At 35.2% G+C, this 69,202-nt stretch overlaps 5 protein-coding genes and 2 non-coding genes across 7 annotated transcripts; 3 read left to right on the top strand and 4 right to left on the bottom strand.

The window, feature by feature from the left end:
• Positions 1–6,737: 6,737 nt before the first annotated feature.
• On the bottom strand, positions 6,738–6,844 carry LOC146946502 (small nucleolar RNA R71). The gene has a single exon (XR_015029522.1). It is a non-coding gene; the product is annotated as a small nucleolar RNA R71 (small nucleolar RNA).
• Positions 6,845–17,954: 11,110 nt separating this feature from the next.
• Positions 17,955–18,914, bottom strand: LOC146946501 (NDR1/HIN1-like protein 10). Its single transcript, XM_085748907.1, has one exon. It carries the CDS (start codon positions 18,735–18,737, stop codon positions 17,997–17,999), a length of 741 nt encoding a protein of 246 aa, XP_085605033.1. The 5' UTR covers positions 18,738–18,914; the 3' UTR covers positions 17,955–17,996.
• Positions 18,915–21,503: 2,589 nt separating this feature from the next.
• Positions 21,504–22,706, bottom strand: LOC146946500 (uncharacterized). Its single transcript, XM_085748236.1, has 3 exons — positions 22,412–22,706; positions 21,926–22,159; positions 21,504–21,634 (listed from the first exon to the last, which is right to left on the bottom strand). The coding sequence occupies exons 1-3, from the start codon at positions 22,704–22,706 to the stop codon at positions 21,504–21,506; spliced, it is 660 nt and encodes a 219-aa protein (XP_085604362.1).
• Positions 22,707–30,808: 8,102 nt separating this feature from the next.
• LOC146946499 (uncharacterized) lies at positions 30,809–31,867 on the top strand. The gene has a single exon (XM_085748235.1). The coding sequence runs from the start codon at positions 30,809–30,811 to the stop codon at positions 31,865–31,867; it is 1,059 nt and encodes a 352-aa protein (XP_085604361.1).
• Positions 31,868–50,436: 18,569 nt separating this feature from the next.
• LOC146946498 (uncharacterized) lies at positions 50,437–52,551 on the top strand. Its single transcript, XM_085748905.1, has one exon. The coding sequence runs from the start codon at positions 50,442–50,444 to the stop codon at positions 52,350–52,352; it is 1,911 nt and encodes a 636-aa protein (XP_085605031.1). The 5' UTR covers positions 50,437–50,441; the 3' UTR covers positions 52,353–52,551.
• Positions 52,552–55,459: 2,908 nt separating this feature from the next.
• On the top strand, positions 55,460–60,806 carry ROS3 (RNA-binding (RRM/RBD/RNP motifs) family protein). The gene is made up of 4 exons (XM_085744552.1): positions 55,460–55,707; positions 56,490–56,720; positions 58,360–58,818; positions 59,432–60,806. Exons 1-4 carry the CDS (start codon positions 55,504–55,506, stop codon positions 60,527–60,529), a joined length of 1,992 nt encoding a protein of 663 aa, XP_085600678.1. The 5' UTR covers positions 55,460–55,503; the 3' UTR covers positions 60,530–60,806.
• Positions 57,376–57,448, bottom strand: TRNAF-GAA (transfer RNA phenylalanine (anticodon GAA)). The gene has a single exon. It is a non-coding gene; the product is annotated as a tRNA-Phe (tRNA).
• Positions 60,807–69,202: the final 8,396 nt, after the last annotated feature.

Raw genomic sequence — 69,202 nt, 5'->3', positions numbered from 1 at the left:
TCTTGTCCCCTTCATCCATAAACAACGCCGTCAACAGAATCTTCGTCGTCGGTCATGTAACGCCCGTTTCGATTATTTAATTATTTTAAATTTCTTTCTCTTCTCTGTGCGCTCTCTCTCTCGCGCACCATCCACCTCTTCTCTCTTCCCTCACTGTCGTTTCAATCCTCCTTCCGTTTCTCTCTCGCCTCCGACTACCTATTATCTCTTCCCTCACCGTCCCTTCCAGATTCTCCACCCATAATCCTTCCTCCGCCGCCGCATTATTCAGCGGTACTTTCTCCTCTCCTCATCGGCGTTTGACATCACTTTCGTTGGTCATCTTGTCTCCTTCATCCATAAACAACGCCGTCAACAGAATCTTCGTCGTCGGTCATGTAACGCTCGTTTCGATTACTTAATTATTTTAAATGAGTTTTAGAATATATTTATATGATTAGTGTGATCTTTAAGATTTATGTGATTTATATGATTTTAGAGAAATTTATGAAACATTGTGACTTATTTTATTGTTGGGTAAAATATGCTTTTCGTCCCTGTAATTATAGGCCACTTGAATTTTCGTCCCTGAGCTTACTAATCCTCCCATTTCGTCCTTCTAAAAGTTAATCACTTGAAATTTCGTCCCTCGCCCCTTTTAATCACTGCCACGTCAGCAAATTACCAAAATGGCATGGGAAATGACGAAAATACCCCTGTCTTATTTTTTTTGTTTTTTTTTCCTTCAAAAAATTTTTCCCCAGCTTTTTCCCGAAATTTTTTTTACGATTTTTTCTCCTAAAAATTTCAGTTTTTTCAGTTTTAATTTTAACATTTTTTCCCGAAATTTTTAATTATTTTTTCAGATTTTTCAATTTAAAAAAAGAATTTTCACAAAAAAAATTTTCCCAGTTTTTTCCCGAATCTTTTTTTACGATTTTTTCTCCGAAAAATTTCAGTTTTTTCAGTTTTAATTTTAACATTTTTTTTCGAAATTTTTTATGATTTTTAATTATTTTTTCAGATTTTTTTATTTAAAAAAAAGAATTTTCAAAATTTTGAAATTTTTGTTCAAGGAAAAAAAATAAGTCAGGGGTATTTTCGTCATTTCCCATGCCATTTTCGTAATTTGCTGACGTGGCAGTGATTAAAAGGGGCGAGGGACGAAATTTCAAGTGATTAACTTTTACAGGGACGAAATGGGAGGATTAGTAAGCTCAGGGACGAAAATTCAAATGGCCTATAATTACAGGGACGAAAAGCATATTTTACCCTTTATTGTTTAATAAAATAAGATTCGAAAAAAAAAAAATATTAAGTTGTGGGGTTATTTTGTGTAGAAATATATTTGTTATTTGATGTAGAGATATATTTCTTATTTTGTGTAGAAATATATTTGTTATTTTGTGTAGAAATATATTTGTTATTTGGTGTATTAATATTATTAAGTGGGAGAGATATATATTTAATTTAGAAATAAATAAGATTATGAGGAAAAGAGTAATTTTGAGGTGTAAGAGAAATTAGATGAGGGGTTATAAATAAGAGAAGTTAGGTTTAGAAAGACAAAGAACGTACGATCAGTTTTTGGAGAAAACAAGGTTTAGAGAGAAGAGAAGAGAAGAGAAGAGAAGGGCTGCCAATCGATAATTATAAGGTAAGGGTGAGACTAACTTTCAGTAATATTAAGTCTGTAATTCTGATAATTAGATTTAACATGTTGTAGGTTGAGTTTATGAGAATTTGAGAATTAGGGTTTTGAGAGAGATTTGATGATTGGATGATGAAAACTTGTTGAATTGATGTAGAAATTATGTACAGACCTTAGATAATCCATAGGATGATTATTGGAAGTAGTTTTGAGGTTAGAACCATGAGATTAGGTGAAACTTGGAGAAAATCTGCATTCTGCCCGAATTTTGATATTAAAACTGGTATTGATCGGTACAGAATTGGTCTTAGACGTAAACATGAAAGTTTTAGATAATTTTGTTAGCTTTCTAGTGGCTTTGGTTTGACGTGAAAATGATGTTTGGTCTTTGAGTTATGATGAAAATACTACAGGAAGGTCTCAGCGAAATTGCATAGTGACAACATTCTCCGTTTCATGTTTTTGCGTTTTGTTCATATGTTTCTGTTTTGAATTGATCTTTGTTATAAACACAAAAGTTGTAGGTATGGATGTTAGCTTTCTAATGCCATTGATTTCACGTCAAAACGATTTATAGAACTTGAGTTATGGTCAAATTACTGAAGGAGATGTGATGATAATGTTTGTGGTGTTGGGTAAATTACAGGTAACCAAGATTAGTTGCGGTAGTGAGTGGACTCCTCACAAGTGTGTCTTAGGTGCTCTGATACGTAACGGGATGGAATTATGTCTTTACTTTCTGTTCCTTATGTATTACTTTATGAATCTTTCAAGAATTGATGTTGAACTAAGTTTAATGGGATTTTATATTGAGGCCCTTGTGCCAAAGATTATTTAAGTTGTCGAACTATTCCGCTGCGAAGTTTTAAATATTATGTTGTTGAACGTTTTGAAGGATAAATATTCATTTATTCAGTTTATGATTCTTAAGAAATGTGACATTCCGTTTTGTGATGAAAAACTCTGATTTTAATTATGAAAATTTTACGTTGGGAAAACGGTGTGTTACAGGTCTGCGCGAAGGCACAGATTCAAGAAGGCTATCCGCCTAGATTGTCCAAGGACTCTCAACGAGTTCCTAGAGATCGCAAAGATCTACATCAGATACGAAGAAGAACTGTATGTGGATAGCCTTAACAAATCCAGGAAGGAGGATCCTGCTGCTGAATCCTCCAGGAAGCCCTTCCATGGGAAAAAGAAGGAAGGCAAAATAGCTCGTGAAGGAAAATCCCCTAGTGGCCATTTCACTGAGTACACACCCCTGGCCATGTCCAGGGAAAAAATCCTCGCCGAGATTGCAGTAGCCGACCTAACGGAAGCTGGCGTCAAGCCACCAAAACTCCTTCGCAGGAGAGAAAGGGGGTTGATAAAACAAAATATTGTCGGTTCCATAAGTGCCACAGGCACGTAACTGACGATTGCATCCACCTGAATGACGCTATAGAACTCCTCATCCAACGAGGACGGCTCAAACAGTTCGTCAAGAACCCCGAGTCGGAAAGAAAGGCCATCGAACTCATCGCCGATGGTCCAGAAGCGGGCAAGGTAATGGCTATGTCCGTAGAACATTTGGGCGATTTCCCAAACAACGTGGAAGTCGTGCCATATTCATGCACCTGGGAACAATTCCCCTCCGCCAACGTCATCACGGGCGGAACGCTGAACATCTCCATGGGAAGCATGAAAAGAAAATTTGAAGAGCTCATGAGCGTCAATTTACTGGTCCCTTCCGATTCCAACATCGGGAAAGACCACCTTTGGTGTTCTACGACTCTGAATTGCCTGATGGAGCCTCAAACTCAGCCATCCCTTTGCTCGTACGAGCATCGATGGCCAACGCTGACGTCCGTCGAGTCCTAATTGACACAGGGGCCTCATGCGACATCATGTACACCATCATGTTCAATACCCTCCAGCTGACGGAGAAAAATCTTTCTCCCTACGTTGGAAATGAACTTTACGGCTTCAACGGTTCCTCTACTCAACCTTGGGGCTACGTAGAGCTGCTGGTCACCTTCGGCGAAAAGGAGGCCAAGAAAACAATCAGGATCCCATTCCTGGTGATCGACTGTCCTTCTCTCTATAATTGCATTATAGGAAAACCCCCCTTTTTACTTACTGTTTACACTGATTTTTGGTAAACAACCGCTGGTTTATAAATAGTTACTTGCAAGATCAACCAGTAAATCTTAGGAGCATATTTGTGCTTTTGTTATTTCTAGGAAATTGTAATGTTCTTGAAAGATTTAAATAAACGAAAATGATAAAAACAATCGAACTCAACCCAGTTGAATCCAATCGAGTTTTGTTAAATAAAAAACAAGTAAAAATGTTCAAAAAAGAACAAGTAAAATGCAAAGACATTTAAGAAAAAGAACTTAAATTGCATTGATTGAAAGTAGATTGGTACACAGATTCATACATTGCAACTCGTAACTCGTTTCTCGCTTCCATACGGATAATTTGAGTGTAAATTTTGTATGATTGAATTGCGACCTTTTTTCCTTAAGGAAAACTGCTATTTATACAAATAGAAATAACTAACTAAATTCGAATTGAAATCTATAACTATAGAAAACTAACAAGCCTTATCCATCTGTTTAAATTTCGAACATGCCTTTTTAGAAAGAGTCGTTGCTTGTTCACATCCAAAATGATAACCGTTCTTCGATGGCTTCGTTTGTCGAACTGAAGCACGTGCCCCCCAGCAAGTCCAACTTCGATAAACTCTTTGAGAATAATTCATCATTTATTCGATGACAAGGTCAACTCTCTTTGACTGCATTTAATACTTCATTTAATAATAGCCTTTGAAAATATAGGCTAACACTTACACACTTCTATTATCTTAATTCTTTAAAATTTATACTAAAAAAAATACTCTCCACTCCTAAATTACCAAAATACCCTTCACTCTTAATTTGCCAAAATACCATTTACTCCTCAATTTCTAATAAAAATCAATTAACCCATCAATTCAAACACATCAAATAATCCCCGTGAGCTTAGCTCAGTTTGTAGGGATATTGCATATTATATGCAGGGATCGGGTAGGGATATTGCATATTATATGCAGGGATCGGGGTTCGAACCCCGGACACTCCACTTCTCCACAATTAAATTGTGTGAGCTCTAGCCACTAGGTTAATTGACCAAAAAAAAACATACAAATAATAAACAATTAAAATAATAATAATGATGACATGCTGTCATTACGTAATTTTTAGGACTTATTTTGACATTTTGATAGAGTTCTAAGCAACATTAAGTGTCCAGGAGCAGTTAAAAGCATCAAATATGGAAGAACTGGAAGAAGCCAATCGTACTGCGATTTGCTAATCGCAATACGATTTCTTGAAGTCAGAGAGCATGTTTTTTTGAGGAGTTGGATCGCAATACGATCCATGCCATCGTGATACGATTTCAAGAAGGGCTTTAAAGGAAATTAGGGTTCAAAGAGACCATCGTGGTACGATTTCTAAATCGTGGTGCGATTTTGGGCGATCCAGAAGTTGCCTATTTAAGCTGAAGTCACTCTCAAACATAGGGATTACGATCTTGGAGAGCTAAAGTGCGATTTTAACACCCAGAAGGCTGCAGCGGAGAGGATTTCATCATCTCTAACCCAGTTTATGTATGTTTTAATTCTTTCATTGATTATGCTATTTGTAAACTCAATTATGAGTAGCTAAATCTCTTAGAGATTAGGTCGGAGATGAACCTATGTAACCCTAATTGATATTATGTTGCTGTGAAACTCTATTGTTTATTAATGAATTTCTAGTCTTTATTCAATTCAATTGTTCTTAATGCTTTTTATATCCTGATCAAATATAAACATGATTTCGTGAGATCGAATGACTACTGACCATAGCTTTCGACTTAGACCTAATTGAATTGTTCTGATAAACATGGTTAGTCTAGGAATAGATAATCGTTTGTTAGTGATATTAGGTTAACGTTCATAAAACCTTCAAGGATTATTAGACCACCTAAGGAATTAGGGGCTGTAGTTTAAGAAGAGGGTCCTAACTCAAGGGATTGATTAGGGCTAATTTGTTAACTATCGTGAAACTAGAAAATCATTAGTAATAATAGGTGCAGTAACCAATTAGGGGAAACATAGAGGATTCGAAGACCTGATCTCATCTCTCTCCATATTTTCTTAATCAAATCTTATTCTTTTATTTGATTTCATAAAATCAAACCCAATCTACTGCCTAGTGGCAAACAAAAATAAACTTTTATACATCCTATTTTTATAACGCGATTGAATTATTGAAGTTAAAAACAGTCCTCGTGGGATCGATATTTTTACTACTTCGATAGTATTTGGTGCACTTGCCAGAGATCTATCAAGTTTTTGGCGCCGTTGCCGGGGACTGTTGAATTATTTCAACAAGGCAATTACGTTATAATTTAGGGTTTTTGCAATTTAATTTTTCTGTTTTTAATTTTTTATTTTTCTGTTTTCATATTCACTTGATTACTTTGCGTTGTGCAGTGCTACTAAGGTATTTTGCTGTTTATGCGAGGTAAACAGAGCTCAGACGACTTAGAATACGATCCGGAAATTGAAAGGACTGCTAGAGCACTTCGGAAAGCCGTCCGATCGCAAAGGTTAGCTCAGTCCGTTCCACCGGGTGTTCGAGAACAAGTACCGGAGCAACTCTCAAGTGAATCTGAAACAATCTCTTCTCCTAAATCTGCAACTATGGAAGGAGAAGGAGTTGTACCACCGAGACCTAAGCTTGGAGACTACGGGTTAGCCTCTCATCGCGGTCAACTGACCCACACTTTTCAACCAGCTAACCCCGTAGCGTTCGACATCAAGACAACTGTCCTCAACGGTTTGAGGGACAAGCAATTCGATGGGACTGAAGCTATGAGTCCTCATGAACACTTGAGCCGTTTTGCTGAAACCTGCGAGTTTTGTGTGCAACCAGCCACCGTGACTGAAGCACAAAAGAAGCTAAGGCTATTTCCTTTCACCTTGACGGGAAGAGCAAAAGATTGGTTGCTAACAATTCCAAACGGGACTGTCCAAACATGGGAAGAGTTAGAGCTGAAGTTCTTGGAGAAATACTTCCCTATGTCTAAGTATTGGGACAAGAAGATGGAGATCTCTAACTTCAAGCAAGGAGAAGGTGAATCATTGTATGATGCTTGGGAGCGATTCAATTTGCTTCTCAAGAGATGCCCTAATCATGAGTTCACCGAGAAGCAATACCTCCAAATCTTCACTGAGGGGGTAACACCAAACACTCGAATGTTCTTAGATGCTTCCGCGGGAGGTAGTCTCAAGAGCAAAACTGATCATGAAGTCCAAGCTTTAATAGAAAACATGGCTGGAAATGAGTATCGTGCTGAAGCTAAGAAGAAAGAAAGAGGAGTGTTTGGAGTAAGTGAGCAAACTGCTATCCTTGCTAACCAAGCAGCGATGAACAAACAAATTGAAGCTCTAACTAAGGAGTTTCAAGGCTTCACTTTGGCCCATAAACAACAACAAGTAGCTGCAATCAAGTGTGACTTATGTGGTGAAGAACATCCCAACGGTGAATGTGTTCCAGAAGGGTCAAATGAAGAAGCTAACTTCATGGGAGGTTATCAAAGGCAGAATCAATACTACAATTCAGGCATTAATAAGCATCCAAATCTAAGCTACTCAAACAACAATGCTTTGAACTCTCAGATGCTCACTCCTCCTCAACAACAACAAAGGAAGCCATCAGCTCTTGAGGAAACTATGATGAATTTTATGAAGATGACTCAAGGCAACTTTGAGGAGATGAAGAAGAGTCAAGAAGCTGAAAGAAAGAACAATGAAGCTTCTAGGAAGATGCTTGAAACTCAACTGGGGCAATTAGCTAAGCAATTGGCTGAACAAAGTAAAGGCGGATTCTCAGGTAACACTAAAGATAACCCTAAGAATGAGTCTTGTAATGCTATTGAATTGAGGAGCAAAAAGGTTTTGACACCTTTAGTTCCAAAAGCTCCAAAGAAGGTTGATGATGTAGTTGAGGTAGAAGAGGATGATGTAGTTGAAAAAAGTGATGAGGGCGTAGTTGAAAATGAAAGGAAGAAAAAAATAGAGGGAGAAAAAAGTGAGAAATTAATAGATGAAGATTCGATCTTGAGGAAGTCGAAGAGTCAAATTTTGAAAGATGGAGACAAACCACAGGTTATTCCATCATATGTGAAGCTTCCATACCCTCACCTTTCAAAGAAGAAAGAAAAGGATGAAGGGCAATTCAAGAAGTTCATGCAACTTTTCTCACAACTACAGGTGAATATTCCTTTCGGCGAAGCCCTTGATCAAATGTCGTTATATGCTAAGTTCATGAAAGACTTGTTGACTAAGCAAAGGAAGCCTACGGATGATGAGAACATTGCACTTTCTGAGAATTGTAGTGCTATTCTTCAAAAGAAGCTGCCACCTAAGCTGAAGGATCCTGGTGCTTTCACTATCCCTTGTTCAATTGGACCGGTAGACATTGGAAGAGCTTTATGTGACTTGGGAGCAAGTATAAATCTGATGCCACTTTCAATGATGAAGAAGCTTAAGTGTGGGGAACCAAAACCAACAAGAATGACCATTACTTTAGCTGATCGGTCAATCTCTTATCCTTTCGGTATACTTGAAGATGTGCTAGTCAAGGTTAATGACTTGGTGTTCCCAGCAGATTTTGTGGTCTTAGATATGGCTGAAGATGAGGATATGCCACTCATTCTAGGAAGACCTTTCCTTGCAACCGGTCGTGCTTTGATTGATGTTGAACGTGGAGAGTTAATGTTGAGATTCCACAATGAGCAGGTTGTTTTCAATATCTTTGAGGCAACGAAGCACCAAGATGAGAATCCCAAGTGTTACCGGATTGACGTTGTGGAAGAAACAGTCGAAGATAAATCTCTTGAATCTCAACCTATTCAATCTACGGAAGTGGAAAGTGGGAAATCTATAGACAGAAAAGAAGTGATTGAAGATGTTGGAGTAATAGAGGGTGCTAAGCAACTGGAAGTAAGCAAAGAACAGATGCAACAACAATCATCAGGAGACATCCGTGACAACAAGTATGGGGGATTGACAACTGGTAACAATGAAACAAAGACTACTACCACTGGTCCAGGTGGTAAATGTGCTTATAAGAGGATTCCCTGTGGGATGCGTAATGGGCCGGCTGCTTTTCAATGGTGTATGCTTTCAATTCTCTCTGATACTTTAGAAAGAATTAGGAGGTACTGTGACGAAGGGTTGGCAAGAAACAAACCTGTTGATGAAGCTGTGGACCTAAGGAAGTCTGGTGCACAAGGAACTTATAAGGGTAAGGGACGAAAGCTGAAAAGGTACCGTGAAGGAGGGCTCCCAAATAATGAAGAGGGAGAGACATCAACTGATCCTTAGGGATCGTCATCAGTCAAGCTAGTGACGATAAAGAAGCGCTGGATGGGAGGCAACCCACTAATTTATTTTCAGGTATAATTTATTGCTTTCATCTTTTAATTTTTCTTTTACAACAAAACACAAAACAGGCAGAGGATTTCCTAAAAAAATTTTTGCAAGCCCTGCCAGGAAGATTGTAATACAATACTGATGTTGTATCACAATCTCCCTTTCCAAGAATAATTATTTTTTCAAAAGTAGAAGTCCAGAAAAAATTTTAAATTTTAAAATATTGGCATTCTGACTTTACAACATCGCATTACGATTGTAAAATCGTAGTACGATGGTGAAGTCAAACACCTGGACTTTGACTTTTGCAATCGTATTACGATTGGGGTATCGTAATACGATCAATGGAAAAATTTTGCACCCTTTCTGTTTCAGACAAATCGTACCACGATGGGATAATCGCATTACGATGGCATCAAGAATTTGAAAAAAATAACCGTTACAAACTGAAATCGTAATACGATTATACCATCGCAGTACGATTTTATCAGGCTCTATAAAAACCCAGCAGTTTCCAGCACCAACCATTCGACCCTTTTTCCTAGTGTTACTCTGCCCAAATTTCTCCAGAAACCCTAACCACGAAATTCATCCCTTTTCTACCAATTTTTCATCTTCCTAACACTTCCCAACATCAATTCCTTCAATAACCTTCATCTTCATCCACATAATCCAACATATTCATCCTACCCTTTTCACCAAATCATCCAATTTTCATCAATGGCACCCAAACAACAACCACCCTCCAAACCATTGACCCGTCAACAATCCAAGCCTAAGAAAACAACCACCCAACCTTCATCTAGCCAAAACAAACGCAAACGAACCCCCGTTCCACCATCCAATGTTAACCGTTTCATTTCCGATGATGCTCGTGCATGGTTTGATTACTGCAAGGGTTTCGAGGTTGTAGGGGAGAGGCAGTTTGATGTGGTGAATCTCACGAAATACCCCATTTTCGACACAATGCTTCGTGAGAGAGGATGGGAAGAATTGAATAGCATGGTACCGGAAGAGAATAACAAGTCTGTTGTGATGGAGTTTTATTCAAACGCTCGTTTCACGGAAACGAAATATCAATCGTATGTGCGAGGGAAGGTCATAGATTTTAGCCCTGATACAATCAACAACTTGCTTGGGTTGGTTGCTCCTGAAGAGTGTGCAGTTCGGAGGTTGGAGAGGGAGGCAAAAAGTTGGGGTGATGATCGATGGGCTGAGTTGCTTGCCCAAATGTGTAGGCCAGGGGCTTCATGGAAGAGGGCTAGGATGTTGACATATGCTGAGTTTTTGCCCATACCAAAGGCGTGGGCATCTTTTGTTATTCAGACGCTTGAGAGCACATCTTGCTCTTCTGAGATTCCTCTCAAGCGAGTGCTCACTGTTTCTGCTATTCTTGATCAACAACACATTAATGTTGGTGAACTCATCGCCAACAACATTCATATGTTTGCAAAAGGAAACAAGTCGGTCTATGGGCATGGGAGCATGATTAATTGGCTATGTGAAAAGAAGTTGGTGCAAGAATTTGAGGGTGATTTGCATACTCCGACCACCAAGCCTATCACGGACAAGACTATGGATGTCTTAATGAAGAAATATGCTGAGTATATGCGAAGGAGAAGTGGTGAACCTGAGGCACCACCACCGCAGCAGCCACCACAAATGGAGCATGGAGAGGGTAGTAGTCAGCATGGTTCTTACCCTCCAGTTCATCCTATGGTTCTAGAGTATATGTTCAGTTCTGCTAACTGGATGAATGAGACCTCTGATCTCATGTGGGTTAACCGTCCGAGGTTCTCCGCTGAGTTTGCTGCAGAGGCACATATGCATAGGAGGCCTATCACCGGGTCTTATGAGAGGTTTGACAAGTCTAGGGAGTCTATGGATGCTTACTTTGATCGCCAAGAGCGATATGTTGCTTTCATGAAGAAGGAGATCACTGATGATTTCGAGGCAGGAGAGAAGGCAGATGCTGATGACTTCTTTGATGGGATACCCGGGACTGGTGGTTATGATGATGTGGATATGGGACTGGATCACTGAGGGTCCAGCTTTGCTTGTTTTATTGATTTGTTGTAATTTTTATTTTCTGTTGAACAATTTTTCATTCCGTATTGTTTCTATTTCTCGTATTGTCAAAAGTCCGTTGAACTAATTTCCCCTTTTGTGATAAATTTGCACTTGTTTATTATTAACGAATTTGTTTGTTATGTGACCTATTCCAGTTTAGTAACAGTTGTTTGATGAAACGGTATTCCAAAAGTTCTAAAGGAGGGGTGACTTGAATCAAAGGCGAAGTGTACGGCGTTGCTAGGTAGTCACATACTCCCACAAATCTCAGCCATAAGGTTCATTGCCAAATCTTGTTTTTCAATTTACTTATATTTAGATTAGTTTTCCATGCAACTACATTTCTAGAACTTGCATTGTTTCTCTATTATTGATTGGTCTTTGTCAATTACACACTGAGGCAAAAGTGCTTGGTCCTGTGAGCCTTTTTGAAGCCTACCCTGTTTTAATTTGTTGAATTTATCCTTTCTTAACCAATTGTGAGCCGGTAGGATTAGAACTTTTTGTTCGGTGACAAACTACATTACAAGCCTAGAGACTTTTAGGACTTGTCCCTTAATGTATTTTCTGAGTTAAGGCATTGTAGAATGTTGCTAAAGATTAAGTTTGGGGTTGCTATTGGAATTTGCAACCAACTAAGTTTGGGGTGGGGGTACTAGAGAATAAGAGAACAAAAATGAAAGAAATATGAAATTGTCATGCAAAATACACACAAAAATGGTGTATCAAAAAAAAAACAAAGAAATTGAATGATGAAAAAGGGACAAAACATTGAAAATCCGAGTAACTTCAAACTCGAGTGTCCCTAAATGTTAAAAATATTCTCTAGTACCTTTACATTGATTGTTGTTCCACAAGGTGAATGAATGAAGGAATGAATTTTGTGCTTTAACTTCCGTAGGAATGCCTAACTCAAATTTTGTGTAGCCTACTTATCCAAATATATCCCACCTTTCACCTAAGCCCCGTTATAACCCTAAAGACCTCAAAAGTGTGTAATGATATTGACTTTGATTGATATTTAGAAACTTTTCAAGCGTATGGTAATATGTAGACCTGCATGTCGACTGGTAGAACCCTATTTCATATTGATGCGTGGAGTTGTGAATTGGTGGATGCGAACAAGTCAAACTAGCTCATCTTTAGCTAGAAGGAGAATGAACTTTTGGGTACTATCGTTTTGTCAGGTAACTGTTATTTTACTGTCATTTGTCACTGCTGCAAGCAAATTCCTTGAGGACAAGGAATGGTTTAAGTTTGGGGTTGTGATGACATGCTGTCATTACGTAATTTTTAGGACTTATTTTGACATTTTGATAGAGTTCTAAGCAACATTAAGTGTCCAGGAGCAGTTAAAAGCATCAAATATGGAAGAACTGGAAGAAGCCAATCGTACTGCGATTTACTAATCGCAATACGATTTCTTGAAGTCAGAGAGCATGTTTTTTTGAGGAGTTGGATCGCAATACGATCCATGCCATCGTGATACGATTTCAAGAAGGGCTTTAAAGGAAATTAGGGTTCAAAGAGACCATCGTGGTACGATTTCTAAATCGTGGTGCGATTTTGGGCGATCCAGAAGTTGCCTATTTAAGCTGAAGTCACTCTCAAACATAGGGATTACGATCTTGGAGAGCTAAAGTGCGATTTTAACACCCAGAAGGCTGCAGCGGAGAGGATTTCATCATCTCTAACCCAGTTTATGTATGTTTTAATTCTTTCATTGATTATGCTATTTGTAAACTCAATTATGAGTAGCTAAATCTCTTAGAGATTAGGTCGGAGATGAACCTATGTAACCCTAATTGATATTATGTTGCTGTGAAACTCTATTGTTTATTAATGAATTTCTAGTCTTTATTCAATTCAATTGTTCTTAATGCTTTTTATATCCTGATCAAATATAAACATGATTTCGTGAGATCGAATGACTACTGACCATAGCTTTCGACTTAGACCTAATTGAATTGTTCTGATAAACATGGTTAGTCTAGGAATAGATAATCGTTTGTTAGTGATATTAGGTTAACGTTCATAAAACCTTCAAGGATTATTAGACCACCTAAGGAATTAGGGGCTGTAGTTTAAGAAGAGGGTCCTAACTCAAGGGATTGATTAGGGCTAATTTGTTAACTATCGTGAAACTAGAAAATCATTAGTAATAATAGGTGCAGTAACCAATTAGGGGAAACATAGAGGATTCGAAGACCTGATCTCATCTCTCTCCATATTTTCTTAATCAAATCTTATTCTTTTATTTGATTTCATAAAATCAAACCCAATCTACTGCCTAGTGGCAAACAAAAATAAACTTTTATACATCCTATTTTTATAACGCGATTGAATTATTGAAGTTAAAAACAGTCCTCGTGGGATCGATATTTTTACTACTTCGATAGTATTTGGTGCACTTGCCAAAGATCTATCAAATAACCTAAAAATCAGGATGTTACAGTCACCGTTTTGTCAAATCTCTATCGCCGGTTGTGAATGATGGACGAACAAAGGTAATTGATGAAATGATTTTGATCTGCAAGTTTATGGCTTAAATGGAGGGGTTCCGGTGGTGAAAGTGAAGGCCAGATAGAAGAAGAAGGCATGGATATTGACTGATGAACAAAGAGATAGGAGGAGAAAAATGGTTAAAAAAACGAGAGGCGCGGGTGGAAGAGGGTGAATATCAGATGGAAGAAGAAAGCATAAGTATGGAGTGATGTACAGAGAGAAAGGGGGAGAAAAAAGGTTATCCACTTATGAATTTTCCTATATGGGACCAAAAAACAGTATTTTTTTTGTTGCAACTTGCTATTGAAGGTCGATCATTTTGAGAGGACCATGGGTGGACCTTTAAATTAGGGACCATAACAGGGGTTTCCAAGTGAGTAGATTGTATTGTTTATTTTATTAGTGAAAGGTATAAATAACAACTTGATTAGTTGGATTCGTAAATGTTTAGGCTTCCTTTCTTATTGGCAAACTTGAATTTACACATCATCTTTTGCTATTAATCACACCTAGTATGTTCTGGAGGATCATCCTCTTATTCTCACTCACACTAGTTTGCATTGAGAATCAAGGAAGAAGACCTGATTTTTTTTTTTATAATTAAATTAGAAACTTCTTTTTTTTTTGTTGACAAAATTAAATTAGAAACTTGGTATGCAAATTTTGTCCAAGGTAAGTTAAGAAATAATACTTCCTTTTGATTCTTTCTTGCAATGCAAATTTAACATGAATATTTGATTCTTTCAATCAAATTTTACACTCTCCTTTCTTCCATGTGCCACACTGCCCCTGCTTTCACTCTCCTACCAAACCCTAAATATTATCAACTTAATTCTTACTAGACTTTGGACCCGTGCGTCACACGGGTCTTTTTGCTAAACCAAAAATAAAATTGTTAGAGATATATTATTAAGATTAAAATCGTTCATTCCTCTAAAAAAAAAGAGATTAAAATCGTTCTAATTGGGTTTTTAAGGAAATTTACAAACAAAAAAGATGATACTTTTACATGATTATCATTTGTAAACAATGAAATAGAATATGACAAATTCACTCAACCAAACATATATTTGTATTTGCAACAATAGTGTTATGTGGCAGATTAATCTAGGGGTTGGTTGATAGTGAGATTTTGATCCTAGTCTCCCTCCTGTTCTGTCAGGTTTGAGCGATCCTAATAGATGGTTAGATGGTTGTATGAATAAGTACCAGATCGAAATTATCGAAAAATTGAATAAATAAATACCGAAAATTGATAAAAACAATCTTTTGAAAATATTATTATGTAGAATGATACTGATAGCAAATAGCAAGCAGAGAGAAAAAAAACTACTTTTTATGGCTAGGTTAAAAAATGACAAAGAATTAAATTACAAACTACCCTTTGAAAGATATAAAAAAAAAAAAAAAACTTTTAGCTTAAACATCAACACATGCTCCAACATTAAGTGCAAGATCAAAAGAAAGAGTTAGATTATAGAAATTCACAATGTTATAAGAAACATCAACCCAAAAGAAATCTCACTAAAAAAAGAAAATATCCCGTACATCCCTTGCGGGTGTATTCACATACAAAGAGAAAATGTGAAAAAAAGAATGATGTGATAGAAGTTATAATTTGGTCTTCGGATAAGAGGAGAGACATAAAGATAGAATGTGACAGGAAAAAAAAAAGAACTAAAAAAAAGAGTGGGTTAAATTGAAATAGTAAAAGACTAAAATTAATTTTGAGTGAATTGATTGTGTAGTCCGTGACAAAAATTAATTTTGACGGAATTGATTTTGTATAATTGGTTCCAACTAAAAGTTAGTTACAATTAAAGTTGTGATTTGTGTTTGGATATATTCATGTAAATTGAATTGAATTATAAATTTATGTATAAGAATCATTTCTAGAATTGAAAGCTAAAAATTCTAGTAGAATCAATTTTAGAAGCAAAATCAATTCAACTCAAAAACAACGAAACATGTCATCATTAATCAATTCTACAACCCCAAATCAAATTTGTCCCATATAGAAGTAGAACTAATAAAGGGAGTAATCGTTTTATAAACCAGTGGTTGCAATCATTTAACAGAATTGTAAGTTAGATGTGTACAAACTTTTGAAGTGTTTTTTGCCTAAATGTCAAATGATGGTACTCCATGATTATTAATTAGATAACACCATCACAAAATTTGACTTCAAATAAACAGAGAAAAATGTCGAGAGACATGTCCAAATCAAAACATATGTCACAATCTTTGTCCCAACCATTAAAATACAAATCTTAATTATCCTTGCAAAAAGAAAAATTAATTAACTTATTCAAGTGGATATATCCATGTTATCAAAACATTCTTCCAATTCAAAATTGGCAACTACATCCGATTGTAGACATTGCAGACAAAAGGCATTATTAACAAATTGCTGCAATTCAACATCAAACTATGCAACTCCAGCCAAAACTCTCACACTTAAATATATTCTACTAATGGTACCTAGTTTTCTATAATAGATTATACGATAGCCAACATGTCTAATCAAACTGTAAATACAAATCAATCGACATTGGTAAATCATTAACTAAAATGAAACTTCTTGGAAAACTATTGATTTTCATCATAGCCTCAAAATTTTGCACCAGTGTATGGGAAAAAAAATCTTCTCTAAAAAATATATGGAAAAGACAAACTTCTACATAGATATGCCTTTATATGGGGCACTTTAATCTCCGCAGTTTGGCACATCCAACAATTGAACAATAGTAACTCAACCAACCAATCCCTTGCCATCATGGACGAATTAAGAGCTCTAAATATCCTAAAGCATAACAATCTATATATTGCTAGGATTTTTAATTAGTTTACAAATGTACAAATTTTGTGTTCTAAAAGACTAAAACATATAAGAATTCTCATTCCAATAAGAATACAAAAATTAAGCTTAAAAAGGAGCCGTACCTTTTGTTGGAAGAATCAGAATAATTATATATATCTCGAAGGAGAATATGCATACATTAAGCATGAAGTTTTTTAGCAAACAATTTGTTGAATATCCAAAATAAAAAGGTTAATGAAATGAAGAAAAATCATATAAGCATAGTGGAACAAAGAGCTTGAATCACCTGGCAAGAGCAAGGCCTCTTTCGTTTAGGCTAGTGATCTTCTACAGCCCTTTTTGCCAATGCTAAGCTCGTCTGTAGATAGTCTATGCATATACACTCTCTTACAATTAAATCGTAGAAAACCAAATTGCAAACGCACAATGATAAGTGTTCAAAAGCAATCACTAAAAGTCAAAATTCACACAGAACATGATGTTAAACAGAAAAAATTAGGAACTTCGTTGAGCAACAACAAAATCAAATTAGAGCCAGCCCAAAAATCTATCCCAACTACACACAACAGTCAAACAACAATACCAAAACAAAAATTAACTATGGAGCAATGTGCATACATAAAGGTTCAATTAAAACAACATCGATTATACAAAGTCACAAACTATTAATTAATGCAGCATTTGAAAAGTTTGAGGGATGGATGAGTAGTTGTCAGTTTAGCTTGCATTTAAGGTTAGCTTAGGAGGGAAAACTTAAGTTGATTAGGGTTTAGCGCCAGCTCGGCAAGTTAAGCTTTTATAATAAGGGAAGGGATGTTACCCCTACTCTCATACCTCACCATACACACATATCTACTAATCCCATGCATTTAGTGTACAAACAACAAAAAATAGCCCACTTAACTACCTTTCAAAAAAAAAAAATAGCCCACTTAACTAGTCATGCGGGTAACGTCCCTTCTTCTTCTACTACCATAGAGCACTACACGACGAAAACTACGCCTTTAAGAAAGGAGTTGAATATTTTGAGTTAAATTCGAAAGAAGAAGTAAATATTAGTCTTTTTTTTTGTGGTTTAAGTAAATATTAGTGTAACAACTAATTATTAATTTTTTCCATTAAAAAAATTAATGCATATCTTGTTGGTTATAATTAATAGGAAATTTTATGGTTCACCGAGAATCATAATCCCTTCAAAACAAAATAATGACAATTCCGTACACAAACCTTATATGAGTCTCTAGAACTTTATGTTCTTTCAAAAAGTCTAGAACTTTATGTAGTGCAATATATTTTTGGATGAAAATCGACATGCAATCGAAAACTAAAATAAAAATTTCACACTTTTAATAGGTCAAATTTTTTATTAATATAGACTGAGAAAACCATTACATTAAGTTATGCAATAGAAAGACTACCATAAAAATTATACGAGTACCAAAGATAAAAGTAATAAGTAGATTTTGTGAGATAAATATAATAGTTTATTAAACTATCATGCATATGACTCGATGCAATAATCACCGTTTTCTTCGTGATTTAGACCTTGACCTTGACCTTGAACTTGAATGCCACGACCATAACCAAAATGTTTGTCTTGGCCACCGATTCTTGCATCTAGTAACATTGAAAGTAGGTGATGTTTCACCATTAGAAATAAAAGGAACACTTAAGCGACGACATTGAACTAGTGGATAATGGTTACTCTTGATCCCTCCATATTTAGATTTAATTTTGATTTCCAAATCCACAGCCAAATCATTGTAAATTCCAATACGTCTCTCCTCCTCATATTCATCAAGTTGTTTCGATTTGAGATTGATCATATAGTTCCCTTCAAACACTATTGGCCCAAGTAAAGTAGTATTCTTTTTTCTTTGGACAAAAGGTGTCAAACTCACCCATGCAAAATCATTATCTTTGTACCATGCAACTGCAGTGATCCTCCTATAATATATTTTTCCATGGTTGTTGGAGTTTCTTGATGTAATGTTGACCTTAAAGTTGTAATATAGGGTGTTGTTGCTTGTGAGGTTGAATTGCATGAGGGAGATATTTGTTATGTCGAACTTGACATTGAAGGGTGGCGAGAGAGCAACGATCAAAAAGATGACCAACGAAATCAAGGAAATTGACGTAATGGTGCAGGCTATGCTTTTGATTCCACTACCACTCATGGTGAATGTGATTTGTCGAACAAGCATATGCTTATGTGTATTTATAGAGAGTAGAAATTTGTTTTTTTTTTTTTTTTGATACATGAGAGTAGAGATTTGTTTAATAAATAAATATGTTGTAGATCCTTGTAAATTTTATAGAGAGTGGGAATTTATTTAATAAATAAATATATTGCAGATTCTTGTAAATTATAAATTTGATTTAAAGTCAATAATATTTAATATATTGACTATCGTTGTAAATTAAAGATTAGATTTGGAATCAATATATTTAACAGATTCGAGGCAAAATTAACCCTTCATTAAAATTAGCATGGACATAGAATCCATTATAAATCAACTAGCGAAAAGACGGACACTCATGTGCCTGTATTTTTGCTTTTTTTATTGCGCTAACGTTTAAAAATTATGAACAGTTTTTTTGTATGAAATTTTGATTCTGATTAAAATTAAAAATATTAATGATTTTTGCATTCATAATATAACATATCAAACTAACCATGATTATCTATTTCAATGTCATCAACAATATAACAAAAAAATATAATCTAAAAAGTTGTTTAAGGGTATAACTGAGATAATAAAAAAGTAAGTATAAAATATGCTCATTTAGTTTTTTATACTTTTTAAAGGATAAATCAAAAAGACTGGACATATATATACTCATATCGTGTTTGTTACATTTAGTTTTAATATTTAAATTTATTCTCATCTATTGGTTACATGTGTCTATTGGTTACATGTGTTATTAGTATTGAAAATTGAAGGCATTTTTGGAAAGAGAAAAATTCAGCCAAAAGTGTTGAAAGATGTTGTTTTCCTTATAGTATAGATAATTACGATCTTTGAGAGAATTTTTTTTTTCTTTTTACAAGAAAGGTAGGGCATACTTTGCATAAAGGGAGGAAATAGTGATTATAAAAGATAAGGCTGAAACACATTAGGAAAAGACGTAAATGTCCATCGGGAATTAACTGCCGCCGATTAAAATGTATCGGCAGTTAACTGCCGATGAGGTTATATTGGTAAATTACTAGTATTTCCTAGCAATGAGTGAAGTGTGAACAACATTCTTCAAAGATAAAATAAAAATCATTCCCCAAAAAAAAGAAGATCAAATAAAATAAATTTTGGATATTTTACTAGATAAAATAAAATTATTTAAAATTTGCATATTAATGTCAATATTTGGTAGTTAATACCAAATTCTGATATAGATTTTTTAAAATTTTATCATTTATTCAAACTATTATATTTTCAATTGTATTGGTTTTTATGCTTCAAATGATTTTTTTCCTTAAAATATCTTTATTTTGAAGAAATAATTTTCTTAAAATATCTAAATCTATATATAGTTGATATCAAGTTTTAATATATTTTTTTTATTCTAATTGTACCATTCAATTAAACAATTTTGTTTACACTTATATAATTTTGTTTTGATCAAATTTAAAAAAATGATGCTCTTGTTGAATAAGAGAGAAAAGAGAGACATATGATGAAAACCGTGTGACTGAATAGCAAAATGAAAGATTTATTATTATATAGGAGTAAAGTAGCTTAGAGACTAAGCTATGATATATTTAAAGAATGGATATTCAACATAATATTCTATCCTAAGTAACTTAAAGAGTAAGCTGTCCCCGTGAGCTTAGCTCAGTTGGTAAGGACAATGTAAAATATATACAAGGTAAAGGGTTTGAACCTTGGACACCACCAAAAAAAAAAGAAGGAAATATCAAAGAAAATACCATAATAATTTTTTTTGAAAGTATAAGAATATATATATATATATATATATATATATCCAAATGCGGTCTTTAGAAATATTTAAAAATATATTTAAATTACCTCAGAAAAATATTTAAATTTTCAATGAAATAAATTTTTTTAAGAAGCTAAATTAGCCCTCTCACTTTGGCACAAGCTAAATAATAATAACATATATTCAAATGGGATCTTTAATAATCTTTTAAAAAAATATTTAAACTTTTAATGATATTAAAAGAACAAGAGCCTATTACTTTTCACATCCTATAAGTTTTTTGTGCGCCCTGCAGTTTTGAATTCTAAAATTTGTAATGTTTAACGTGTTTTGAAGTTATGAAGGATTGGTTGGAAGGGTAGTTAATCATCCTTTGAATTTTCACGGAGGAGGTGAAAATTATAAATCCATGACATGAGCATAAAATGTATCCTATAACAAAATCAGACGAGTTTTTTTTTTTTTGTTTTGAAGAAACTAAAATGAAATTTAATTAAACAAACCTCTTTACTTTCACCGCACAAGGTGTGCTGAAGAAAAGCAAAAAGAAAAATCAAGTTACATCAGAAACAGGTAAGGGACACCTGAATGAAAATAAGAAGAATCATTACAAGAAATTTAAAGGATTGACCAACCACAAATGGTGGTAAAAAGCAATATTTTTGTGCTTCGCTTTCAACCAACCAAAAGATTGAGCCTTAATGTTGTCAAGCAAGTGGTGAATAGTATTATTTGAATTCTTGAAGATTCTGTCATTTCTTTCTTTCCATAAGACCCAAGCTGAAGAAAACCAAACTAAATGAATAATATCTTTATTTCGTTTAGAAAAACCACCAAAGCAACCAAACTGAGCTAAATGATCTAAAATATTAAGCGGAGTAACCAAGACAAAGCCTAACCAATCATATACAGCTAACCAAATTTGACGAAAAAAGTTGCAATGAAGAAATAGATGAGCGACGTCCTCTAGATTAACACATTCCCCACACATCGTTGAGAAGTAACCAGAAGCACCCCTCTCTTTACCAAATTGTCATTTGTTGGTAAGCGGTGGAGAAGAAGGCGTCACACGAAAAGATTAACTTTCAGAGGTACATCTGTGTGCCAAGAAACATGGATGTCATTGACATTGATATCTTGAGTAGAAGTTTGTTGGAGTAGATTGTAAGCACTGCTGACGGTGTAAGATTTTGAAGTGTGATGAGTCCACCACCACCTGTCAGTAATACCATCTTGCAAAATAGTAGAGTTCAAACAAGCACTACACTCCCTCAGTTGCTCCTCCTTCCACGCCCGTAAGGGCCTGCGCCACTTCCAAGCTTCTCCACTCTCACCCCACCCTAAGTGCTCCATTTCAGCCACCGTAGCCATCTTACTATCAAAAGGCTAAAAAAGGCGGCTGAACCTATCTTTCAAAGCCACACCTTCCATCCAAGTATCCCACCAAAATAAAAAGGAGTTACCATCACCTACCTCACACACACACAATTATCGTCAATCCAATTACCTTCAATTGTACAAACATCTCGACCATTACTTACTAAATTACGCCACCACACCGAACCCCTCCTACCATCCTCATGAACAAAAAGGATATCTTCCTCAAACCTTGCTGCCAACACTCTGAACCACAAACTATCTCGCTCCTCCTTCAACCTCCACCACCACTTACACAACAATGCCATGTTGAATTTCCGTAACCTCTTAACCCCCATACCTCCTTTATCCTTATTCGAGCAAACTGTATCCAATTAATCAAAGATATTTTCCTAACTTCCTCACCCCACCCCCCAGAAAAAACAATTAAATAAAGATTCAATAGAAGAAATGATACATGCGGGAGCCTTGAAGAAGGAAATAAAGTATACTAGAAGAGAGGATAAAACAGACTTCAAAATAACCAATCGGCCACCCAAAGATAAGTTTTGACCCTTCCAACTCAAAAATCTAGATTTTATACAGTCAAGGAGTGGTTGCCAAAAATTCAACCTACAGGAATCACCACCAATAGGAAGCCAAAGATAAAGGAAAGGTAACTGGCCAGATTTACAATTAAAAACGGAAGCTACCTCAACCAACCATGAAGCTGTAATATTAACACCAACCAACATACTCTTATTGAAATTAACCTTAGGGCCAGAAATTGCCTCGAAAAGTAAAAGAACAACTTTCAAGAAACGAACATTTTCCCAACTCTTGACTCCCAACAAGATAGTGTCATCCGCAAATTGTAAGTGAGAGACGATAGAGTACCCAGTGAATAGACCAACCTCAATTGTTGATTTCATTTAGACATTAATACCTTCAGCAGCTATTAAGAAAAGAAACAGTGACAAAGGGTTGCCTTGGCGAAGACCTCTTTCAGATTTGAACTCATTAGTTAGGCACCCGTTAACCATAACAGAAGTGGTAGCTGTAGTAACACATTCCAGGATCCATTTTTGCCAAAGTGTAGGAAAATTCATCTTAACTATCACCGTTTCTAGGTAATGCCAATCAACTGAATCAAAAGCTTTCATAAAATCAACTTTAAATAACAACAACTCTTTTTTTTTAATTTATGTGCATCATCAACTATCTCATTGGCTATAAGCATACCATCCAAGATTTGTCTTCCTTGGACAAAAGCAGACTGAGACTTTGAGATAATACTTCTTATTACTTTCCTCAATCTATTAGATAACACTTTTGATAGAACTTTGTACATGCTGCCTACCATGGAAATCGACCTAACATCCGCAAGTCGTTGATGACTTTCAACTTTTGGAATAAGAGCTATGAGAGTGTTATTAATACCCTTGGATAACTTCCCATTTCGGTGGAATTAAGAGAAGAAGCCCATGAAACCATCCTTAAGATTGACCCAAAATTCTTTGATGAAGCCAAAGTTGATACCATCTGGTCCTGGGCTCTTGAAGCTATCACACTCTGACACCGCATGCTTAACCTCATCTAGGATGGAAGGTTTAATTCATTCTTTACTTTGGAAGTAGTTCAAAAAGTTAAAAGTGAGATTATCAATTCCTGGGCGGTTATTTGAACCTGACTGAAAGTGGGAAGAAAAATGATTGAAAACAGTCGCTTGGATGCTTGTTGCCCCTTCAACTTGGCTGCCATTTACGGAGAGTGAGATAATAGCATATTGGAACAAAATGTGTTTAACGATAAACCTTGAGAATTTTGATGATAACAAGGTATTAAAAATTGTCAATTGGACTAGCTAATATTTGTTCAAGTGAACAGGACCATATACAAAAAATTTACATCTTAAATTGGTTTTGAATGAACAAAAGAGAGCTAAGAATTCAACAAAAAGGAAGCTTAAAGCGTCTGAAGAGAAATGATCCTGAAGTCCAAAAGTGCTCATGAAGACAAAGTGCTCTTGAAGTGGTGACGTCATCAGAAGCAACCTCATCAGAAGCTGGAAATCACCAGAAGCTGAAATTCATCAAGATGGAAGAATTAAAGCTTTAAAAGTTGTTTAATGGATTCGAAAGCATTACAGAAGGCTTGGAATGTGAAGCAACGGTCATTTTGAAAGGATTTGAAGGCATTGGATGCTTATCTTCAAAAAGCATTGACAAAGTACAAGTGTACGAAGTGTACAACCACTATCTCCACTACTCTGCAGTGTCCCTGCTACGAGACAAGAAAACAACTCTGGAATACAGTTTTGCCTGCAACGATGTTCCTTCACAATGGGAATGGATTTCAAATTGATCCTTCATAGGACAACAACCATATCAGGCAAAAGATCGTTGGTAATTGATCAAAGCTTCAAACGACTCTTTTTGATGTGCTGGAAATTTCACAACGTCTCTTTCACACCTCTATATAAAGGAGTGAAGACTTAGAGATTGGTAGAGACTCAACACCAATTTACTAGTGCCAAAACTCTGCTAAAATTGTTCTGCATTCAAAGTTCACTTAGAATTTCTGTTTTCAAGTTCATATCTTAGAAATTCTGGAGTCTTAAGAGTCTATATCTGATTTGTATTGTGAGCACCTCTGATTGTATATCAAGTGTTCAACCTCAAACATTTTTCTTTGTACTCTTGTTTGATTAGAAGTCTCTTGCAGTTGTGCTTGAGCATTAGAAGTCTCTTGATTGTGTTTAGGAGCATAGGAAGTCTCTTGCTTGTGTGCTTGAGCAATTTGAAGTCTCTTGCTAAGTTTAGCAGTGAGCAATTGTAATCAGATATTACATTTTAGTGAAATCTCCTTGGAAGTGCAAGGGGGACTGGACTACTTCCGGTTTGTGGAAGGAACCAGTATAATTGCTTTGTGTCTTTCTTCTCTTCTATCCGCTGCATATTAATCCTGAATCTCACTTCAGAAGCAGTTTTCACTTTGCTTCTGATTAGTGTTTTCAGCTTAGGAGAAAACGAAGAAAAAGCTAACACAATTCAACCCCCCTTCTTGTGTTTTTCTCACCTTCAATTGGTATCTAGAGTCTTGGTCTGTTGTATTAACACTTAACAGTGTAACAGAAAAAGATCTGAGAAAAACATGTCTGGTGATACTTCTGGTTCTAGATCTGGTCCTAATCATACTGTTGTGTCATATGATTATGGTGACAACAAAAAGTCCAACTCTGGAAAAGTTCCTAAATTTAATGGAGATCCTGAAGAATTTTCTTGGTGGTAAACCAACTTCTACAGCTATGTCATGGGTTTAGATGAAGAACTATGGGACATACTTGAAGATGGTGTTGGTGACTTGGTTCTTGATGAAGAAGGAGCTGATGTTGATAGAAAGAAACATACTCCTGCTCAGAAGAAGATTTACAAGAAGCATCATATTATCAGAGGAGCACTTGTCACTGCTATTCCTAAAGCAGAATATATAAAGACGAGTGATAAGTCAACTGCTAAAGCAATGTTTGCTTCTCTGTGTGCTAACTATGAAGGCAGCAAGAAAGTTAGAGAAGCAAAGGCTCTTATGCTGGTTCATCAGTATGAGTTGTTCAAGATGAAGGATGATGAAACTATTGGGGAGATGTACTCAAGGTTTCAAACCCTAGTCTCTGGACTGCAAATAGTGAAGAAGAGTTATGTTGCTTCTAACGATGTTAGCAAGATACTAAGAAGCTTGCCTACTAGATGGAGACCTAAGGTTACTGCTATTGAGGAAGCTAAAGATTTAAACACTTTGAGTGTTGAAGATCTTATCAGCTCTCTCAAAGTTCATGATATTAGTCTTAATGAACATGAACCTTCCAAGAAGAGTAAATCTATTGCTCTACCATCTAAAGGGAAGTCATCAAAAGCTCTGAAGGTTGTTGAATCTGAAGAAGAGTCATCGGATGAAGACTCTAATGAAGATCCTGCAGAGAAGATGGCTATGCTTTCCAACAAGCTTGAGTATCTGGCAAGAAATAACAGGAAGTTTCTGAGTAAGAGAAGTGGTAGCAAGAGTTCCAAGAAAGAAGATCAGAAGAGATGCTTCAACTGTAAGAAGCCTGGACACTTCATTGTTGATTGTCCTGATCTCCAGAAGGAGAAATCAAAGGACAAGTCAAAGAAATCAAGCTTCAACACAAGGAAATTCAGAAAGCAGATTAAGAAGAGTTTAATGGCAACCTGGGAAGATTTGGATAGTGAATATGGGTCTGAAAAGGAAGAAGCTGATGAAGATGTTAAAGTAGCTGTTGGGTTAATGGCTATTGAGACTTCAAAAGCAGATCCTGATTTAGATTCTGAAGATGAAAATGAGGTATATTCTAAAATTCCCAGAGTTGAGTCTCTTAAAGAACTCCTTACACATTTTGAGCTTAGAACCAATGAGTTGAAAGATTTAAAAGAAAAATATGTTGTGTTGATGAAACAACAAGAATAAACTTTATTAGATCTGAAAGCTTCTGAAGAAGGACTCAGGGGCTTTGACTTCATTTGTAAAACTTATGAAGAGAAGCTCAAGTATCTTTGTCAGAAGCTATAAGAAAAGTGTAATGGAAAGACTTTAAGTAAGCATGAGATAGCTCTTGAAGATTTCATTATATCTGGTATTGACAGAAGCAAAGTTGCTTCAATGATTTACATCATTTACAGAAACAATGGTAAAGGGATTGGATTTTCAGGAGGGAAACCTAATGAAATTAGTCTCAAAGCATGTTGTGAATGCATCAAGGAAGGGTTGAAAACCTTCTTTGTACCTGAAGGTGCTAAGTTGCAAACTGCTGTTCAATCAGAACCTGAAGCTTCTAGCTCTAAGGCTAAGATTACTTCAAAGCCAAAGAACTCTAAGCCAAAGGCAATGATAAAATCTGATTCTAAGACTTCAAAGATCAGGATTCTAAAGAGATCAGAACCTGTTCCTCAGAGTCTGTTGAAACATGAATCTGAGGTGCTGAAGTCTAAGGCTCAGAAGAAAACGGTTACTGCTTCTTAAGTACCAAAACCAAAGGTTGTTAAACCTAAGGTAATGGTTAACCAGAAGCTACCAAACTTACAGCATAAGGTACAAGAAGTGAAGAGTAAAACTTCTAATACTAACCTGAAAGGACCCATAAAACAATGGGTACCTAAATCTGAAAATGTCAATATTGCAGATATATCTAAGAGCAAAGGAAAAGCAAAAATCATGGTACCTAGACAGCTGTTGCTCAAGGCATATGATAGGAGAGAAGTCTATGTTCCTCACCCTCACAATGAAAGGAGGAAGTGTGAAGTTTGGAGGCAACCAGTCTGGCAAGATCATTGGTACAGGAACTATTGGTAACTCCTCTATTTCAATCAATAATGTGTGTTTGGTAGAAGGTCTTGAACATAACCTATTGAGCATTAGTCAATTTTGTGACAATGGTTATGATGTGATGTTTGAAAATACCAACTGCACTGTAATCAACAAAGAAAACAAATCCATAGTATTCAAGGGAAAGAGGATGGAGAATGTCTATAAAATTAATTTCTCTGAACTGGTTGACCAGAAGATAATTTGTCTTCTGCCAGTGAATGATAAGAAATGGATGTGGCACAGAAGGTTGGGACATGCTAACTGGAGATTAATCTCTAAGCTTAGTAAGTTACAACTTGTCAAAGGCCTACCAGACATTGACTATCATTTAGATGCACTTTGTGGTGCATGCCAGAAGGGAAAAATTGTGAAATCATCTTTTAAAACAAAAGACATTGTTTCAACCTCCAGACCCTTAGAATTGCTTCATATTGATTTATTTGGACCAGTTAGCACTGCATCCTTATATGGAAGTAAATGTGGATTGGTTATTGTTGATGATTACAGCTGATGGACTTGGGTAAAATTCCTGAAAAGTAAGGACAATGCTTATGATGTATTCAGCAACTTTTGTACTCAAATACAGTCTGAAAAAGAAATGAAAATTTTGAAAATCAGAAGTGATCATGGTGGAGAATTTGAAAATGAGGCATTTGAAAATTTTTGCTAAAAACTTGGAATTATCCATGAATTCTCTTCTCCTAGAACTTCACAACAAAATGGGGTTGTAGAAAGAAAGAATAGAACTTTACAAGAAATGGCTATAACCATGATTCATGAAAACAATTTGGCGAAACATTTCTGGGCAGAAGCAGTGAATACAGCAGGTTATGTCCAAAATAGAATCTATATCAGACCTATCTTGGAGAAAACAGCATATGAACTCTTTAAGGGAACAAGACCAAATATATCTTACTTTCATCAATTTGGATGTACATGTTACATTCTAAATAATAAGCTCTACCTAAAGAAATTTAATGCCAAGGCCCAAAGAGGAATCTTCTTAGGTTACACTGAAAGGTCAAAGGCATACAAAGTGTATAATTCAGAAACACTTTGTGTTGAAGAATCAATGCACGTTAAATTTGATGACAAAGATCCTGGAAGTAAAACTCCAGAGCAAAATGAAAGTTTTACAAAGATACAAGTTCATGAAGATACTCCAGAACCTGATCAGATAGCTGAATCTGAAGACAGTCCAGAAGCTGAACCCACCTCAGAAGCACAAGATGAAGTTGCTTCTGATGAAGCTCAAGATGGCTCTCAGCAAGCTATTTAACCCAAGAGTAAATTCAAGCACAAGTCTTCATATCCTGTTGATCTAATCATTGAAAACAAAGATAGCCCTAGAAGAACAAGATCATATTTTAGACAAGAAGAGTCTATGATAGGACTGTTATCAGTGATTGAACCTGCTACAGTTGATGAAGCACTTTCAGATGATGGTTGGATACTAGCTATGCAGGAAGAGCTTAATCAATTTCAAAGAAATGATGTGTGGGATCTGGTACCCAAACCTCATCATAAGAACATTATTGGAACAAAATGGGTATTTAGAAATAAGTTGAATGAACAAGGTGAAGTAACCAGAAACAAAGCAAGACTTGTTGCACAAGGTTACAGTCAACAAGAAGGCATTGATTATACTGAAACATTTGCTCTAGTTGCAAGATTGGAAGCAATCAGGTTACTTCTTTCCTGTGCAGTTAATCATGGCATAATATTATATCAAATGGATGTCAAGAGTGCATTTTTAAATGGAGTAATTATAGAAGAAGTGTTTGTCAAGCAACCTCCTGGTTTTGAGGATCTTAAGCATCCTGACCATGTTTACAAACTTAAGAAATCACTATATGGCTTTAAACAAGCTCCCAGAGCTTGGTATGATAAACTAAGTAATTTCCTGATCAAAAATGATTTTAAAAGAGGTCAAGTTGACACAACACTCTTCAGAAGGACTCTTAAGAAAGATATTCTTGTTGTGTAGATATATGTTGATGATATAATATTTGGTTCTACTAATGCATCTCTTTGCAAGGAATTTTCTAAGTTAATGCAGGATGAATTTGAAATGAGCATGATGGGAGAGCTGAAGTTCTTCCTTGGAATTCAAATTAATCAAAGCAAAGATGGAGTATATATTCATCAAACAAAATATACTAAGGAGCTTCTGAAGAAGTTCAAGCTTGAAGATTGTAAAGTGATGAACACTCCAATGCATCCAACCTGCACTTTAAGCAAAGAAGATACTGGAACAAAAGTAGACCAGAAGCTGTACAGAGGTATGATTGGTTCTCTGTTATACCTCACTGCATCTAGACCAGATATTTTATTCAGTGTATGCTTGTGTGCAAGATTCCAATCAGATCCTAGAGAATCTCATATAACTGCTGTTAAGAGAATCTTCAGGTATTTGAAAGGAACAACTAATCTTGGACTCCTCTATAGGAAATCCTTAGATTATCAGTTGGTTGGATTTTGTGATGCTGATTATGCTGGTGATAGGATTGAAAGAAAGTCAACCAGTGGCAATTGTCAATTTCTGGGTGATAATCTGATATCATGGGCTAGCAAAAGACAAGCAACTATTTATATGTCTACAGCAGAAGCAGAATACATTTCAGCTGCAAGTTGTTGTACACAAATATTTTGGATGAAACATCAGTTGGAAGACTATCAGATTAATGCTAACAGTATTCCCATTTATTATGATAATACTGCTGCTATTTATTTGTCTAAAAATCCAATTTTGCATTCAAGAGCCAAGCATATTGAAATCAAACACCATTTTATCAGAGACTATGTTCAAAAAGGAATTTTAGATATACAATTCATTGATACTGAGAATCAATAAGCTGATATATTTACTAGGCCTTTAACTGTTGAAAGATTTGATTTTATAAAGAAAAATTTGAGCATGCACTTTGTGTCTGATTAAAACCTTGCTTGCTCCTGAATAGGAATTTAGGTTCTGAAGTCTGTTCAGAAGTTGTGATCCATCAGAAGCTCTTTAATGAGGTTCTGAGGAAAATGTGCTTTTGATGATGACGTCAGCATCTGAAGTCCAGAAGCTGGATTTTATGCTTCTGAATAGCAGAGTTAGTGGAAACGCTGGAAGTTACTTTTTAGTGACACCTGGCCCACTAACTTGGCAGTTACTCTGAGAACTCCTGACGTGGTTTATGTGTACGGTTGTATAACGTAAGAGGGCAATGATGATTATAGCTTTAAATGTACTATCACGCGCCCCCTTTGTCATTAATGCTATGGTTGTTTGTCATTTCTGAATTGCAAACGTTTTACTCAAAACATTTAGACAATTCACACACTACTCACTTCACAACAAACACTTTCTCTTCTCAAACCGTTCTTTGCGAAGTAAGCTCTCTGCAACTCAAAACCTTAGAACCCTAAATCTTCAATCATCATGGCATCATCAAGTTCGCAACAAAATATTCTAGAATCAACCTCTAGCATGCAACAACAGAATGCTCCAGAATCATCCTCACAAGAAGCACCTGCTTACGAAATTGCTGGAAGAACTATGAAGTTAGAAGGATGAGAGTTAACCATTCCAACTGAAAATCCAGTAGATTTCATCTCTCTAGCACATCATGGGTGCGACATCAGAAGTTACTATGAAGCACAGGGCTTAATGGATTACTTTACTATGTTGAATGGACCAACATATAAAGCTCTAGTAAGACACTTCTGGGTTAGAGCCTCCGTCTACAACAAAGCTGTTGCTGAAGTTGAAGAAAGGCAGAAGATTCTACTTGACCCTACTCTGAAAGGGAAGACAAGAGAAGAGATGGGCTTGGAACCATACAGATGTCTGGAAATCAGGTCCAATGTCTTGGGGATCCTAGTATTTATCTCTGAAAATGTTGTTGCTACAGTACTCAGAAGAGATACTTCTGGTAAGTATGAAGGTTCAGATATACCCAACGCACAGACAAGTCCATGGAAGCCAATTGTCAACGAGACAATCTATGGAAGGAAGAAGGGTGGCAAGTATAGTGACTTAAGCATTGAGAAGAAAATGCTTCTGAAAATCCAAAATGAGAACCTACTTCCAAAAGGTGGAGGTAGTGATCAATCCTCTCTGGCTCATAAAGTGTTTATGCATCACTTTATCAACAAAACCAGAGTAAATGTACCCAAGTACATCTTCAGGCACATGATCAAAGAGCGGAAAGAAATTCAAGACAATAATAGATCATGGGTGCCTTATGGGATAGTTATTTCAGAAATTCTTCATCAAGGAAGGATTGTGAAGGCTATCAGTGAAGTTCAGATCTACAATGACACTCATCTGGGTACTGTCACAGGCAAAGTCATCAGTGGCAAAACCCTTAAGAACATGTCATTGATTCCTAAAGATGGGTTCATAGAGCTCCCTACAGATTTGAGGGAATCAGATGCTATCTCAAATCTGATGGAAGGCTTCCCACCTATCTGCAAGCAAGAGCCTCTGGATGTTCAGATGTACTACATTCAAGAGCGCTTTGCTCTAACTGGCAAGAAGATTAGATTGGAAGATGTTCCTGAAACCATGTATGGTGGAGCATTGCCAGTTGCAAAGGGCAGAAAATCCAAGAGGAAGGCTATCACCAAAGAAGAGTATCTTGGTGATGAAGAGCCAAAGCAGAAGAAGGCAAAGGGAAGTAAGAAGGAGAAGAATGTTGGTGGTTCTGGCGTGTCATCAATTTAGGAGGAAGTTCAGGAGCTGGATGCTGATGTGGTGCTGAACAAGAAAACAAAGAGTGGAAAGGCTGCTGCTTCTTCTCAAGCTGCTTCTGAGCAACCTCAAGTGTAACACCCCGTTTTCCCAACATAAAAATTTCATAATAAATCAGAGTATTTAAATCATAAACGGAATGTCACATACTTCTTGAAAGTCCTAAAATGGATAATTAACATTTATCCTTCAAAATTCAACATCATAAAATCTGAAACTTCGCAGCGGAAAATAGTTCAACATAATAAAAGTCATTGGCACGCAGGCCTCATCAGAAACATCTCATAAGTCTTGGTTCAATATTTATTCCTAAAAAGTTCATAAATGACACGTAAGGAATAGAAGTAAAAGCAAGCTCCATCCCGTTACGTATCAGAGCACCTAGACACAATGTGAGGAGTCCACTCACAACCGCCACTAGTCTTTATTACCTGCAAATTACCCATACGAAGGGCAACATTTTCAAGTAGAAGGGGTGAGATTTCACAGTCAACAAATTAAGCATATAATTCATCCAAATGCATTTAACAACATAAAACATCATTATCATATCAAATATTTATCACTTAGCATCATATCGAATCATAATCAATATCATCTTTAATTCATAATCAAGTATCATCTTAAAATCATCAGACATCTTATTCGACTCAACACTTGACTCGACAATGCGACTCAACTTGACAATGCAACTCTTAACATCTTAAACTTTCGTGAAACTTCTTGATATGAAAATGCATGTGGTGCCATTCAGGGCATCAAGCCCCCAACATATATGAGCGTAAATAGGCTCTTCAACAAAGTGAGCAAAAGCTGCCGGGCCTCAAGCCCCCAACGTAGTTTGAGCATTAAGCTGCCGGGCCTCAAGCCCCCATCTTTAATGAGTATGCAATGGACTCAATCTTCCTACAACTTAGACAACATCATGAACATCTCTTATAACTCCATTAACATGGACCACTTCTTAGATATTTACAACTTGAACCGACTCATACAACTTTGTAACATTAAATGGTCAACAGCAGCAAACAACGACAAATGCAGCATATAACAGTGCTTGAATAACATATCATCATTAAAGGAATGAATCATATCAACTTAACATCATAAAACATCATAATATCATTAACTTACAATACTCACATAATGTATTCCAACATATCAACAACAATAACCACATATACATTAATTAATTACATTCATATCAAAGTCCAAAACATTCTTCAAAAGCAAATCAAGTTTGATCAATGAGACATAAGCTAAATACTCATAAAACACCTCAACAAAATCCTTAATACCTAAGTTGAATTTGGGAAACCAACCATAAGTTTTTGGACTAACTTAGGATTAATTATGCTAAGTTTTCTTAAAGTTTTCTGAAGACCCACTTGGACTATTTTCTTCATAACTCAAAATGTACACATAATTTTCTAGTCACTCCAAATCCATTAGAAATCAAACTCAATTATCTACAACTTTCATGTTTACACCAAAAGCTAATTCAACACAGAAATGGGTGAAAAAGACACAAGAACATAAAAATCGAAGTTCTGACAGCACGCAACGAAAGCACAACAAGCAGTCACCCATGAGGGGCTGCCTTGCTGCGCTCAAGCGTTTAAAGCTGCACCCAGGCGTGGGAAGGCAGTAGCCAGTGACCTGCGCAGCAGCTCTGTGCAGTCCTGATTTTTCCCGGTTTTACCGTTTCGTCCATATAAACCTAACTGTTACCCTGATTCCAATTCCGTTTTCGCCTACGCGTTCTATTCGACAAATCCTATTATATTTGACTAAATAATATTTTCAAATCTCCAAAACAGCTTATCCTAGATCACTTATTTCTCAAAAACACTTAAAATCACTTTTTCTCAGAATCTCAATTTTCATCAAATCTCATGGTTCTATCATCCAAACAGCATCTAATTATCACCCTATGAAATATCTAAGGTCTGTACACAAGTTCCACATCAATCCAACAAGTTTTATGGTTCAATCATCAAAATCGGTCATAAACCCTAATCCTTAATTCTCACAAAACTCATCCTAATTCATGCTAAATTCATTTTTCAGAATCATACACTTAATAATGTTGAAAGTTAGTCTCACCCTTACCTTAGATTGTTTTTCTAAAATCAAAAGCAGCGTTCTTCGTTCCTAGGGTTCTCTCTCTGAGTTCTCCTCTTTCTCCTCTTTCTCCAAAAAGCGGTTTAACGTAAAAACTCTTTCTAACCTAAGCTTCCTTATTTGTAATACTAATCACTCTTCCTAAATCTATTTAGGCCCAATAACTTATTCTTCTTTCTATTCTAACCTCCAATTCTACTTATTCTAATAATTCTCATATTCTAATAAATAATAGAATAAAGCCACTTAATAAAATACCAACACCTCACATATTTAAAATAAATCACATAAATAGACTCGAACTTAATAAAAATAATTAAATATCAAAGTGGTCGTTACAACTCTCCCCAACTTAAAAGAATTTCGTCCTCGAAATTCAGGGCATAAGAGAAAATGAATTTAATTTGGCTTCAGCATCTTAAACCAAATATGTCAAAATAGAACTTCAAACCATACACAAAACCACATCAAAGTTAGTCAGTTAAACATGATCACATAATAAAACATAACTACTAACTAGAAAACATGACGGCACGACACGACTCATCTACTTGGCCGGACGGACCGACCTGCTCTGATACCAATTGTAACACCCCGTTTTCCCAACATAAAAATTTCATAATAAATCAGAGTATTTAAATCATAAACGGAATGTCACATACTTCTTGAAAGTCCTAAAATGGATAATTAACATTTATCCTTCAAAATTCAACATCATAAAATCTGAAACTTCGCAGCGGAAAATAGTTCAACATAATAAAAGTCATTGGCACGCAGGCCTCATCAGAAACATCTCATAAGTCTTGGTTCAATATTTATTCCTAAAAAGTTCATAAATGACACGTAAGGAATAGAAGTAAAAGCAAGCTCCATCCCGTTACGTATCAGAACACCTAGACACAATGTGAGGAGTCCACTCACAACCGTTACTAGTCTTTATTACCTGTAAATTACCCATACGAAGGGCAACATTTTCAAGTAGAAGGGGTGAGATTTCACAGTCAACAAATTAAGCATATAATTCATCCAAATGCATTTAACAACATAAAACATCATTATCATATCAAATATTTATCACTTAGCATCATATCAAATCATAATCAATATCATCTTTAATTCATAATCAAGTATCATCTTAAAATCATCAGACATCTTATTCGACTCAACACTTGACTCGACAATGCGACTCAACTTGACAATGCAACTCTTAACATCTTAAACCTTCGTGAAACTTCTTGATATGCAAATGCATGTGGTACCATTCAGGGCATCAAGCCCTCAACATATATGAGCGTAAATAGGCTCTTCAACAAAGTGAGCAAAAGCTGCCGGGCCTCAAGCCCCCAACGTAGTTTGAGCATTAAGCTGTCGGGCCTCAAGCCCCCATCTTTAATGAGTACGCAATGGACTCAATCTTCCTACAACTTAGACAACATCATGAACATCTCTTATAACTCCATTAACATGGACCACTTCTTAGATATTTACAACTTGAACCGACTCATACAACTTTGTAACATTAAATGGTCAACAGCTGCAAACAACGACAAATGCAGCATATAACAGTGCTTGAATAACATATCATCATTAAAGGAATGAATCATATCAACTTAACATCATAAAACATCATAATATCATGTATCTTACAATACTCACATAATGTATTCCAACATATCAACAACAATAACCACATATACATTAATCAATTACATTCATATCAAAGTCCAAAACATTCTTCAAAAGCAAATCAAGTTTGATCAATGAGACATAAGCTAAATACTCATAAAACACCTCAACTAAATCCCTAATACCTAAGTTGAAGTTGGAAAACCAACCATAAGTTTTTGGACTAACTTAGGATTAATTATGCTAAGTTTTCTTAAAGTTTTCTGAAGACCCACTTGGACTATTTTCTTCATAACTCAAAATGTACACATAATTTTCTAGTCACTCCAAATCCATTAGAAATCAAACTCAATTATCTACAACTTTCATGTTTACACCAAAAGCTAATTCAACACGGAAATGGGTGAAAAAGACACAAGAACATAAAAATCGAAGTTCTGACAGCACGCAATGAAAGCACAACAAGCAGTCACCCATGAGGGGCTGTCTTGCTGCGCTCAAGCGTGGAAAGCTGCACCCAGGCGTGGGAAGGCAGTAGCCAGTGACCTGCGCAGCAGCTCTGTGCAGTCCTGATTTTTCCCGGTTTTACCGTTTCGTCCATATAAACCTAACCGTTACCCCGATTCCAATTCCGTTTTCGCCTACGCGTTCTATTCGACAAATCCTATTATATTTTACTAAAAAAAAACATATTTTCAAATCTCCAAAACAGCTTATCCTAGATCACTTATTTCTCAAAAACACTTAAAATCACTTTTTCTCAGAATCTCAATTTTCATCAAATCTCATGGTTCTATCATCCAAACAGCATCTAATTATCACCCTATGAAATATCTAAGGTCTGTACACAAGTTCCACATCAATCCAACAAGTTTTATGGTTCAATCATCAAAATCGGTCATAAACCCTAATCCTTAATTCTCACAAAACTCATCCTAATTCATGCTAAATTCATTTTTCAGAATCATACACTTAATAATGTTGAAAGTTAGTCTCACCCTTACCTTAGATTGTTTTTCTAAAATCAAAAGCAGCGTTCTTCGTTCCTAGGATTCTCTCTCTCTGAGTTTTCCTCTTTCTCCTCTTTCTCCAAAAAGCGGTTTAACGTAAAAACTCTTTCTAACCTAAGCTTCCTTATTTGTAATACTAATCACTCTTCCTAAATCTATTTAGGCCCAATAACTTATTCTTGTTTCTATTCTAACCTCTAATTCTACTTATTCTAATAATTTTCATATTCAAATAAATAATAGAATAAAGCCACTTAATAAAATACCAACACCTCACATATTTAAAATAAATCACATAAATAGACTCTAACTTAATAAAAATAATTAAATATCAAAGTGGTCGTTACAACTCTCCCCAACTTAAAAGAATTTCGTCCTCGAAATTCAGGGCATAAGAGAAAATGAATTTAATTTGGCTTCAGCATCTTAAACCAAATATGTCAAAATAGAACTTCAAACCATACACAAAACCACATCAAAGTTAGTCAGTTAAACATGATCACATAATAAAACATAACTACTAACTAGAAAACATGACGGCACGACACAACGACTCATCTACTTGGCCGGACGGACCGACCTGCTCTGATACCAATTGTAACACCCCGTTTTCCCAACATAAAAATTTCATAATAAATCAGAGTATTTAAATCATAAACGGAATGTCACATACTTCTTGAAAGTCCTAAAATGGATAATTAACATTTATCCTTCAAAATTCAACATCATAAAATCTGAAACCTCGCAGCGGAAAATAGTTCAACATAATAAAAGTCATTGGCACGCAGGCCTCATCAGAAACATCTCATAAGTCTTGGTTCAATATTTATTCCTAAAAAGTTCATAAATGACACGTAAGGAATAGAAGTAAAAGCAAGCCCCATCCCGTTACGTATCAGAGCACCTAGACACAATGTGAAGAGTCCACTCACAACCGGCACTAGTCTTTATTACCTGCAAATTACCCATACGAAGGGCAACATTTTCAAGTAGAATGGGTGAGATTTCACAGTCAACAAATTAAGCATATAATTCATCAAAATACATTTAACAACATAAAACATCATTATCATATCAAACATTTATCACTTAGCATCATATCAAATCATAATCAATATCATCTTTAATTCATAATCAAGTATCATCTTAAAATCATCAGACATCTTATTCGACTCAACACTTGACTCGACAATGCGACTCAACTTGACAATGCAACTCTTAACATCTTAAACCTTCGTGAAACTTCTTGATATGCAAATGCATGTGGTACCATTCAGGGCATCAAGCCCCCAACATATATGAGTGTAAATAGGCTCTTCAACAAAGTGAGCAAAAGCTGCCGGGCCTCAAGCCCCCAACGTAGTTTGAGCATTAAGCTGCCGGGCCTCAAGCCCCCATCTTTAATGAGTACGCAATGGACTCAATCTTCCTACAACTTAGACAACATCATGAACATCTCTTATAACTCCATTAACATGGACCACTTCTTAGATATTTACAACTTGAACCGACTCATACAACTTTGTAACATTAAATGGTCAACAGCTGCAAACAACGACAAATGCAGCATATAACAGTGCTTGAATAACATATCATCATTAAAGGAATGAATCATATCAACTTAACATCATAAAACATCATAATATCATGTATCTTACAATACTCACATAATGTATTCCAACATATCAACAACAATAACCACATATACATTAATCAATTACATTCATATCAAAGTCCAAAACATTCTTCAAAAGCAAATCAAGTTTGATCAATGAGACATAAGCTAAATACTCATAAAACACCTCAACTAAATCCCTAATACCTAAGTTGAAGTTGGAAAACCAACCATAAGTTTTTGGACTAACTTAGGATTAATTATGCTAAGTTTTCTTAAAGTTTTCTGAAGACCCACTTGGACTATTTTCTTCATAACTCAAAATGTACACATAATTTTCTAGTCACTCCAAATCCATTAGAAATCAAACTCAATTATCTACAACTTTCATGTTTACATCAAAAGCTAATTCAACACGGAAATGGGTGAAAAAGACACAAGAACATAAAAATCGAAGTTCTGACAGCACGCAATGAAAGCACAACAAGCAGTCACCCATGAGGGGCTGTCTTGCTGCGCTCAAGCGTGGAAAGCTGCACCCAGGCGTGGGAAGGCAGTAGCCAGTGACCTGCGCAGCAGCTCTGTGCAGTCCTGATTTTTCCCGGTTTTACCGTTTCGTCCATATAAACCTAACCGTTACCCCGATTCCAATTCCGTTTTCGCCTACGCGTTCTATTCGACAAATCCTATTATATTTTACTAAAAAAAAACATATTTTCAAATCTCCAAAACAGCTTATCCTAGATCACTTATTTCTCAAAAACACTTAAAATCACTTTTTCTCAGAATCTCAATTTTCATCAAATCTCATGGTTCTATCATCCAAACAGCATCTAATTATCACCCTATGAAATATCTAAGGTCTGTACACAAGTTCCACATCAATCCAACAAGTTTTATGGTTCAATCATCAAAATCGGTCATAAACCCTAATCCTTAATTCTCACAAAACTCATCCTAATTCATGCTAAATTCATTTTTCAGAATCATACACTTAATAATGTTGAAAGTTAGTCTCACCCTTACCTTAGATTGTTTTTCTAAAATCAAAAGCAGCGTTCTTCGTTCCTAGGATTCTCTCTCTCTGAGTTTTCCTCTTTCTCCTCTTTCTCCAAAAAGCGGTTTAACGTAAAAACTCTTTCTAACCTAAGCTTCCTTATTTGTAATACTAATCACTCTTCCTAAATCTATTTAGGCCCAATAACTTATTCTTGTTTCTATTCTAACCTCTAATTCTACTTATTCTAATAATTTTCATATTCAAATAAATAATAGAATAAAGCCACTTAATAAAATACCAACACCTCACATATTTAAAATAAATCACATAAATAGACTCTAACTTAATAAAAATAATTAAATATCAAAGTGGTCGTTACAACTCTCCCCAACTTAAAAGAATTTCGTCCTCGAAATTCAGGGCATAAGAGAAAATGAATTTAATTTGGCTTCAGCATCTTAAACCAAATATGTCAAAATAGAACTTCAAACCATACACAAAACCACATCAAAGTTAGTCAGTTAAACATGATCACATAATAAAACATAACTACTAACTAGAAAACATGACGGCACGACACAACGACTCATCTACTTGGTCGGACGGACCGACCTGCTCTGATACCAATTGTAACACCCCGTTTTCCCAACATAAAAATTTCATAATAAATCAGAGTATTTAAATCATAAACGGAATGTCACATACTTCTTGAAAGTCCTAAAATGGATAATTAACATTTATCCTTCAAAATTCAACATCATAAAATCTGAAACTTCGCAGCGGAAAATAGTTCAACATAATAAAAGTCATTGGCACGCAGGCCTCATCAGAAACATCTCATAAGTCTTGGTTCAATATTTATTCCTAAAAAGTTCATAAATGACACGTAAGGAATAGAAGTAAAAGCAAGCCCCATCCCGTTACGTATCAGAGCACCTAGACACAATGTGAGGAGTCCACTCACAACCGGCACTAGTCTTTATTACCTGCAAATTACCCATACGAAGGGCAACATTTTCAAGTAGAATGGGTGAGATTTCACAGTCAACAAATTAAGCATATAATTCATCAAAATACATTTAACAACATAAAACATCATTATCATATCAAACATTTATCACTTAGCATCATATCAAATCATAATCAATATCATCTTTAATTCATAATCAAGTATCATCTTAAAATCATCAGACATCTTATTCGACTCAACACTTGACTCGACAATGCGACTCAACTTGACAATGCAACTCTTAACATCTTAAACCTTCGTGAAACTTCTTGATATGCAAATGCATGTGGTACCATTCAGGGCATCAAGCCCCCAACATATATGAGTGTAAATAGGCTCTTCAACAAAGTGAGCAAAAGCTGCCGGGCCTCAAGCCCCCAACGTAGTTTGAGCATTAAGCTGTCGGGCCTCAAGCCCCCATCTTTAATGAGTATGCAATGGACTCAATCTTCCTACAACTTAGACAACATCATGAACATCTCTTATAACTCCATTAACATGGACCACTTCTTAGATATTAACAACTTGAACCGACTCATACAACTTTGTAACATTAAATGTTCAACAACAGCAAACAACGACAAATGCAGAATATAACAGTGCTTGAATAACATATCATCATTAAAGGAATGAATTATATCAACTTAACATCATAAAACATCATAATATCATGTATCTTACAACACTCACATAATGTATTCCAACATATCAACAACAATAACCACATATACATTAATCAATTACATTCATATCAAAGTCCAAAATATTCTTCAAAAGCAAATCAAGTTTGATCAATGAGACATAAGCTAAATACTCATAAAACACCTCAACTAAATCCCTAATACCTAAGTTGAAGTTGGGAAACTAACCATAAGTTTTTGGACTAACTTAGGATTAATTATGCTAAGTTTTCTTAAAGTTTTCTGAAGACCCACTTGGACTATTTTCTTCATAACTCAAAATCTACACATAATTTTCTAGTCACTCTAAATCCATTAGAAAGCTAACTCAATTATCTACAACTTTCATGTTTACACCAAAAGCTAATTCAACACGGAAATGGGTGAAAAAGACACAAGAACATAAAAATCGAAGTTTTGACCGCAGACAACGAAAGCACAACAAGCAGTCACCCATGAGGGGCTGCCTTGCTGCGCTCAAGCGTGGAAAGCTGCGCCCAGGCATGGGAAGGCAGTAGCCATTGACCTGCACAACAGCTCTGTGCAGTCCTGGTTTTTCCCAGTTTTACCGTTTCGTCCATAAAACCTAACCGTTACCCCGATTCCAATTCCGTTTTCGCCTACGCGTTCTATTCGACAAATCCTATTATATTTTACTGGAGAAAAAAAATCATATTTTCAAATCTCTAAAACAGCTTATCCTAGAATCACTTATTTCTCAAAAACACTTAAAATAACTTTTTCTTAGAATCTCAATTTTCATCAAATCTCATGGTTCTATCATCCAAACAGCATCTAATTATCACCCTATGAAATATCTAAGGTCTATACACAAGTTCCACATCAATCCAACAAGTTTTTATGGTTCAATCATCAAAATCGGTCATAAACCCTAATCCTTAATTCTCACAAAACTCATCCTAATTCATGCTAAATCCATTTTTCAGCATCATACACTTAATAATGTTGAAAGTTAGTCTCACCCTTACCTTAGATTGTTTTTCTGAAATCAAAAGCAGCGTTCTTCGTTCCTAGGGTTCTCTCTCTCTCTCTCTCTCTGAGTTCTCCTCTTTCTCCTCTTTCTCCACAAAGCGGTTTAACGAAAAAACTCTTTCTAACCTAAGCTTCCTTATTTATAATACTAATCACTCTTCCTAAATCTATTTAGGCCCAATAACTTATTCTTCTTTATATTCTAACCTCCAATTCTACCTATTCTAATAATTCTCATATTCTAATAAATAATAGAATAAAGCCACTTAATAAAACACCAACACCTCACATATTTAAAATAAATCACATAAATAGACTCTAACTTAATGAAAATAATTAAATATCAAAGTGGGTGTTACATCAAGTACCTAAAAGGAAGAGAAAGCCAGTGCTAAGGAAAATCAAGGAGTCAGCCTATGTACAGGAAGAAGAAGAGCAGATTGAGACCACTGATTTGGTTACAAGAGAGCTGAAGAAGAAGAAGATGGAAGATGCTGCTACTCTTGAGAAAATAAGGGAACTTGTAAGAGGAATTGAAGTTCCTGCTTCAAGTATTGTCAGGGAGGAAGCTGGAGAGGTAGCTCAAGAAGTATTCAAGGCTACTAAAGCAGTGCCAGAGTTAGCTTCTTCAGAAGCTATGTAAATGTTGATGAAAGTAAGTGCTGATGGGTCAGAAGGTGTTCAGGAAGACCAAGCTGCTGGGTCAGAAGCTGCTGCTCCAGAAGCTGTCATAGGTATTCCTAGTTCTCCACACTCTCACACTGTTGTAGAGATAGGATCAGACTCTACCCAATCCACATCATCCCAATCCACCTCATCTTTAAACTCTTCTGAGTTAGATGATTTACCTATAGGCTTAGTCTTTCAAACTAATAAAAAGGGCCAATCATCAACAACCAGAACCTACAAAAAGCCCTCTCAAACAATTCCTTTTGAGCCTATGGTCCCTAGTATCAATGAAAGGATAGGCGAAATGTCTGATATGAGAAACATAGTTTGTGAAAGACTACCCCTAAACCATCCTCTTCAACCACAAATCATTCAACCTCTCAACATGGTTGTACCTGATGAAGTACATGTTGAATCCTCATCATCTCAACCACCCTCAACCAACCAAACACAAGACACAACCGTCCTAGACAATCTGGTTAGTCACTACTCTGGTGAACTACCAGAGGTTAAACTTCACTCAGAGAAAGCCTCTGAAGTTGCTTCTGTAGTAGTTGCTTATGAAGAAGTCACTTCAGAAAGCCCCCAACAACAAACACCCAACACACAGATAGCCCCACAAATAAGCTCTAACAATATCACTATCCCTGAACACGTCTCTACATTTGAGAATGTTTCAGTACCTAAACAAGCTGTTCATGAGCAAATCCAATCGTCCACCATACCTTTACCTGAAACTGTTTTCATACCAATCTGTTTTCGACGACTTCATAACGACTTGACGACTTAACAACTCTTATCATCTTAACGTCTTAACATCTTAGCATCTTGACAACATATGGATCACATAAATAATTCATGTCATATCATAATATAACAATATCAAATGATAATAAACAACATCTTAAAGCATCATATTCATCAATCATAAACAACTTCATATAACATCGTATTTAAACATCGACAATAATTCACTATGTATCTTTGTAAAAACATAATAAATTATACACAACATATTTTCATGTCAAACCAAAGCTACTGGAAAGATATCACAAATATCAACAACTTTCATGTTTACAACAAAGATCAATTCAAAACAGAAACATATGAACAAAACGCAAAAACATGACACAGAGAATGCTGCACCGTACAATTTTGCTATGACCTCCCTGTAGTATTTTCATCATAACTCACAGACCAAACATCATTTTCACGTCAGACCAAAGCCACTAGAAAGCTAACAAAATTATCTAAAACTTTCATGTTTACGCCCAAGACCAATTCTGTACCGATCAGTACCAGTTTTTATTTTAAATTCGGAAAAGTTGTGCTGAAAGTCCATAAAAATTTACTGTGACCTACGTGCAGTAATTTGATCATAACTCAAGTTCTATAAACCCTATTGACGTGAGACCAACGGCATTAGAAAGCTAACATCCATACCTACAACTTTCATGTTTACATCTAAACCCAGTTCGGAACTTAAACTTGTCAAACTGAGACAATAAAAACGCATTTTGCACATTGACAGCAAAATCGCAGTTCAGCTGCGATTTCGCTTTGGGAAAATCTTTTCCACTTCGTATTCGATCCAATACTCTCCAAACTTGACCCTAATTATTACCCTATGATTACCCTATCATTAGAACATTAATTATTCATCAACTTACTGTATGCAAATTCAAAGGGTTCTCAAATCTATTAACAATCTATTACAATTATTAAACCCTAATTCTTAAACTCACCAACATCTCATCCAATTCCATGGTTCTAACCTCAAAACTACATCCAATAATCATCCTATGGGTTATCTAAGGACTGTATATAATTTCTACATCAATTCAACAAGTTTTCATCATCTAATCGTCAAACCTCTCTCAAAACCCTAATTCTCAAATTCTCACAAACTTTCCCCAAGTTGTTAGATGCAATCTAACGATTTAACAACTTAATATTAATGCAAGATAGTCTCACCCTCACCTTAGATTAATTCCTGAATCAGCAGCAGCGTTCTTCTTTCCTAAGGTCTTCTCCTCTTCTCTTGACTTCTCTCTTGTTCTCCTCTTTTCCAAAAAACGGTTTAACGTAAAAACTCTTTCTAAAAACCAACTTCTCTATTTATAACACCTTCTTATTTCTCTTACACCTCAAAACTACTCTTTTTTCTCATAATCTTATTTATTTCTAAATTAAATATATCTCTCACAAATAACAAATATATTTCTACACCAAATAACAAATATATCTCTAACAAATAAATATATTATGCTAGTAAATACCAACATATAACATAACAAAATATCATTCATCAAAATAAATCGACTAAATCATAAAAAGACATCTAATCTCAAAACTACCTCCAAATCTACTTACTCTAATAATTCTCATATTCTTATAAATAATAGAATAATGTCACTTAATAAAATACTAACACCTCACATATTTAAATAAATCACATAAATAGACTCTAACTTAATAAAAATAATTAAATAAAAAGGAGGGCGTTACAATCAAAGTGATCCTCAATCTTCTACCATGGTTATAGAAACTACTCCTGATCAACCCTCAATTAGCAACACTCAAACACCAAACTCCATAAATGGCCAATCATCATCATCCTTAGCCATTGTACCTATAGCCTCATCCAAACCTACCAAGATACCCTCACCTCCAACCATATTCCTTGATTCTACTCTACTTCAAAATGTGTGTGAGAATATAGGACAGGAGTTAGTTGATCTCATCCAAGCTAAAGAGGATCTAGTGCATAAGGAAATCTATGGAAAGAGATGGAGCAGACTCAAAGACAGAGTTGATTATGTCTTGACTGCACTTCAAACTACCTGCCTAGAGATTCAAGATCAAGCACAACAGAAGCTTCAAGATTGGCTGAATGGAATCAATGATAGTCTGTAGAAAGTCAAGATTCTCAGAACATGGGTGCAGAATCCTCCAAGCATCAAAGGAAGAGAAGTTACAGACTTCATCCCTTCAGAAGTGCATCCAAGAGATCTGGACTTGACTTTCCTCAGCAAGGTTAACCTTAAGACAGCCTCTCCTGACCTAGCCCTGATTCAAAGGAATACTCTCTTGGAAAAGGAAGTTAAGAAGCTTCAGAAGGATCTGATAGAACAAAAGCTACTCATGCTGGAATACAAGTCTTCTACTGAAGCAAAGCTGATAGAAGCCAAAGAAGCATTAAGAGAAGCTAAAATCAGAGAAGAGAATATGATAAAGAGTAATGGGCCTTCAAGCTTCAGATGCAGAATCAACATGAAGCTATGGAGAAGAAGCATGATGAAACTCAGCAGATGATCAAAGCAATGATGGAAATGATGACCAAACAAGCCAACCCTTAGTTGCACACACTTTAAGCTGGTTTAGTTTTAGTCTCCTTCTTTTTGTTCTGATATTACTTTTTGCTTCTGAACTTCTTACGCTTCTGATCAATTTTACATGCTTCTGCACTTCTTTACCATGCTCTAGTATTTATTACAGTTTATAACTTATCATAATTTATCATGCTCTGATTTATCCATTGTTTGTGCTCTGATTTATTTATAAGTTATACTCTCTATTTAATTGTTTTCTCACTATCTTTTTACTTCTTTCTTTTTGTCTTTAGTTTTTCTTTTTGTTAATGACAAAAAGGGGAGTAGTATGTATAGTATTTATAGGCTCTGAGCCCCATTAATTTAATTTTTTAATCATTTTAAATTAATAGGACCAACTTCTCATGTCTTAGTCTATTTAATGTGAGAATATTCTGAGAGTTATTGCGTTTTCAATGATAAATTTAATTAACTTGAATAGAATTCAGGGGGAGCTTTTAAAACTCACCTTAAGAACTATTAGACTCAGGGGGAGCTTGCAAACCTCATACCCTTAAAGTCAACTTGTTAATTGAATTAACAACAATTGCACATTTTAAATACTATTGTTTGTCATTATCAAAAAGGGGGAGATTGTTGGAACAAAATGTGTTTAACAATAAACCTTGAGAGTTTTGATGATAACAAGGTATTAAAAATTGTCAATTGGACTAGCTAATATTTGTTCAAGTGTACAAGACCATATACAAAAGTTTACATCTTAAATTGGTTCTGAATGAACAAAAGCGAGCTAAGAATTCAACAAAAAGGAAGCTTAAAGCGTCTGAAGAGAAATGCTCCTGAAGTCCAAAAGTGCTCCTAAAGACAAAGTGCTCCTGAAGTGGTGACGTCATCAGAAGCAACCTCATCAGAAGCTGGATATCATCAAAAGCTGAAATTCATCAGGATGGAAGAATTAAAGCTTCAAAAGCTGTTTAATGGATTCGAAAGCATTACAGAAGGCTTGGAATGTGAAACAACAGTCATTTTGAAAGGATTTGAAGGCATTGGATGCTTATTTTCAAAAAGCGTTGACAAAGTACAAGTGTACGAAGTGTACAACCACTATCTCTACTACTCTGCAGTGTCCCTACTACAAGACAAGAAAACAGCTCTGGAATACAGCTTTTCCTGCAACGATGTTCCTTCACAATGGGAATGGATTTCAAATTGATCCTTCATAGGACAACAACCATATCAGGCAAAAGATCATTGGTAATTGATCAAAGCTTCAAACGACTCTTTTTGATGTGCTGGCAATTTCACAACGCCTCTTTCACACCTCTATATAAAGGAGTGAAGACTTAGAGATTGGTAGAGACTCAACACCGATTTACTAGTGCCAAAACTCTGCTAAAATTGTACTGCATTCAAAGTTCACTTAGAATTTCTGTTTTCAAGTTCATATCTTAGAAATTCTAGAGTCTTAAGAGTCTATATCTGATTTGTATTGTGAGCACCTCTGATTGTATATCAAGTGTTCAACCTCAAACATTTTTCTTTGTAATCTTGTTTGATTAGAAGTCTCTTGCAGTTGTGCTTGAGCATTAGAAGTCTCTTGATTGTGTTCAGGAGCAAAGGAAGTCTCTTGCTTGTGTGCTTGAGCAATTTGAAGTCTCTTGCTAAGTTTAGCAGTGAGCAATTGTAATCAGATATTACATTTTAGTGAACTCTCCTTAGAAGTACAAGGGGGACTGAACTACTTCCGGTTTGTGGAAGGAACCAGTATAATTGCGTTGTATCTTTCTTCTCTCTCTCTCTCTCTCTCTCTCTCTCTCTCTCTCTCTCTGTGTTTCTATCCGCTGCATATTAGTCCTGAATCTCAATTCAGAAGCAGTTCTCACTTTGCTTCTGATTAGTGTTTTCATCTTAGGAGAAAACGAAGAAAAAGCTAACATAATTCAACCCCCCCCCCCCCCCCCCCCTTTCTTGTGTTTTTCTCACCTTCATAGCATTAGATCGGCGTCGGGAGGACATGATGCCATGAATTTTTTTAGAGTTAGCATCTCCCTATTTTAACCAAAGCAATCTAGACTGCTGCCAATGGATGCTTGTATGTTATTTTGAAAGAGTGAACACATCAGAAGTTAAGGAGTGAAACTCTTCTAAATCGTCCGTCTTAAGGTAAACATCCTCACCCATAGTATCTAGAGTGGTGATTCACTCTTTGACATCGCTGATACTAGCTTCCAAGTTTTGAGAATGTTGTTGATGCTAATTCCTTATACCACACTTGATGGGTTTAAGTTTTTCCTTCAGAACAAAACCTCCCCAAATCAGACGAGGCTTAATATCAAGAATTGTGTCCTCAATTCTCTAAAGGACAACCAATTTTCAAAAGAGTAGTCTGAAGATTGCAATGTTCATCTCACACACTTTTTGGAGACTGCTGCCAATGGATGCTTGTATGTTATTTTGAAAGAGTGAACACATCAGAAGTTAAGGAGTGAAACTCTTCTAAATCATCCGTCTCAAGGTAAACATCCACACCCGTAGTATAGTGGAGATGCACTCTTTGACATCGCTGATACGAGCTTCCAAGTTCTGAGAATGTTGTTGATGCCAATCCTCATACCGCACTTGATGGGTTTAAGTTTTTCCTTCAGAACAAAACCTCCCCAAATCAGATGAGGCTTAATATCAAGAACAGTGTCCTCAATTCTCTAAAGGACAACCAATTTTCAAAAGAGGAGTCTGAAGATTGTAATGTTCATCTCACACACTTTTTGGAGGTCTGCAACACAATCAACCCACTTGGTGTATCCGAATCTGACAAGCGTCTCTGTTTAGTTATCTACTCTTTAAGTGGAAGATCAAAGGGTTGACTCATGCACTTCCATGTGGCACCATTACTACTTGTGATCAACCAAATAAGGAATATCTAGCTTCAAACAACGAAGTACTTGGCAAGGAAGAAGAAAAATCCTAGCTTCAAATAACAAGACGAGGAAATACTCTATGATGCTTGAGAGAGATTCAAATTGCATTTGAAGAGTTGTCCTAGCCACAAATTTACAGAGATGGATATCATGCAGGATTTCACTATAGGTCTTAATTTACAAACTCGCATGCTTCTTGATGTATCAGCTAGAGGTACCATGAACATTAAGACAGCATGGGAATTGAGAGAGTTGATTGATAATATGTCTTTATGCGATGATACAATGTTTTTTCCTATATTTAAGGGAATTAGATAAAAAGGAGATGAAAGAGAAAAAAATGGTTTTGTATTTTGTAAAATGACCATTAGACACAAAATTAATAAGATGATGAGTTTGAATAAGGGTAATTATGAAATTTTTCTGAACGATTTTTTATATATTAATTATTAGTAGATTTCTCAATGCATATAACATTGCAAATGCGCTTTGACACATAACCCGCCTTTCGATCCCCAACCCATACATAGGACAAGTTTGTTGCTAGTTTATAGATTAAAATGTAATTAGTTACTTCCTCTTAGATTTAAACTTAAAATATGATGCATCTATCTCACTAATATTATAGTTTTCATTAATTTTGAATTTATTGTTCTAATATTTTAACATATATTTTTTTGTGTGGTTATAACCTTGTACATTTTTCTGTCATGTGTTTGATTTGTGGAATTTTTTTTACCTATATAATTTTATACTTTATTTTAAATAATTATTTAATTTAACCACATGAAAAAACTAAAAATTATTTAATAATTTTTTTTTAGTTCAATTTATTTTGTATATATTTTTTTGAATGTATGTAGCACAGATCACTACACTAGTGTCTCTGTCTGTGATTGCAATTCCATAGACGGTTCCTATCAATAAAGTTGGATAATATTTATACATAAAAAGAGACATGGCTTATGTATTAGGTTAACAGTTTCCCCTTTATGCTTTTCCTAAATCTTCTTTTAAGATACACATAACATGAAAAATTATTCGCATAACATGATTTTCTTCTAAAAAAACAAATGAAACCCTTTGGTACGTACCCACCTAGTTGAACCTAGTACTAAAACAAATTGCTTTCTATAAGAATGAAAGTGAGGTTTATGCCTTCCTTAATATAATCATCATCCTATTCAAAGAAACATTGAAGATTGTGAAATCCAGTTAAGCAGTGTTATATTATAATTTATATATAAAGAATTGGTACTATGGTATTAGCCCCTTACTAAAGCAAGCATCCAAAATTGCTGAACGTGAATGAACAAAAATATGACAAGTTAAGGATCATCAAAACATAGTATGTATGTTTTATGTAAATCATCCTGTTTAAGAAAACTTGGTTTCTTTCTGACATATATTAGCAGGAGTATCAAACTTTGCCTTCTGTTTGTGCTCAGCTCAAGTGTGAAGAATTAATTAATCCTAAACTAATACTTAAAATCGAAAATGTTTGCGAAAAAAAATCTCATTCTCTTCTGCAGCATTTGATAGAGCTGAACAGAAAAAAGAGAAGAAAAAAAATGCACATAAGTTTCATCCCTGGAGAACTACAAGACTTTTGGGATCTATGGGGCTTAGAAATACTAATGCTGATGAGTTTCACAATCCAGGTGATCCTCACTGTTTACGGCAGCCGTAGAAAGGACATCCCAGGTATGGGGATAAGGCTCACAGTTTGGTTTACCTATTTGCTCTCGGCTTCGCTTGTGAAAATCATCATAGGAAAACTCACTATAATACCTGAAAGTGATCCAGACGAGCGAAATATTAGACGTGAACTCAAGGCATTGTTTGCACCGTTACTTCTCGTTCAAATTGGAAATCCAGATGCCATAACAGCATACTCAATTGAAGACAATAGACTTGGATTAAGGCAACTTCTTACCCTTGTTTTACAAGTAGCTGTTGTGATTTGGATCATTGTGAGGAGCTGGACACATTCTCATCTCTCTTATCTTTACCTTCCATTACTCGTCTCTGGCTTAATTAAGTATGGAGAAGTTGTGTGGACTCTCAAGTCGGCCCTTACTAAAACATCTGGTATAATAACAGTTCAAGAGATCGATGATCAAGAAGCAAACATGCCTGCTTTGTTCAGATTCCTTCCAGATGATATTCCGAATATTGAATTGATCTTGAAGGCTTATTACCGCTTTATCTCCTTGAAGCCTCACCGTGAAAACTGGCTATATCAGCCTCTGTATGATTCTCTACCATGGATGTCAATTGATGAGTATTCGCCGGAGGATATCTTCCACATCACGGATGCAGAACTCAGCTTCATGTATGATGTGTTATACACGAAAGCGCCTATAATCTACACTAAAGCAGGTTGTATTCTTCGTGTTGTGAGTTTCTCGCATTTAGTTATGACTCTATGTGGATTTTCAATCTTATTCAGACAAGACTTTTCGCGCCATTGGAAAGCCTGTTTTATAGTTGGTATGTTAGGGGGAGCTGTTCTTTTGGAGGCATACCAGATCGCACAATTACCTTTCTCAGATTGGGCGATTGTTCAAATGATCAAGCACCAACATCGTCCCTTTATGATTCCATGCCTACGGACTCTAGGACCTAGAGCAACCAATTGGAAAAGGTGGTCAAATACGTTGGCACAGTTTAACTTGATGAGCTTTTGCATCCATCATGACAGCCCATTGAAGTGTGGAAGAATTCTCAAGTTCCGAGGGATCGACATGATGTTGAAGAAGAGCAAGAATAGGAAGCGTGTACCATTTCCGAAAGAATTGAAAATTCTGATGGTTGAAGAAATGAAAGATATCGATAGAGACAGAGGACTAAAGCCATTCAACCATAGGGGAGATTGGTCACTTGGAAGGTATGATTGTCTCAATGATTTGAGATGGAGTGTTAAAAGAGATTTTGACAAGAGCATCACAATATGGCACATTGCAACTGATATATGCTATTTTTCCGATTCGGAAACTAATGCACAACATTGCACCAAAATCCAAATGGCCAAATCATTGTCAGATTACATGATGTACCTTCTCGCGTTGCGTCCTCATATGCTTTCCATGACAACAACCGGTATAATCTTTCGACACGCCTGCGACAAACTCAAATCCTTGTTGCTACAAGAAGAATCTGTGAAAGATGAAAAAGAAGCTTGTAGGATTTTGAGAATGGAAAGACTTCCACATTACTCCAATTCTGAGAGGAAATCAGAAACTGTTGTCACATCAAAATGGCACATACTAAGGGATGCTCAAAGACTGGCTAGGAATTTAATGGTTAGGGAAAACAGATGGGAAATTATATGTAGTGTGTGGGTGGAGATGTTGTGTTATGCTGCAGCCAATTGCAATGTTGATTATCATTCAGAACAAATAAGAAGAGGTGGAGGTTTGATAACTCATGTTTGGATTCTGTTAGCTCACAAGACAGATAAATATCACATCAGTGACTAACTTCATAAGTGGGAACCATCTTCAATGTAGTTTTTTAATTACCTAATTGCAGTTTCTACATTTAAAGGTTAATGTTTGTACCACATTGATCCTTTACATTTTTTAAATTTCAAATTGGTCATTTATCTCTTTAAATGTTTGCATTGTTACCCTTTTCCATCTAACACCGCTAAACAGAGCTGATGTGGCTATTAAATGCCGACGTGCCATGTCTTACTTAGCAAATTATCTATTTTTTTAATAAATTTTATTAAAAATTTAAAATAAAACAATAAAACAGAAATTAAAAATCATCATCTTCAATCCTTTCTTCATCTTCTATATTTTCATATTCATCATCTTCAAGCCACCCAGAAAGAAAAAAAAAATGAAGCATCGACATTACACTATACAAAACTATTGGGAGGTAGTTGCCAACTCAATCTATCCCAATGGGTTTGTTGCAGTGACGAGGGCTGCTCCTCAACTTGACGTGCATTCCGCCTTTCTGTCAATATCAAGTCCCCTCTATGAATATTTTTTTGCAAATTGATGGTCCCAAATTGGGTGCAGTCCACTCTGAATAATTTCTGCAATCCCCTCATTTTGATGATCCCAAATTGATGCATTTCTACTCTTCCACAAGTTCCAAACATTCATAGCAAACATACATTATCTTTCTTTGACAGTATATTCCATAAGTAGAAAATCATACTTCAAATACTATCATGTTGCAGCTAGGCCTAGTCTATGCAATGAATCAGATTTAGATTCACCCAAGTTAATCTACTTTTGTTGCACTGCATCAGAATATGTCCCGTTGTTTCCGGGACATCATTGCACCATGGACAGTTTGTTCCTATTTGAACACCTTTCTCATTCAGGCTCACACAAGTTGGCAAGAAATTTCTAGCTACCTGCCAAACAAAATTTCTAACCTTTGGTGGTAGGAGCACTTTGTCACTTGGTTGATTTTATTATCATCTCGAATACTCAATTACAGTTTAAGGATATTAGTTTTGATGGTTGGTTGGATTAGAATAAATTAAGGACGGTGGTTTTAAAGGAGTTCAGCACGATAGTTAATCGTCACCTTTACTTTGGTCTTTTATGATAATATTCAGGATAGATGAATTAGGGGAGCTTCTCAAACAGGCGGGTATTCTTGCTCTACAGTGTATAGTTGGCTTCTATATATCTCGTTGTAGAAAGTGGAATGATAATGAAAGTAGGGATTAAATTGAAAGTTGTATGCTTCCGGTTAAGGTGCAACATTTCCTTTTTTCCAAAGATGTAGAACCCATGATGAAGATGTGCAGAAAGTGGGATGATAATGAAAGTTGGCTTTACAAGCACAATGCAATTCCAACTAACAAGATTCGATGTCATTGTGACTTGGCGATTTCTCCATTCTTCCAGAGATGTGGAACCCATGAATCATGATGAAGATGTGCTTCATTGTGTTAGGGTTTTTGCTCCTGCAAAGGAAGTTTGGCAGCAGATGCGGAGTGTTAATCACCCATATTTTTCAGCTTCACAACCTTAAAAACATGGTTAAAAACGATGTCTAAAGAACCTTTTAGTAACATGTTTTTAAAAGCTATTTGGTGGATTTGATGCTTCGGAAATAATCATACTCTTGGAGATAGACAATTGAAAATAAAAAATATTCTTTGTTATATAGATATCATATGTACCAATCTAACTTCTATTAATATTCACTCCTCTAAGCACCACATTGATTGTCACATTGTTAAGTGAACCCCTCCTCAAGATGGATGTGTAAAGTTGAGTAATGATGGAGATTGTGGTTCTTACGGCGACAATCTTGTTGTTAGCGGTTTACTTCGTGACAACAAGGAAGATTGGATAGTTGTCTGGATAGCTGTCTTATCTTTTGATTAGGAGCAAAGAGATGCACTTTTTGCTTAGTTATTTAGTGTTTATCATCTTTTGATGTTGGTTATCAACAACTCTATTCAACTGATTATCTGCAAGGCAGATCCTTTAGAAGTACTTCATCTTCTTCGACATTCATATCACTCACATATTCATGTATATAATTGCTTTTTTGATAATGAAGATTTATTATTTAAAATAGCATATTCTTAACATTTGTTTTCAACATATGATTAGATAGAACAATCACGCAGATTTTTTAGCAGTATTTAAAGCTAGGTATGGCCTTTTAGTAGGATCCTACATTGAAGTTGGAGTCTATGTTGATACCTGAAGCTTTAGACCGAGCCCTATTTCTATTTTTTTTTTTTTTGTGGTGTCTGGGGTTTGAACTTCAGACCTTGTATATACTCCCTTCGTCCCTTAATGTGGGCACCCATTGCCTTTTTCACATTTTTTAAGAAAAGTTGTCATTGTAATTAATGTGTCTGTTTTGTGCGTTAATATTACGAAATTGTCATTTGTTTGTATGCGTATTAAATTTGATTTTTCACATTTCAAGACAAGATAGTAGTATTAATTAGGGGTATGTTTAGGAAAAAAATAATAAAAGCATCTAGTAATTTGAAAAGGGGTTTACATTTAGAGACAAAAATAAAATCAGATGGGTGTTTAGATATATGGACGGAGGGAGTATTATGCATTGTCATTACCAACCAAGCTAAACTCACGGGAACCTATTTCTAAAATTTATTCAAAGAAATTATTTTACATAAACTATTTTTCTTAACTAAAATAAATTTGACAAATTAATTCACTCAAAATCAATTTTATTCACGATAAAATAAACATTAGCATAATAGTCATTTTGGTGCATGAATGTATAACAAGTAGTCAAAATATTTTATCGGAACATTGAAAGTAGTCATAATAATAATAATCTATCAATACATGGAAATTCTAAAATAGTCATTGATTTTACATTTTGTTAGTTAAAATAATTTTTGTTTATGTATTTTGAAAATCAAAATAATTCCTAATAGTATTGAAATTTTAAAATAGTTTCTAATTATAAACTATGTTAATCAAAATAATTTTTTACATTAAAATGTTTTGTTAAATTGGAATTTCGATACATCACAATAATCACAACTATGACCATTTTTTGATAAATTGAAACGACGTCGTTTCCCAAAGTAAAGTATAAGAAGTAAAACCCTACTGCGAGCGACTTGGGAGAAGAGGGAAAAAAACAAACAGCTTGCAAGCAAGCATGGAGGAAGAAGAAAGCGAGAAGAGAGCAGTGAGAATATTCGTCGGAGGATTAGGCGAAGCCGTAACCACCGATGACATTCGAAAACTGTTCGAATCATTGGGTAGCGTTCAATCACTCGAAACCATTCGTACCAAAGGTCGCAGTCTCGCTTACCTTGATTTCCTTGCTGATTCTAAATCCCTTTCCAAACTTTTCAGTAAGGTACCAATCTTTCTCACTTCACTTAATCACTACAATTATGTTTTTCATTGTTCAATTAACTTTTATAAACTATAGAAGTAAGTAGTTATGATTAAAGTCGAATATTTTATTGATACAGACGATTTTGATTGATTGATTGACAATGAAAAAAGCTTGAATTGACTTATTTGAGTTTATCTGCGGACTTAAACACTTACGAGACTGTTTGGGAGAGACTATGTTTCAGCTTGTTTTCATAAGCTCTTTAGGTCAACTAGTTAAAACAGCTTATAGGTTATATGAAAACGGTTTGACTTAATCACTTCTGTCACATTTTTATTATTTTATTTAAATTTTGATACATGTGACTTTAGAAGTTGGTGAGATTGAAGTTTAAACATTTTTAAAGATATGATGATTTTGATTGATTGACCGTGTAAAGAAGTCTTTGTTTTGACAATGTATATGAATTATGAATCAGCTTGGATTGATTTATTTGAACTTATCTACTCGCACATGAGATTGTTTGCGAGAGCTATCAAAACACCTTATGACATGTGAGCTGTTTTTATCTTGATTCCGTAAGCTTTCTAGGACAACTTATGAAAACAAATAAATTGAATGAAAGCAATTTAACTACATTTTATCTTTCACTATAGAAATAGCTTATGCATAAGTTTTTATAGCTTATGGTATGTAAGCATTTAGTTAAGTTGTTTATCCAAAGAGGGTCTAAACCCTTAAATTAATTCTTTTTTCTTCGTATATTATTTTTAAAAGTAATGATTATGTTGGCATTGCAGTATAATGGGTGTGTGTGGAAAGGTGGAAAGCTGAAACTTGAAAAGGCCAAAGAGCATTACCTTGATCGTTTGAAAAAAGAATGGGAAGAAGATGCAATTCTTAGTATCGAACCACCAGCTTCTGATGTTTCGACTCATAAGGAGGATTTGGTAAAGGAAAAGCCTAATGCAAGACGCTTTGTAGATCCAGATGCAAAGCCTCTCAATATTTACTTCCCAAGATTAAGAACGGTTCGTTACCATTATAACCTGTTTACTCATTTATTTATTTTAGTATGTTCTATTATATGATTTATTGTTTTTGCTATTTGTGGAAAAGTCTATGGCAGATTGCTCTTCTTTTATATTGTGATGAGATAGGTTTGGTCAAGGTTTAAATAGAAGTTGTGTTGCGATTCTTGATATATTGCAGGTATTTGCGGTTAAATATCAATGATATGGTCACAATTTTGATTTCTTAGACATCAAAAGCCTTGACATTAAGGCCACGATCACAGTTATGGATAGTAGTTGTGATCGGGTGGAAGAATGATTTTGGAATGATTAGGGTTTTCTAGGGTGGACTGAAAATAGTGTAGAGAACAAGTGGATTGAAGGATATTGGGAATAGTTTGAGGGTGAGGGAGTGTGGTATTGTAGCAATCATAGTAGAACCGAGAATTATGGTTAGATAACATAGGTTGAGTTGAACGATAGAGTTAACCTTGATTTTGATTAAGTTAACACTGCATATGGACATTGAAGAATGTACACAAAATTTAGAAAATAGGAAAGGAAACCATGGACTTCAGCAAACAACAACAACTACCAAGCCTTATCCCACTAAGTGGGGTCGGCTACATGGATCAAATTTAACCATAATGCTCTATCGTAAATCAAACGAATTTGCGGTGAGCGTGGATCAAACACGCCACCTTCAGATCTTCAGTCTGACGCTCTCCCGACTGAGCTATCCCCGTAACGAATAACAAAATAAATTTACTTAATCTGAAGGGGTCTGATTGCATTGCATAATATAATCAGGCAAGTAGAAATTTATTGCAATATAGTAAAACTAAAAACCATGATTGAAAGCACTACATCTGTTTTAATTGGTGGTCCTCCAAGAGTTTTGGATTGAAAACATGATCCAGTAATGATTGAGACTCTCTAGTCTCTACCGCGACTCGAGTGAATCAAAAGTTAAAACCACAGTAAAGTGACTCTACGCCAAAACCTATACACCTTGATATGTGGCACGAATTATTGTGTAGCGCTAGGAATATTATATAAGTAAGACATTCATATCTTGATTATTTATGTGAAATCAGTAGTCAGTATATAATCATTATATTAGCCCAGAATGTAGGGAGATATTTGACCTTTAAGGCTTTTCTTGTAACTAAAGCTCCTCTTGCTAACTGCATCCTTATTCAGGAAATGTAACTAATACTACCTCTATGCCTAAATCTTTTGACCTCTTTCCCTTAGTGTAAGCCACTTTTCAAATGACATTATACTTTTTTTTTTTTTCAAATACCCTTAATTAATCAACCAAGTGTCTTGAACGATGAAGAGTCAAAATTGATTACAAAAGTCTATTTAGGAGCATTTATACACAAAAGGGACAGATTAAATATTCCATCTACTTCTCTTAATATACTAGTATGAAAATTGTAGTGTTTGTGAAAAGGGACAGATGTAGTAATTGAAGTAGATTAAATGCACTATTTCCAAGAAAGGATTTCCACATTGGGTTCCTTAACATGTGCCCTCACATGTTAGCATTTCCATTGTTTAATTATACAGATTTTATGTTTGCTTCTGCATAAATATTTCATTACTAAATCAACTGACTCAAATTTTGCATGCTACAAATATACCTGTGCAGGTTAAATCCATACCCTTCAGTGGAACTGGTAAGCACAAATACAGTTTCCAGAATATTAAAGTTGGTCCTCTCCCTGTGCATTTTTGTGATTGTGAGGAACATTGCAGTCCTTTTATCGCAAAAAAGGATAAGTTATCTATGAATGGGGAAACTGAAAGGGAAAAGTTATCTATGAGTGGGGAAGCAGAAATTGGTGGAATAAATGATGAAGAAATTAACATAATGAATGCTGTGATGAACAAGCTTCTTGAAAAAGAAAAGGTTTCTAACACCAAGCATCTTGGAAAGAAGCACGATTCTTTTGAATCTCTCAGTGTTATTCATTCTAATGAATGTGAAGTAGATAGTGCAACAGATGATGGTGATGATGATGATGATCTCATAACCAACATTGCAACAAAGAAAAACAAAGCAGCTTTGACAGGGACCCAAGAACTTGAAAGGATCATGGAAAGTCAGGTTAGTTTCGTATCATTTATTTTTTATTTGGAAGGGAGGTAGTAAATTCAGGTTGGTTTTTGGGTTTGTTTGCCATAACTAGCTGATAAGGTAGTTTTTTTTCTCTCTTTTTTTCTTTTTTATAAAAGCTGAAAGTTGAGAAACTAATTTTTTGTTAAAAAGCTGTTTAGCTAGGTTATTCAGCTGGAAGTATTAAGTAAATTTAACTGTTGAACTATTAGATAAATGTAAATTGATAAAATACATCTATATGATTTTTTTATACAAAATCCTAGTTTTGTTTTGTATACAAAAATACATGTTCAAATAAATATAGTTTTAGGCTTTTCAGTTAACTTTAACTTTATCTTTTTCTTCTAACTTTACTTCGAGCAGCTCCTTAAAAAACACAACGAACTAGTGAGATATTTTTGTTTATCAAATATCTCTATATTGTTTAAACAAGTTTCTAAGCCAATCAAATAAGCTCTAAATGTTTGCTATGAAAATGTATGAAGTAGCTGAAATGACTAGTCAAACGCCACAGCCCTTTGTTAAGTGTTAGTGTCAGATTACTTTTATCAAAGAATAGGTAAGCTATTCAATCTATGTAACTGTGATTTTTGGTCTTCAGGAATGGTCCAATAAAACAAATATTGCGGAGGAGGAACCCATTGAAGCGCAAAAAAGGAGCAAGAGCGATTCTAGCAAGGTTAAGAAGAGAAAATCACTTCCCAAATCGGAAAGTGAAAGCAATGGGGTTGCGTCTAGTACCCCTGTAGGCAAGAGTAAAATGCAGACCCTTCTAGATGGGCTGGGATCTGGTGCAAAGCCTACTGAACCAGAACATGATTTTGGGGAGTCTGCCAAAGTTTCTTGGTCTCAGAAGTCTTCGTGGAGAGAACTTGTTGGTAAAGGAGGCAATGCTTCATTCAGTGCCTCTCTCATATTGCCGAAGTTTGATTCTGCTGAAGATCAGCAAAACTCTGATGGTTCTTACACTTCCTCTTCTACAAACGATGAAACTGAAGACATGGAAAGCGATGAATACCCAGAAAGCGAACCTACAAAAGTGATAGAAGAGCCTGCCGAATCTCAACCTACCAATACACAAATGATCAAAGAACACGCTGAAGCTCAACCTACCAATACAAGAGTGATAGAAGAGCCTGCTGAATCTCTGCCTACCAATGCACAGGTGATAGAAGAACCTGCTGAAGCTCAACCTACCAATAAACAAGTGATAACTGAACCTGCTGAAACTCAGCATAACTTAGCACCAAAAATAACTGGCACAGGTGTTTCATGGTGGCAAAAGAAATCTTGGACGCAGTTGGCTAATGAGAATAACAGTCCATTTAGCCTTTCACAGCTTTTGCCTGACATTAGTTTCCCAGAACAAACGGCTAAAGAACCCATTTTGTACCCTGCCGGTTCCAGTGAGTGCAAGCATAATGGTGCTGATAAGAATATTGTTGATGGAACTGTCACTGATGGCTTCAACTTAGGGGAGATTGTACCAGAGAATAGTGAGCATGCTGGTACTGATGATATAGTTTCTGCTCCAGTAGTTGAGAAAATCGTTGAAACAAGTCCAAGGGAACGATCTGCAAATGTTGAAATAGGAGAAACTTGCTCATTTATGAGAAGTGCTGATTCTTTGAAAGAATGGAAAAAAGCTAAAGCCGCTGTTAGTGGATCGCTCAAAAGAAAACGCGGTGAGAAGAAGTAAGGGCAAAAATTTCCATACAGCAGAAGCAGGATTGTTGAGCTACTTATGATCTTTTACATTGTTTTGACTTCAACAGGCATAAGTTGGTCTTTGCTGTTATACACTAGGTATAATGTTATGAGGTGGTTAATTGAACTCTACATCACCAATTAATTTTATGTAATAGCCATGTGGTTTTCATCAATTATATGTTCCTCATTTAATTTTTTACACAATTATCACTGTAGTAAATGTCCGTTCCAGGGCAAGTTTTGGTAATCCAGATTCCTTAATGAAACCTTTTGTGGTCAACTATAGAATTAACCCCATTTTTTGGGGTTAGTTCCAGTTTTTTTGGGACTCAATCCTTAATGGGTATTAGTCCAAATTTCTTTTGTTATATGTTTGGATTGTCGGATTGTTCGCTTAAATTTCTGTTTTATTTCTTGTTCCTGGTTAGGTTTATGTTACTTCAGATTTTTTATTATTTCATTCTTTTTTCTAATATATTTTCAGCTGATACAAAAGAAATTTAACACATGCCCCTCCCCTTAATAAGATCACTCATTCTGAGAAAATCATTAATTATACTCATTTTTTAAGATAAAACAATTTTTTTTAAATACTAAAAAGTCCATATTGTCATTGAAGGTGAAAGGATTTATTAAATATGGGATAATTGAGATACAAATAAGACATTTTTTAATGACAGATGCTGGTTGTTATTTTTTGTTATTAGAGCGAATTCGAACTTATTACTTTTCATCACTCCAACTACTATTGAAAAATTCGATAATACTTTCAGATATTTTAAAGTGAAAATTTTAAATAGAAATATTTCAAACAAACAATAATGAGGTATAGGAAGTAATTTTCTTTCTCTCATTATATTGATAGTATCTTTGAAATTCCTCCATCAGAAAAGTTTCAGAATGTGCTGGGGGTTTCAGAATGTGCTGGGGGGGGGGGGGGGGGGGGTGGAATACTAAACACCAAGTCTTGAGACTTAGAATCAGTGTTGTGTGAATTGAAAAAAGTGGTAATTCCACCTTGAAAAGAGCACACACACTGGTAATTCTTGAGATTTAGAACTAGTGTTATGTGAATTGAAAAAAGTGGTAGTCTCACATTGAAAAGAACACACATGTTGATAGTGTTTATATAGTAGGAACATTTTAAGCTCATTAAATATATTTACTAAAGAAGACGTAATATTGGATCACTATTTCGCTAAAATTTTCGCTAAAATAAAAATTTCAATGAATTATATTGTTTGGTGGAATAGAGTTCAATAATCTATATCTTCCTTAGTAAATGATTTTTATAGGTTTTGGTAATGTTTTAAGGGAATCTAAATACTTTTAGATGAATTCCATTGTTTGGAAAATAATAATATGGAAAATTTTAGAAAATGATGGAATTTTATGAAATATTTTGTCCAAGTTAAATTTAGAGAATTTCAAATGACACCTAAAAGCTAAGAGTTTCAAATTTCTTCATTCTAATAATTTTCCAAATTTTCAAATTGACCCCAATAAATTTCTAAAAAAATTTCAAATAAACCCCTATTTTTTTAATTATAAATTTACGTCAAATTTTTTAAAAAATTATTAATTGACCCTAAAAAAATTTGAAATTTAAAAATTGACCCCTAATTTCAATTTTTAAATTTGGCCCAAAAAAATTAAAATTTATAAAAGTTTCCAAAACATGATGACAATGAATTTCTTTTATTACTCCATCCAAACAAGAATATTTAGAAATGAAGGAAATTTAATTGAATCATTTGAATTGTCTTGAATTCTAAATTCTTTAAAATTTCCCAATTACCTCATTCAAACACGCTCTAAAGGAAATATTGAGGTCTTTCACCTCCAATTGAGATTTTTGAGGGGTTTTTCTTCATCCAACATTTCAAGATCAAATTGACGGTTTGTCAACAATCAAATGAGAATCAAAGGTTGAGCGCTCTAGGTCAAAGGAGACCCATGGGTTTGGGTGGCTCATGCAAATATTGAGAAGGATCTCATATTGATTGACTCATCGCATTGCTCGATTAAGGGTGTTTATCTTTGGGGGTTGGAGGTTGATTCTTGCAAGACAAGATTTAAGGGCTACATCAAATTGTTGAAAGATTGACATTCTTGGTTAACATCTTAGGGCACGGATCCTCTCTTGTGAAAAAATCACTAGAGGCTGTCCTGTGAAGATCTGCACCTTTCAATGTCTTTTTTATTAATATAACTATTAGTTGCAAAAATAATTGCGTGGTGTTGATTTCACTGCACACACTTTGCATTGGAGAGAATCTCCTCCCAACATCTTAAGTCTCAAGGACGACAGAGTAACCCACTAGTTGGTAGTCAATATTCAATAAAACTTCATTAACTTAGGTATTCAATATTGGTGTAAACATTTTCAAAAGCAGTTGCTATTTAATACAATAAAACTCCATTGACTTAGATCTTTGGAATTGGAGTAACACACTAGTGGGAAGGTGTGGGTGAACCACAATAAATTGTATAGGATAATTAAGATGAAAATAAAAAAATTTAGTGACATTATTAATTGTTATTTTTATTTTTTGCTGGGAGTTGAACTTGTTACGTTTTTATCACTCTTAACTATTATAAAAAATATATATATTCAGATATTTTAAAGTGAAATTTTAAAATAGAAATATTTTATGTAATAAAAGAATAGAAATATTTCAATCAAGCACATAATATGAGGTATTATCTTCCAAATTCCTTCACTCTTAAGTTTCAGAATGTGTTGGTGGTATGGAGAGTTGAAGGGATAGAAAAAGCCAAAAGAATGGTTAGACACAATTTTGTTTCAGCATACAAACATTCATAAACACAATTTACACCATATGTATTGTGCTCATATCAGCATGAAGCACAAGCAGACTAACTACCATCCAAAGCACCACAAAGTGAACATGTTTTGTGATGCAAATTCATTGCATTCTATTGGCTTGACTGAGAATGAATCCAAATAATCTGCTTTCATACTTTCCACTTTCTTCTTTAAGGCTTCTGTTTTTGGCTTTTTTATGAAATAGTGGATGATTAGGCTTTTTATTAGCTGCATCGTCATCATCTCTTTAAAGTTCAATTAAATTTTCTTCTATATCTCAGCCTGGGATGTCCAGCACCTCTTCCAACTTCTTCGAAGTGTTATCTTCCCCCGCCTGAGCAAGTATGGAACGAATGGATAACAGAAGGATTTTTATCGCATTGGTACACCTCATGCACCACATCATAAAATATACACATTTTATAATATAGAAAAAAGATAGAAGTGTCTTTGAGCAACAATGTTTTGTGCTTAATCCAACTAAAGGCAACCCATAAATCTAGGCACAAAATGCATGAAACCGTAATCATCAATCTAGTTATCTTTTTTTTTTTTTAATCGACCAAATTTATTCTCGTCAAGTTATACACAAAAAGTACCACTCGCAAGTCGCAAAAATACGAAAAAAGAAAATACAATAGGCGATGTATATATGCGGACACCATAACACACCAATCCGGCACAGAATCTAAAAACTCCAAAAAAAACTATACAAACCAAAGCTAGACATGAGGCTAAAATATACAAAAAAGGAAAAGAGGTTAGCAGGTACCACAAAATGCTAACCACCGAACCCAGCCATGCATACAGCAGCCTCACTACCGGCCCCTATAACACCCCAGCGTGACAGTACCAACCGCAACAGCAGGAAAGACCAACAAACCCCATCCCTCCTTATATTTATGAATATTTAAGTATGATGTTTGAGTGTTTCATTCTGAAAATCATCACTTGCATGGTGTTCTAATATTAGCTCTGTTTGGATATCAAACTATATGAGAGAAAAATTATTTGTGATTCCGGAATGGAAAAGTGGGCCCGTTTGGATTAATTTATTGTTGAGCTTGTGCTGAATAGTTTATTAAAATAAATAAGCTTTTATTTGCTATTCATAAGTTTGTTAAGGTATACAATTTTTGTTAGTGAGAACTTATGAATTAACATCCTTTAAAAAAAAAACTTATGAATTTAATTTGCATAATATATTTTTTGTAAGCTAAAAAATAAGTCAAACCAGCGAGGTAAAAGTTACTCTTTTCCATTAAAAAAAAAACATAGCACATTGTGTTGGGGGGTTGACAATAAATTTGTGGCAAGAAGTACTTCATTAGGTAATCCATCAAGGCTAAGCTCCCACTCTTCACATGTGGTGCGAATAGAAGAGGAATTCTGCTCTTTACCCAAATGGTTTTGCTCATTCCTAAAGTAAATGTCCAAAATACCCCTACGTAAGTTAAGTTGCGCTAGTGTTAAATTTGCGTGACTTAAGTCACGCAGCGTGAGTTAACTTACGCTAGTGTTAAATTTGCGTGAGTTAACTCACACTACGTGACTTAAGTCACGTAGCTGAAAAATCACTTTGAATCCCAGCGTGAGTTAACTCACGCTGGTTTTCTTTCATGCAAAAGCTTCAATATCATGTGGTGGCCTCTGTCATGTTTTACTTCAATATTAGACCAAAGTTGCCGTCATTGTCAAAGTGCCATCATTGCTTCAATATAACGATACATGATACATCATTCAATGTATTCTTTCCCACACTCTAGTAACACAGGGCCTGACACAAGAATTTAGCTTCTTTGCATGACAGGCACGTGGACCAAAATGGGTACTCCACTGCCTCTGAAATGAGAAAGTGTTACAAACTTGACTTAGTATTCTAATGGCAACACGTTGCAACCCAGGAGCAGAGTCACTACTTATCCCACTAAAGCCCTACAATTCATAAGCAATGAGTATGGAGAAGCAATAACAATCAACCCAAATGAAACAGGAGCAGTTCCTAGGACCGACACTTAAATAACAAATTAGTTTTGTGTGACACGGCTTTTCAACTGCAATTCTTTAGAAAAGAAACAAGAGCAAGTCTTCTCAGATGATCATGGAGCCATTTTTTATCTTCTTTTTTTTTGGTAAATCATGAAGCCAAATTTAGATAAGAAATCCCGGACAACTGAAGCTTTCACTTTACTTGACCGAACCAAATTCCAAAGTTTCCTTAAAACTTTACTACCTACTAACATATTGAATTACAAAAGAAGAATTCACTTGAACTGGAGAAAGCTTGTTGTACACATTTTACCCTCAAAATATATGGTTACACATTTTCTTTATCTAAATATCAATACTAAATATCTAAAAATGGGTACAAAAATGTCCACGTGCCTGTCATGCAAAGAAAGTAAATTCCTGAGTCACAACTTGTGTGCTATCATGCAAGGAAGCTCAGCTTGTGAAATTTGAAAATAAGCGTGAGTTAACTCACGTTCAAATTATAATTGGCGTGAGTTAACTCACGCAGCGTGAGTTAACTCACGCTGCGCAAGTTAAGTTGCGTAGGGGTATATATGTATTTTACTTTGGGAGTGAGCAAAACTGTTTGGGTAAAGAGCAGAATTCATAGAAGAGTGATCACTTTTTTCATGACCGTCCCTTGGACCATTTGCAAGCTGAATCACGTACTCTCGTTGCAATTTTACAACTTGAAAATTGCTTTTTTGACAAGGAATACTTCCTATTGACACAAGTAAATGACGCTTTTACCCCCAGCGGTAGTTAACAACCGCTGGTATAAGCGCCGGTAGTTAACAACCGCTGGTTTCCAGCAGCAGTTAACTACCGTTGGGTTCGTGATATATTCAAGACAGTAGCCATTATCCAGGCACCCACTCCATCATCACCATCACCATTTTTTCTCTCAAAATTTCACTCTCTCTCTAAAAAAACTCTACCAAATCATCCAAAAAAAATTCCACTAAATCACAAGTAAGTTATCACTTATGCTATTGTCATACATTTTAGTTAGTATATGTGTTTATATGTTTATAATTTTAGTTGTTGTTTAATTATTAAATTTTGAATATTTGTTTTTAATATAGTTATGTTTGTAGATCTGAAATGCTATTAACATATATTATGAATACCTGTTATAATGAAGTTATATTGCTTAAATTTATAATTTTTTTCGAATTTTATTAATTTTTTAGGGTTTGAATATTTGTTTTTAATATAGTTATGTTGTAGATCTGAAATGCTATTAACATATATTATGAATACCTGTTATAATGAATGATTGAATTTATAATTTTTTTCGAATTTTATAAATTTTTAGGGTTTGTTTAGGATTTTTAGGGTTTATGTCAAATTTTCACTACAAGTGTTTGAATGAGTTTTTCATTGATTTTTAATTTCTATGAGTGTAGATTTGAAACAATAGCCAGGTGGATCGACGTTCATGCAACATTCAACGGCGGAGAACCTCAGAGGTTGAAGGTTTGGTGCCTTGATGTAACGTTAAGAGATCTCAAGGATCAACTGAATGAATTCAACCAAGGGGTCAACCCCAGAGACACAAGGAGGGTGGAACAAGTCCGGTATAAACGTCCAACACTCGACGAGGGGAGGGTATCATTCACTTGGGTGGAGTTAAAGAAGGACGAAAACGTGACGACCATGTTTTGGGAGCACACCAAGTTCCAGTGGATCGATATGCGGGTGACGTTGCTGAGATCAACTGAAGATATCATCAACAGCTTGATTCCGCCAGAAGATCATCATTAGTTAGGGTAAGGTGCATTCCAACTACAACAATTGTCATACCTCTGAAATGGGGTAATTCAAACTTGCCAAACGGCCAGGACTTAAGCATTTCGCTCAGCGTTCATGTTTTTCCTTTGAAAAGATTAAATTCTTATTAGGCTGGTTTAGATGATGGTATTAAGTGTCAAGGAATGGACCTCATTTCGTTGGCACTGGAATACCATCATCTAAATCAAGTCTGACAAAAATGTATTCTTTTCAAAGGAAAGCATGAACGTTGAGCGAAATGCTTGAGTCCTGTTGTTTGACAAGTTTGAATTTACCCCATGTCAGAGGTAAGACAATTGTTGTAGTTGGAATGCACATTCCAACTACAACAATTGTCTTCCTCTGGATGGGGTAATTCAAACTAGTTAAATGGCAGGACACCGGCATTCGCCCGGGAGTGTTTTTGTTCCATTCTAAATGTTAATTTCTTGTTGGGTTCGTTTAAATGATGGTATTGAAGTGTCAAGGTCTGGACCTCATTCCGTTGGCACTTAGATACTATCATTTAAAACCAAGACCAACAAGAATTTTACATTTGGAATGGAACAATAACACTTCTGGACGAATGTAATGTAATGTAATGTTGTAGTTAGAAGGTACATTTCCGAATGTAATGTAATGATAGTTGACGTACATGTCTTTTACGTAATGTAATGTAATGATACCACAATGTAATGTAACGTAGATGAAATTATATCTAAATAAAACTGTCTAAGAATTAATGTTGTGTACTTATCGAATTTATTTATTCAATACGCCATTTTTATTCGAATTAATGTTGTGTACTTATTATAATTTACTTATTTGATACGCAATATTTATTCAAATTCACGCTATCGCAATATTTATTCAAATTCACGTTAGATTTCTTTAATACACATTTTTTATTTGAATTTTTGTATTTCATATAAATAAATGAAAATAAAAACTAAAATAAAGGAACACAAGTAATATATATAAAATCACATTTTATTAATATAATAATACATTTACAATGGGGTAAAACTAAATCTGCTTCGTCGTACCAATAACATCAAAAATAACATCTTTGTCGTACATTTATTCCTTAATAGGTGGAGTCATCTTCGTCGTACATTTGTTGACTGAGGATGAGCCTGAGAAATACCAGACTCGCTTTAGTGAGTACATTAAGAAAGGAATCGAGGCAGATGGCCTTGAGGAGCATTACAAGAAGGTTCATGCTGCAATTTGTGCTGTTCCTCACATTTGCACTCTTGGGGTAAAACCAATTCAAAGAGGCTTACTTGAATATATAACTAATGAACAAGTTCTGGTTGAGTTTCTTTGAGTACTGGACTATGACAAACAAACATTTTGTACAAGAAAGAGTAAAGAGGAGAGAATGCTAGGAAATGAGAGTAAGGAGGAGAGAATGTGATGAAATGTGAGAATGTGAGGGTTTTTATAGGGGAAAATGTAGAAAAAATAGATGAATGAATGATGGAAAAAGAGGTTGAATGTAGAAAAAAGAGGTTGAATGTTGAAAGAAAATAGGTTGAATGTGGAAAAAATGTGGAAAATATGTGTTGAATGAATGAAGAAAAAGAGGTTGAATGGTGAAAACGACGGTGCATCCTAGAACGCACGTAGTGGTAGTTAACTGCCGCTGGAAGCCTCCAGCGGTTGTTAACTGCCGGCGCATTAACCAGCGGCTGTTAACTGCCGCTGGGGGTAAAATTGTCATTTACTTGTGTCAATAGGAAGTATTCTATGTCAGAAAAGCAATTTCTTAGTTGAAAGTTGGAATACAAAATACCAAGTTTTGGGACTTAGAACTAGTCTTGTGTGAATTTAAAATAATTGTAGTCCCACATTGAAATTAACACAGACATTGAGAGTACTTATATAGTTGGAAATCATTATAGACATATATTAGGTAAGATGTGAATCGTTGGATAACAATTTATCAAACACACAAGTTCTTAGACTTAGAAAAAGAAAAATTGTTAATTCAACGGTGCATTTCATACTTTTTATATTTTTATTATTTGAAATTCCGGCACG

The sequence above is a fragment of the Medicago sativa genome, chromosome 2 (genome assembly GCF_051527215.1).
Source record: "Medicago sativa cultivar Bolivia chromosome 2, Bolivia_mono, whole genome shotgun sequence".
NCBI lineage: Eukaryota > Viridiplantae > Streptophyta > Magnoliopsida > Fabales > Fabaceae > Medicago > Medicago sativa.
Note: the sequence above shows the minus strand (reverse complement) of the source record. Positions and strands in the feature narration are given on the sequence as shown.

Bases quoted from the DNA above. Each gene is read 5' to 3' on its own strand.
- ROS3 (XM_085744552.1), top strand. From the start codon at position 55,504: ATGGAGGAAGAAGAAAGCGAGAAGAGAGCAGTGAGAATATTCGTCGGA. The intron at 55,708-56,489 runs GTACCAATCTTT...TTGGCATTGCAG, and splicing joins TTTCCAAACTTTTCAGTAAG to TATAATGGGTGTGTGTGGAA. The intron at 58,819-59,431 runs GTTAGTTTCGTA...TTTGGTCTTCAG, and splicing joins AAAGGATCATGGAAAGTCAG to GAATGGTCCAATAAAACAAA.
- LOC146946498 (XM_085748905.1), top strand. From the start codon at position 50,442: ATGCACATAAGTTTCATCCCTGGAGAACTACAAGACTTTTGGGATCTA.
- LOC146946500 (XM_085748236.1), bottom strand. From the start codon at position 22,706: ATGAAATCAACAATTGAGGTTGGTCTATTCACTGGGTACTCTATCGTC. The intron at 22,160-22,411 runs GTAGGTTGAATT...AATTGGATACAG, and splicing joins TCCTATTGGTGGTGATTCCT to TTTGCTCGAATAAGGATAAA. The intron at 21,635-21,925 runs GTAATTGGATTG...TATTACTGACAG, and splicing joins AGATGTTTGTACAATTGAAG to GTGGTGGTGGACTCATCACA.
- LOC146946499 (XM_085748235.1), top strand. From the start codon at position 30,809: ATGGATTACTTTACTATGTTGAATGGACCAACATATAAAGCTCTAGTA.
- LOC146946501 (XM_085748907.1), bottom strand. From the start codon at position 18,737: ATGTATCAAAAAAAAAAAAAAAACAAATTTCTACTCTCTATAAATACA.